General features: G+C 37.0%; 1 protein-coding gene across 4 annotated transcripts; it reads right to left on the bottom strand.

The window, feature by feature from the left end:
* Nucleotides 1-10,118: 10,118 nt before the first annotated feature.
* KLHL8 (kelch like family member 8) lies at nt 10,119-67,871 on the bottom strand. Of its 4 annotated transcripts, none has more exons than XM_082653075.1 (12): nt 67,731-67,871; nt 66,468-66,569; nt 56,155-56,280; nt 36,578-36,950; nt 25,772-26,320; nt 25,179-25,365; nt 21,208-21,351; nt 20,170-20,281; nt 16,124-16,292; nt 15,741-15,900; nt 11,574-11,775; nt 10,119-11,357 (listed from the first exon to the last, which is right to left on the bottom strand). In XM_082653075.1, exons 4-12 carry the CDS (start codon nt 36,788-36,790, stop codon nt 11,234-11,236), a joined length of 1,860 nt encoding a protein of 619 aa, XP_082509201.1. In that variant the 5' UTR covers nt 36,791-36,950; nt 56,155-56,280; nt 66,468-66,569; nt 67,731-67,871; the 3' UTR covers nt 10,119-11,233. The 4 variants fall into 4 exon arrangements, with proteins under 4 accessions (XP_082509201.1, XP_082509199.1, XP_082509202.1 ...); XM_082653073.1 differs by having other exon boundaries at nt 56,169-56,280; XM_082653076.1 differs by having other exon boundaries at nt 25,922-26,320; nt 56,169-56,280.
* Between the last annotated feature and the right edge of the window lie 2,188 nt (nt 67,872-70,059).

The following is a 70,059-nucleotide window of genomic DNA, read 5'->3' as shown; positions in this document are numbered from 1 at the left end:
TAACATTTTGGTAGTTTCTTAAAAGAAACAGCATTTCCACTTGTATGAACTCACCGAAGATAAATGAAAACATATTCACATTAAGACATGTTTATGGATATTCATGGCAGCATTTTGCGTAACAGCCCCAAACTAGAAGCAATTCAGATGATCAACTGGTAAATGGATAAACAAAATGTGGTATATGCATAAGATGAACTACTATTCAGTATTAAAAATGTTACAGTATGGATGAAATGAACCTCAAAAACATTATGCTAAGTGAAACAAGCAGGTGCAAAACACTATGTAGAGTTTGATTTCACTTACATGATATACCCAGAAAAAGCAAAGTTATGGGCAGAAACCATATCAATGATTACCTTGAGCAAGAGGCAGGGAGGAAAGGAGGGGAGAAGTGGAGATTAACTCCAAGAAGGGCTCATGAAAATTTTGGGAGCATGATGCAAATGAACTATATCTGGATTATGGTGATGTTGGCACAACTCTAAGTTTACTAAATCATGGATTATAAACCCAGTGGGTCAATTTGTATCATATGAATTATAATTCAATAAAGCTGACTCCCAAGAAAACACACTGATTCGGTACTGCATTAAAACAGGGATTGAGAAATGAAACAAGTAGGAGGAAAACCAGACAACTGTGTTAGAATGTAGTACAAATAGCCACTGTGTCACTCAGTCCTGAACTCTGGTCTCCAGACAAGAATAAAGATACTTGTTTGCAGACGAATAGGAGGAAATCAGGGAATTTATGGTCAGGTAAGACCTTTATAACTTTTGGCCAAAGGCCAAAACAGAAACTTTTTTTTTTTTAAACAAAAGAAAGGTTGCAAAGTTTCAGGCAGAATGCAGTTATTTTCTGAATCTACATCAGTACTTTAGTCATCTTTATGAAGGAATTTATAACATCAATGTGCTAAGGGAGTGGTATATATAAAATAACTGATACTTGAGACATTCAGAGCAAAGAGGCACCACGTGACACAGCTATGCCAAGGAATCTTACATTTTATGAATTATGAACTCCCAGTTTAAATTTAAGAAAAAACTTCAGGCATGACAAATACATGGGACCAAAAAGCTTCTTCTGTTAAGGTCTACAAAGATATTCAACAAATAAGTTTTACTAGAGAGATCTAGTAGTATATAAGGTAAGTAAATATCAATTAAGACAAAACTATGCCCTTTTGGGCACTCTACAGATGGTAGTGGCATCTTTTTGCTTGTGGGGGTTATGAAAGACTACATAGTCTGAAGGGCTCTCCTACTACTGTTAGTTCTTAAATTATAAACATAATTTTAACTGCTTTACTGGCTTCTCAGGAAAGCAGGGAAACCGCCGAGGCCAATATATAAGTGGGAACCTGAGCAGGAGTGTAAGTAAACAGAAAAGCCACAGTTGCCCCAAGGACAAATGCCAGTATCAGCGCTGGGAGACCACTGAACCCACAGTAAGGGGAGGAGCTGAACCTGAGCACCTCACATTAGGCCAAGAGCCAAGAACAGAGCAAAAATGACCCAGGGTGGACTTGCGGACCTGGGGAGGGGGAAGGGTAAGCTGGGACGAAGTGAGAGAGTAGCATGGACTTATATACACAACCAAATGTAAAATAGCTAGCTAGTGGGAAGCAGCCGCATAGCACAGGGAGATCAGCTCGGTGCTTTTGTGACCACCTAGAGGGGTGGGATAGGGAGGGTGGGAGGGAGACGCAAGAGGGAGGAGATATGGGGATATATGTATATGTATAGCTGATTCACTTTGTTATAAAGCAGAAACTAACACAACATTGTAAAGCAATTATACTCCAATAAAGACGTTAAAAAAAAAAAGTCCCAGGGGCAGTTCCTGGCCTAGAGGAGCAAATGTAAAACCTCAGAACATGCCCAATTTGGAACCTCTGGATTTCCACAGGTTCAGTTAAGGGTACGTTTACAAAATAAAATCACCAAACAGGAAAGAATGGCACCATAAGGAAAATTGCAGAGACGATAAACAGATTCAGACCCCCAAAAGACTTCAGATACTGGATTTATCAGCCATAGGATATAGAATTAAACATGTATAAACTGCCCAAAGAAAAAGATACAAACAAAAGAAAAAGAAGAATAAGAATCCATCAAAATTACCAAGCATATCTAAAAAAGAACAGGGCTTCCCTGGTGGCGCAGTGGTTGAGAGTCCACCTGCCAATGCAGGGGACACGGGTTCGTGCCCCGGTCTGGGAAGATCCCACATGCCGCGGAGCGGCTGGGCCCGGGAGCCATGGCCGCTGAGCCTGCGCGTCCGGAGCCTGTGCTCCACAACGGGAGAGGCCACAACAGTGAGGCCCGCATACCGCCAAAAAAACAAAAACAAAAAAGAACAAAGGACTTTTGGAAATGAAAAACATAGTAATTAAAATTAAAAACTCAATGTTCTTTACAAAAGATTACACAGAGCCGAAGTGAAAATTAGTAAATAGGAAGAGAGTTTCAAATCCCAGAAAAAGAGGACAGAAGTAATATTCAAAGAGTCCATGAAATAAATTTTTAGATCAGAAAGATACACATCACAAATATAAGAAGCACAATGTATACTAGCAGGACAAATACAAAGACACATCTAGATACATTATAGTGAAACTACAGAACAGATGAGATCTTAAAAGCAGAAGAGAGGGCTTCCCTGGTGGCGCAGTGGTTGAGAGTCCGCCTGCCGATGCAGGGGACACGGGTTTGTGCCCCGGTCTGGGAAGATCCCACATGCCACGGAGCGGCTGGGCCCATGAGCCATGGCCGCTGAGCCTGCGCATCCGGAGCCTGTGCTCCGCAACCGGAGAGGCCACAGCAGTGAGAAGCCCGCGTACCGCAAAAAAAAAAAAAAGCAGAAGAGAAAAAGGAGATCTGTAGGAAGGAAAGACTGCAGCTGTACTGAAGTACAAAGGAAAGCGGATGACAGTGGAATAACAACTTCAAAACACCAAGAGAAAACCAACTAGACTTGTATCCTAGTACAACTATCAGGAATAACAGTACATGTATTTACTGAGTGTAAACCTTAAGTGTTCTCACCACACACACAAAGGTAGGTAACTGTGAGGTAATGGATGTGTTAATTAACCTGCATAACAATATGCATATGTCAAATCATCAAAATATATACAATTTTGTCAATTACACTTCAATAAAGCTGAAAAAATTAAAAATGACAGTAAAATAAGGACATTTTTCAGATGAACCAAAACTGAGATTATTTAAACAGAATTTCCCTCATATAACTTCTAGAAATACATCCTTTAGCAAAAAATTAGTTCAGAAGGAATGTCTGAGATACACAAAAGAAATACGATCAAAGTAAACCCAAATAAATATTTAATAATGTTTAAATGTGGGTTGGGAAATAACTGAAATACTGAACAAAGGTTGGAAAGAAAGGTGATGAATTTTAGTGTTCTAAGGTCCTCATTGTTCAGAAAGACATTAAACACACTGATTAACTTTAGATTGTTAACTACGCCATAAAAATTCCAAGGTTAACCGCTAAAAGAAGGAGGTGGAGGGGAAACACAAAAAACCTTCATTTAAAAAAACTTCCTGGACAACTGTGGTAAAATTTCTGACCAGTTAATCCTCACCCCTCCAAAAACATAAACCAGCCAGGGTAAGTAGGATAACAAAAATTTTAAAACAATATCCTAATCAAACTAGGTGTTTCAGGAACCCCACAATTTGAGCAGATATAAGACCTGCACAATATTAATAACTGAGCAGGGGGGAAGCAAGCAGTATGTGAATCACAAGAGAGCCAAAGGCACTCACTGAGATATTTGGAGGACCAACTCCAGAACAGCACTGAAACTGGAAGGTGTTTCTGCCTTCTCCAATAGCAAGAGAGAACAAAGGGTCTGAGGCAGGTCTGAAATGGCTGGGCCTCGTGAACTCTTCAAAACTAACCAATACAAGTTCCAGTCCAGGATAAAGTCCCTACGAACAGACAGAATCAAATACATACCTGAAAATACACTACTTAAAAACAAAACGTTCAATTTTTTAAAATTAGCATAAATGTACATCAGAAAACCTCAACATACACACACACACACACACACACACACACACACAGAAAACTAATCACAATATGGAATGGCAACACACTTCTGTCTATTGACAGGTCAAACAACCAAAAAAAAACACAGCAATATGTAGAAGGCTGAGAACACAATTAGCTAGTTTGGTATGATGTACAAATACAGAAACTGCATTACAACATTAGTCAGGCTTTTCAAGAATACACAAATAACAAATTTTAACATAACAGGCAATAAAACAGGTCTCAATACATTTCCATGAAGTGGAGTCCAACAGATCATGGTCAGACCAAAGTAAAGAAAAAAACATACTTGGTAATTTAAAAATATACTTCTAAACTCACAGATCAAAAGAAAACATGGAATGAACATTTACAAAATGTTTAGAAGTGAACATTAATGAAAACAGTGCAAATAAAACTTGTGGGATCCAGCAAATGATATTTTAAAAAGTAAATCTTACCAAAATGGACTTAAAACAAAAATCCTAAAAGGTCATATAACCAATAAGATATTGAATTGGCAGTTAATTTTTCCTCAAAAGGTGGTAGGTTCAGGTGGTTTTACAAGTAAGTTCTATTAAATATTTGAGAAATGGATTATTTCAATGTTAAATAATTCAGAGAATAGAAAAGAGAGAATACTTTGTAATTCATCCTATGTGTCACTCAGCTCTTGGTTAGACAGACTGACCAATGGAATAGAATAGAAAGTCCTAGATGTTTACTTACATGGAAATTGGCCATGTAGATAAAGTTCAGAGGTAAGCATGGATTAGTCACTAAACAGTGTGAAGAAAACTGGCTATCCACACAGTAAAAAAATAAATTTTTTCTCTCTCACACATACACAAATCAATTCCAGGTGGACTAAAGACTATGTATGAGAGATTTTCTTTCAGAATAGACAATAAATTTCTTAAGACACAAAAAAGAACATGTGAATACATTAAAGTTAAGAAGTTTTCTTTATCAAAAAACAAAGTGAAGGGCTTCCCTGGTGGCGCACTGGTTGAGGGTCCGCCTCCTGATGCAGGGGACACGGGTTTGTGCCCCGGTCTGGGAAGATCCCACATGCGGCGGAGCGGCTGGGCCCGTGGGCCATGGCCGCTGAGCCTGCGTGTCCGGAGCCTGTGCTCTGCAACGGGAGAGGCCACAGCAGTGAGGCCCACGTACCGCAAAAAAAATAAAAATAAAAAATAACCAAGTGAAAAGCCATAAACTAGAAGATATGTGCAATAAAAATAAATGGAAATATTAGTATCCTATTATGAAGAACTCATGTAAATGAGAAAAAAATAGATAAAATGGAAAAAGGACATCAAGAAGCATTTCACAGGAGAAACTGGAAAGACTAATAACCATGGAAACATGTTCAGCTCAACAATCAAGAAAATGCAAATTAAAGCCACAATAAAATATCATCTTACACCTAACAGATTGGTAAGAATCAGGTCTTACAATAGAAAGTAAATAATAAACCATAATGTAAACTCACACAACAATTTTGGAAAATAATTTCACATTACCTTATAAAACTGTTATGAAGCTGATCAAGCATATGTCTTACAACCAACTCTGCTTTTAGGTTTATACTCTAAAGAAACTTGCACATGTGTACCAAGAAACTGTATACAAGTGTTCATTTTAGCACTGTAAAAGCAAAAATATGGAAAACTATACCCAACATAAATTATAAAAATGAACCTGTTGAATGAAAAGATCAAATTACTAAGACTACATACAGAATACTATATTTTATAAAGCTCACCAACAAAAGTAAACAATATGTGGCTTTGGTATATTTGTATAAAAACAAAAGAAAAAAAGCAAAGGAATGAATGATTGGTTCAGGACAGTACTCACCTCTGGGGAGAAGGGGAGGCTGGGGACTGGAATAGAGAAGGAACACAAAGGCAGAGTCAATACTACCAGAAATGTTCTAGTTCTTAATTAGGGAGTGAATACATAGGTGTTTTATTACTGTGCTTAATAACTTCAATGTTACATATATTTTTGTATATGTATCAAATATTACATAGAGAAATATAGTGATCAGTGGTTACCAGAGGCAATGTAGCGGGTGGGAGAAATAGGTAAAGGAGGTCAAAAGGTACAAATTTCCAGTTATAAAATAAATAAGTCCTGGGGATGTAACATACACCATTGTGACTATAGTTAATAGAACTGTATTGCACATCTGAAAGTGCTAAGAGAGATCTTAAAACTCATCACAAGAAAAAAACCTGTAACTATGTGTAATGATGGATTCTTGTGGTGACCATTTCACAATACATACATGTATTGAATCGTTGCGCACCTAAAACTTATGTCAATTATATCTCAATAAATGGAAAGTGACCAAAAAAGAGAAATGGTGACCATAAATACTTTCATACTGCTACAAAGAAACTATGAAAAAGAAAATCACCTTTCCTTAAATATAGATCTACAGATATTTGAGAAAGCAGAGGCATAGGTGGTTAGGTAGAACACTGGAATTTTTCAGTCACAAAGAATATTGGTCAACCAGTGATTAGTTGTGGATCTTGGACAAGTTATTGTATTTGAATCTAATCTTTAACTCTCTGGTGGTCCAGTGGTCAGGACTCCATGCTTCCACTGCAGGGCACACGGGTTCAAACCCTAATCAGGGAACTAAGATCCCGCATGCTGTGGGGCTTGGGACTGTAAAGATTAGAAGATTATTATAAAGTGACTGGTGGGACTTTCCTGGTGGCACAGTGGTTAAGAATCCGCCTGCCAATGCAGGGGACACGGGTTTGAGCCCTGGTCCGGGAAGATCCCACATGCCGCGGAGCAACTAAGCCCGTGCGCCACAACTACTGAAGCTCGCTCGCCTAGAGCCCGTGCTCCTCAACAAGAGAAGCCACTGCAATGAGAAGCCGCCGCTCACCAGAACTAGAGAAAGCCTGTGCACAGCAATAAAGACCCAACACAGCCATTAATCAATCAGTCAATCAATCGACTGGTGAAGACTATACATTAAACAAATTGTAGTTATTAATACTCCCCATGACTACTACCCAAATTTAAGAAACTCCTTATGGTTCAGATGGACTAAATTCAGCCACAACCAATAAGATAATGGAAAAATGACTTGTTAAAACAAAAACCACCAGAATTTTTGCATTTAAATAGTTTCCTTTCAAAGACCCCCCCTTTTTTTCTTACCTATGACTCATGTATTTTGCAACTAGAAGTCTGTACCTCATAATCTCCCTCACCTATTTCTCTCCCCTCTCCCCATCCTCCTCTCTGGCAACCACCTGTTTATTCTCTGTATCTATAACTCTGTTTCTGTTATGTTCATGCGTTTTGTTTTTTTTAGATTCCACATATAACTGAAATCGTACAGTATTTGACTTTCTAAAGATGATATAGACTTCTTTCACTGAAGTTACTATTGCTCAGGGTAATTTTAGAAATCTTCCATTGGAACTGTTTACTTTTGAAAATTTTTTTTCCAGTAGAGGAAAACCTAATTCTTTGAGGGTAGATTTAACCTGTGATAGTCATAAAATATTTTGAATCAAGTCTGATGAATAAACTACATAGGGCCATTATTAAGATTCTGGTCCAAATTAACATATAACTACGATGAGACTAATTCTCTTGGATGACTTACAAATGGATGTTCAGGTTGTTTTCAAAGAGAAGTTTCAGAAAAGTTTTTAGCAATGGCAAGTAGAAAAACATAATTATAGCTTCATGAGGTTACTAATTGGAAGGACAACATCTTAATGCATAAAGAATCTTATTTCTATATAGTACAAGTCTACAATTGCTGAAGAGACAATTGCTCAAATCAGTTGCCTTTAACCTTTAATTTTTGTACAGGTTAACAAAAATCTTCCTATTTTCAGTTAAACATAAAGATCTTTTCTTTGAGGAGAAAAATATTCCAGCAACTACTAAATCAATTTTGTATTCGAAGGATCAAGAATAAACAATTACATAGTTTTGAAAAGATTCTATAAAAGCAATCAAACAATGAAAAGCAAAGTTATGAACACTACATAGGAAGAAGTTCCTACTTATAATAGGTACATGCAACATATTTTGAATCAATAAATAGCAACTTTCTGATCTCAGTACTTGGTAGTATATATGATAATTTATTATTTTGATTTGCTGGAATACTACTACACTAATACATGGTTTTAAGAAAATATTATAGAGAAGTTTTATTGCCACTTGTTTACTCCACATAAAGGAGAAAAAGAGACAGAGTCAATGACACCCCAATATAATTTCTTTAGAAGTCTGATACAAGAAACCACAGAAAACATTCTTAACCAATAAGACATGAATTAGATTCTAAATGCATTTTCTATGATATAAGACATGGAGAAAAAAGGAACAAAACACTCAAGTGTACCATTTGCAAGAGTAGTTTCTGCAATTTCAACAATCTCTTATCTAGGCATTTAACAGCACTGTAAGTTTAAAATGCATTTAGGAATTAAGAGAATGAATAATACTCCTTAGAGTACACAGTTTATTCAAACATTTAAAAATAAATTAGTTACACAGAATATAGTGAAATTAGTCAAAAACAGTATCAAGTAATTTGTTTTTAAAGTGGCAGTACAACACACTAAAAGCAGTGGCTTTAATAACTATTCGGGAGAATCACACAGAAGCAACTAGAAATACTTTTCAAAGAAATATGCAAATTTTTACTTTTTCTTTTTTCCATTTATAATTTAGAATTTTAGCTCTACTTTATGTCTTTTTGGTAGGTGATCTTAACATCTGAGGTTAAAGGGACAGGCCTCACAATTAAGTAGCCATCTTCTTTGAATATTTCATCCTTCTGTTCCTGTGAATATAATCACCTTTCAGTTGCATGATTCCTTCAGCCTGATTCACATTTCATATCTCAAAGAATATGTTTCTAATAAAGAGACGGTGCATATTGACTCTACTATTAATTTTTCAAACCATTGTCAGGTCCTTCAAGGCTGTGCTTCTGACTACCCACACATGATGTAACAGCCAGCCACATGTTCCATTTACTTCACTTTACTTCCCTTATGAGTAGTTCATATTTTATGGGTAGCTAGGGTACCAACTTAGTAATGTTAGATGACTACTGTATAGATAAAACCAGTAATGGAAATGTAACACCTTCATGTTCCTAAATGCTATACACATGACAAAGGCAGAAATATGTTAAAGAAAAAAACATTTTAAATGATCTTAGAAAGAATAAAAGATCCCCTCCCCCACAAAAATACATGTAACACACTAGTAACCATGCCTAGACAAGCATTATAATACAAGAACTCCATTAGACATAAGAAATAGCTGAAGCCAGGTTTTGAGCCTTATCCTCCACATCCAGCCAGTTGTAGCCAGTCCACTGAGTGCTACGGAGTTAAATGCTTTTGGGATTGACTGAAATACGGTTACAATTGTACAAGAGAACACTGGTTCAGATCCAGCAATGACTTATGGACTTGCCCACAGGCTGACAGCAAAAAACTGGGACATTTAAATCTGCTTCACGATAGACCTTTATCTGCTAGCTGAGCCCACTTACAATTTTTTCTTCTTATTTTTTTGATCTAATATATCCAAGGCACTGGCTTTTGGAATGTGGCCTTCTGCCTTACTGTACTGACAAGCCTAGGTTGCCATTTAATAAGGACCATCACAGCTACTAGGCAATGAGCTTCAGGGCTGGACAGACGGAGTAGTGTTCTTCATTGCCGCAGCTTCCTTGTGAACAAGATGACTGACAGCAGTAAACTATACTAAATTCTAAGGCATGACTAAAGGAAAATTTAGGAAGGCCTAAAAGAGAGGTACCAAACTTGCACTGCAAATACAAAATATAATATTTTAATATTCTTCATAAATATTTATAAAAATATACACATATAACAAATAAGCCACTTTATAATGCTGCTAAAACCATGAAGAGCTGTTAGATCAGTAGATATATCAATATCCTGGGCTTTAAAGTAATCTAAAGAAATATTTTCAATTAAAGTTCAATAAATATGCTGGAGAGAATTAAATATAACAGGAAAAACGATTTCAATCTTTCTGTTTTTACAATATCTTTTATTGGTAATGATGGACTTGAAGTATTCAACAGTTCAACTACAATCTATAAAGGGTTTTTGTAAAAATGCATTCATTTACTGAAAATAAATAAATCCAGACTCTGTACAGTTTAGAAAAACTATGATGGTGGCAAATAACAAAATAGAAAGATAATAAATCTTGGGTTCAAAATGAAATGACTAAATCAAAGAAGAGTGTTAAACATATTTTTGGAGTCTCCTCATTAGGGAGTCATGTAATGGACACCATTCCCTCTCAAGGCTCTCAAATGGGCACTAGAATAATGTCGAATTTAAAGCCTTCTCCTCTAATATCCCCTCTGGTTCAATTTTTGATTATGAAACAAATCCTTTCGGCATGCAATGAAAAAATAAAACTGCAGATTCGTTCAGAGGGAATTAGTTCAGTTAGATCTTTTGGTGTCCTAACAATTCAAACTGAAATTAAGGGCTTCCCACAGCATTCCTATAAGCTTCTGAAAACACAACTAAAGGGCACTCAGAAAGATGAAACATTTTTCCTATTTCTGTAATAGCCAAGGAATTGAAAACTCAACACCTAGAAAAAGCAAGGCATAAATTCATCAGCACCAAGTAGAAAAGATCTTCAAATGGAGCAGGTCTGTTATGTGTCCTGATATCCTTGTGTTGATGAATAGGTTCCAATCTCCCCTCTAGGAAAAATCCACTGCCTAAGGTTAACACCTTTAGGCAAAAGCTCAGCAAACGACTTCATTTTACATTTTGATTCATACACACTTTTTAAAAAAAGGAATTTCAAGGTTTTGGCACTCCTTTAAACACATTTTTTTTGGAGGAGAGATGGTTTCAGGTTAGAGTGTCTTCCTTCCCTACTTCATTATTTGTTAAAGTGGGAAGTATGAACTTTATTACTAGTAGTTTCAGCTACCATTTCAAAAGTTGCACTTAGTCACAATACAACAGTTTACATTTAAATGAGACTCTAGTAGTAGTTAAAATTGTTCAAAGGTGGCCATTACAAAATACTGGTAGTCTTTCTTGCCTATCAGATGTTATTAAATTGTTGGTGGCTGGAGTTCAAGTCACATACAGTCAACCACATTACTGGATCCATGACCTACATCTCGAATTTGGCTAGTTAAACAGGCACACACAGCTACACCTGCTCCAGCTCTGCAGTGAGACACAGATCCAACAAGCTCCCACCTGAAAAGATAGAGGAGAAAGGATGTTATCTTAAAACAAATCATGATTTACTTTACTCAAAAGACAAAACAAAAAAATCCCTATTATGGGACTGGTTTTGAAAGACAGTAAGCTATCCCCAAAGTTTTCTATTAACTACATGTAGCAGCATTTTAGCACTCCGGAATAATCTGTTACTGGAAGATCCCATTAAAGTGTAAAGGAAATAAAAATTACCTATTCAGCACTGGATCAAATGCTTCTACTGTATTTAAGTATGCATTGCCATTATGACCACCAACTGCAAAGATTTTGCCCATCACTGTTGCGATCCCCACTCCACCCCTGGGAGTGGTAAGGGCTGCTACATAATCCCACTTGTTGCTTCGAGGATCATACCGCTCAACTGAACTCAGAGGAGAATTATCATCAAAACCACCTATATAAAGAAAGATTTTTAAAATAGCATTATGTTTCATAGAAATTAACCATTAAATTTCAGTTCAATAGCTTCTACAAACCAATCTTTTCAAAACATTTTAGAAAACCCCAACATCTGTCACTACTACCAACTCCTATTATATACATTTACTACAATTCAAGATAATTTAAATAGTATTTTCCTCAATATTAGGATTAAAAATCTTAAAGTGAGAAAAACTAAAGTCCCTATATTTAAGCAGATAATTTAGGAGAAAAAAACCCCACGGACATTCATATAATTTTCCCTTAGCTTCCTAGAGGCAAGCAAGAAAGTACTGAGATTCCTTCTCTTTGTGTGTACATATATATATTAGATTTTTAAACAGTAAGAAGGCTTGAGAAGAGAATAAACTACACTAAGTCACTTGACTCATTTAAATATGTCAAAGTTTTCCAACTGTTTCCCTTAGTACTATAATCGTAATCATAATTACAGAGATGGTGGACTATGACTGAATTCTTACCAATTTTTGCCAAAACTACATCTTCATGCTCCCTATTCTAGATGACGACAGTCCTCTCCACAGATCATCTTAACAATGTTACTTATTATGTTCCTGATTGTTAAACACAGAGACTGCTATTTTAACAGTGCTCTTTCCTTTAAAAATGTATGTGTCTCTTTTTAGGCTCCACCTCAGTCTACATGAGTAATAGGTCTCCCTGATGACTAAGCCTATTTTCCTGAGGACAGAAGTGTTGATATTCTGACAGTCTATTTAGAAACAAGGTCAGGTTAAAAAAAAAAATCAACAAAGTTAACTTCTCTAATGGGTTTAATTTTATTAAATCAATTGAGGTAAAATTCACTGATCGGGAGTTCCCTGGTGGTGCAGTGGTTAAGAATCCGCCTGCCAAAGCAGGGGACACAGGTTCGAGCCCTGGTCCGGGAAGAACCCACATGCCGTGGAGCAACTAAGCCCGTGAGTCACAACTACTGAGCCTGCACTGTAGAGCCCGCGAGCCGCAACTACTGAGCCCATGCACCACAACTACTGAAGCCCATGTGCCTAGAGCCTGTGCTCCACAAGAAAAGAAGCCACAGCACTGAGAAGCCCACGCACCACAACAAAGAGTAGCCCCCGCTAGACACAACTAGCGAAAGCCCGTGCACAGCAACAAAGAATCAACGCAGCCAAGAATTAATTAATTAAAAAATAAAATAAAATTCACTGATCTTAGTTCATAATTCAGTGACTTTTAACAAATGTAATAGTGTTATCACCACCACAGCCATGATAAAAAACATTTTTTCACTGTAACAAAGGCTCTACTTTCAATTATTGCTAATGCTAATGTAGAAGAGATTAAGTTTTTAATACAGGGTAGTTATATTTTTCATGGCCCTCTTTTTCATGGGCTCCCTATCATTTCCCTAGCTAATGCATATAAATTTTGAACAAAGAACTCAAAGCAGAGGAACAGAAAAGGGAGGATGCAATTAGCTTCCTGTACATACAGTTACCTTCAAAGTTTTCTTATTCAAATCAGTTGTACCTGTTTTAAGTAGAACTTGAATGACCAAGAGGGTTTTTATTTTAAGGTTCTACCTGAGTCAGTCTTATTTTTACCATGTCTGTTCTACTATAAGTGCCCAGAAGATTTAACAAGTAACAGCAACAATGATACTCCTGTTGAGATATAACATATGTCAATGCCTGTGCTAGATAGGGAGCTGAGAGAGGTAGCAATGGTGTAAGTGTAAGAACTCTGGGTTCTCACAGACCCTGCTTCAAATTCCAGCCTTGTCAACTTATTTAGGCCTGTGACTATATTATTCACTCTCTCAGTCTCTCACTACCTCAAAGAGCTGCTGTGATGATTGGGCTAGACTGAAAAGGTAAAAAATTATGTTATTTGTCTTATTCAATACACATAAGCACTGAAATACTCAGTATTACTTCTATTACTTGTAGATGTTTAAGTGCTAACAATATCCCACTCTCTTATCAAGAACTCTTTTAAGTTTTTTTTTAACATCTTTATTGGAGTATAATTGCTTTACAATGGTGTGTTAGTTTCTGCTTTATAACAAAGTGAATCAGTTATACCTATGCATATGTTCCCATATCACTTCCCTCTTGCATCTCCCTCCCTCCCACCCTCCCTATCCCACCCCTCCAGGTGGTCACAACGCACAGAGCTGATCTCCCTGTGCTATGCGGCTACTTCCCACTAGCTAGCTATTTTACGTTTCGTAGTGTATATACGCCCATGCCACACTCTCACTTTGTCACAGCTTACCCTTCCCCCTCCCCATATCAAGTCCATTCTCTAGTAAGTCTGTGTCTTTATTCCCGTCTTGACCCTAGGTTCTTCATGACCTTTTTTTTTTTCCCTTAGATTCCATATATATGTGTTAGCATACGGTATTTCTTTTTCTTACTTCACTCTGTATGACAGACTCTAGGTCCATCCACCTCACTACAAATAACTCAATTTTGTTTCTTTTTATGGCTGGGTAATATTCCATTGTATATATATGCCACATCTTCTTTATCCATTCATCTGTTGATGGACACTTAGGTTGCTTCCATGTCCTGGCTATTTTAAATAGAGCTGCAATGAACACTGTGGTACATGATTCTTTTTGAATTATGGTTTTCTCAGGGCATACGCCCAGTAGTGGGATTGCTGGGTCATATGGTAGTTCTATTTTTAGTTCTTTAAGGAACCTCCATACTGTTCTCCATAGTGGCTGTATCAATTTACATTCCCACCAACAGTGTATGAGGGTTCCCTTTTCTCCACACCCTCTCCAGCATTTATTGTTTGTAGATGTTTTGATGATGGCCATTCTGACGGGAGTGAGAAGATATCTCATTGTAGTTTTGATTTGCATTTCTCTAATGATTAATGACGTTGAGCATTCTTTCATGTGTTTGTTGGCAATCTGTATATCTTCTTTGGAGAAATGTCTATTCAGGTCTTCTGCCCACTTTTTGATTGGGTTGTTTGTTTTTTTGAGATTGAGCCACATGAGCTGCTTGTAAATTTTGGAGATTAATCCTTTGTCAGTTGCTTCATTTGCAACTATTTTCTCACATTCTGAGGGTTGTCTTTCCGTCTTGTTTATGGTTTCCTTTGCTGTGCAAAAGCTTTAAAGTTTCATTAGGTCTCATTTGTTTATTTTTGCTTTTATTTCCATTTCTCTAGGAGGTGGGTCAAAAAGGATCATGCTGTGGTTTATGTCATGGAGTGTTCTGCCTATGTTTCCCTCTAAGAGTTTAATAGTGTCTGGCCTTACATTTAGGTCTTTAATCCATTTTGAATTTATTTTTGTGTATGGTTTTAGGGAGTGTTCTAATTTCATTCTTTTACATGTAGCTGTCCAGTTTTCCCAGCACCACTTATTGAAGAGGCTGTCTTTTCTCCACTGTATATTCTTGCCTCCTTTATCAAAGATAAGGTGACCATATGTGTGTAGATTTATCTCTGGGCTTTCTATTCTGTTCCATTGATCTGTATTTCTATTTTTGTGCCAGTACCATACTGTCTTGATTACTGTAGCTTTGTAGTATAGTTTGAAGTCCAGGAGCCTGATTCCTCCAGCTCCGTTTTTCCTCCATTTTTCTTTCTCAAGATTGCTTTGGCTATTCCCCTCCAACTCTATTATACAGTAAGTCAAAAAGCAATACAGAGACACTAACTGCCATCATGCATATGAAATACCTATTGGTTTGCTTAGTCAACACAATTCCCTTGAAATGAAGACAAGAAAAGTAAAGTAAAAATACAGAGGTAGAGTTTTAAACATGAAAGATGAAGATGTAAACAAAGAAGCTTGAATATGAATCTTAAGAATTCAAAAGCAAATCTTAGGACTGATTCCACTTGGGCCTAAATGCAATGTAAATTTGTGTCACTGACACTATCATTGTATGTCCTGTAAAAAATTAAACTAGAGAAATATCCACTCACCAACAACATATAAGCAACCATGGAGCTCACTAACTCCATTGCCTGCTCTTCGCTGACCCATTTCTTTAACTTCTATCCATTTATCGAGATGTGGATCATACCTCTCCACACTAGATAGAGAAGCTACTCCATCATTGCCACCTACTGCATAAACATGGTTCTAAATAAAGAAAGAAAAAAAAAACACAAGACATTAGATTTTGAATTGATTTACATGCTGTCCTAATGGTAGACCAGAATGTGCAAGAGAGCAGTATTTCATATAACAATCTGGTGTGTAATCAATATCTGCATACTGGAAATATGAATACATCAGACCTTTCCTTATTTGGTTAGGTATGTGATGCAATGCAATCCAGTGAGCAAGCTGCAACATAACTTACCACAAGAGCCACAGAGCCAACTCCTCCTCGGGGAGTATTCATTGGTGCCACTGTACTCCACTGATCAGATTCTATGTCGTATCTCTCAACATCGTTGAAGCAAGTGTTGTCATCTAACCCTCCAATTGCATAAATTGGGCCTCCCAAGGAGGCCAAGGCAATTCCTCGCCTGCAAAAACAATAAAAGACACTTCAGCATTCCATTTGTTTCCAGAAAAAAGGTAGCAAAATAATTTTGCTAATGTACCCATTTATCACATTAAATGTCAATGTGGCTTTTTCCCGTTATTTTTAGGTTTATCAAAGCTTCTGAATAGATGGCTACAGGGATGCCAAATTGTGCAAGTGTATGTGAACAGTGCCCTCTGGAGTTTTATAATGCATAGCCTACACAGGTTACTTTAAACTTAAATGAAATAATAAAGGAAAACCCAACAAAATACTATAAATGGAGTCCAAAACATTCAGTTAGTAAAACACTCAGTTGCATAATTAAGAGACTGATGAATTGACAGAGATGGTCTGCTACAGAGGTCAGAAGTCAATCTCATTACTAAATTCACGTAATTGCAGAGCACATTTTGTTGCAGTGTTTCATTACATCACACAAAAGAACATCAATTTTATATTACAAGCTTTATATCACATTGCTTAACTTCTGAAGGGCATCTATTTATCTTGGAACAGAAGAGACTTAGCCCATGTTAAAAGCTAATTCATCATAATGGTGACTGAAAAAAAAATTATATCAATTTCTTAAAAAACACACTGCAGCAATCAAAAGTTGAACGATTCTAAAATTTATCTGTCACTGACCTGGTATATACTTTGGATAATGTGTATTGCTTAAACCTTTACTACCTTGCTTCTTCATCTGTCACCCATTTGAGAAAGCAGTAGACACAACTGTTATTAATTTGTCAATATAGGTAATGCACCAAGAACAGTGATTAGCCCATATTCAGTGCTGTGTATTAGCTACTATTATTTCTGGAGAGAACTGCTGCTCTACTGAGATTATAACTCTCAGTTTACCAAAAGAGTATCCTAGGAAAGAATTCTTAAGGATAATGTTGTCATTCATTTTGTGTCCTTAACTTCTTTTCCCTTGAGTATAAAGCAATGACTTACAAAATACTGTGGTTATAAAAACTTTCAGGTGTAGGTGAACACATGCGTGTACATTCTAGAATATACAAGTGTTATATCGTGGCAGAAGTGAGTATACCATATAATTCCCCCCTCCCTCCACCCCCTAAATCACAAGACCATAAGACACTATTGATTATTTCTTACTCCTCAAAACTCTCTTGATTTTTGTGACATCACATGTTTGAGTTTCCTCCTCCATTACATCTCTGGCTGGTACTTTTCAGCTTCCTTTACCAGTGCCTTCTTCTCTATGCTGTCACTGAATTATGAAGTTCCCTAAGGCCTCTTATCACCCTATACTCTCTCTGTAGGCAATTTCATTCTTTCCATAGATTTATAACTCTAATATGTATTTCCAGATATATATACAGCTTCTACTTCAAATCTGTGTGTCTGGATCTTCAACCTTAACTTTAATCTAAGTGAAACTTACTGTCTACCTCCTTGTGCTAGGCAGATTTTAAGATGTCTTCCTCCACAATATTCACCTTCTGGTTTTACTCCTATGATTATACTACGTTACATGGCAAAGTGGAGATTACCTGAATGAGCTTAATCTAACCACGTAAGCCCTATAAAAGCAGAGAGGTTTCTCCAGCTGGTAGCAGAAGACAGGTCAGAAACTCAAAGAACGTGGTGGATTCTACAAGTCGCTGCTAGTTTGAAGATTGAGGGGAGCACTTGGAAAGGACCTCAGAATGGCTTCTAGGAGCTGAGAGTGACCCCTGGCCTACAGCCAGTAAAAACAAGAAACTCAGTCCTTCAATCACAAAGAACTGCATTCTATCAATAACCTAAATGACCTTGGAAGTAGTTTCTTCCCCAGAGCCTCCATTAGAGCCTACAGCTTACACCTTGATTTTGGTCTTGTGGAGCCTAAGTGGAAAACTCAGTTACAGTTCCTGGACTTCTGACCTGTGGAACTGTGAACTAATTAATGGATGTTGTTCTAAGCTTCTAAGTTTGTCATAATTGGTTACACAGCAAGAGAAAATATACCCATTAGAAGACAAACAAAAACTTGATCCTGTACACCGTCTTGCTCTTCCTAATGCAGAAAGTCACACCACTATCCATATCCAGTTGTTTAAGCCAGAAACTTAAGGATCATCTTAGCCTCTTCCTTATTGTTCTTTTTACCTCCCACATCTAATTATTATAAACTCTTGTTGATTGTACACTTCTGAACTCTCTCAAATATGTCCTCTTTCCTCTATCTCAACTTCTTCCACTTTAGTCCAAGCCACCGTTATTTCTTCGACTAAAAATATTACAATAACCCTTTTGGTTTCCCAGACTGTTTTCACTCTGGTCTTCCTCAAATACATTCTCCATTTCATAGCAGAGGATCTTTGAAAAGAGAAATCTGATTCTATCACTCCCCTACTATCAAAAAAAAAATGTGTGTGTATTTCAAAGCGCACCAGATTAAAAAATCTTGGCAAACTTGAAAGGCCCTTATTTTTTGCCTGCTATTTCAGCTGTCTGTTGACACTATCCCCTTTGATCTGTCAGCCACATGGGACTTCTTTCATGCTCTCAGCTCTCATTCATCTCCAGATTTTCAAAGGCTCTTCATCTCTTTCCATCCACCAACCTTACACCACCCACCACCCACCACTTAATGAGTCTAAATTCTTTTGTTCCTTCAGACCTTAGGTTAAATGGGACTCCACTCTCAAGCATTCTTTACTTACGCTAGTGCTAGCATTATTACCCTTGTAATTATGTCTTTATTTCTATCTTGCCTTCTAGAATGTAAGCTCTATGGCTGTCTTATTTATTGCTGTATCTTCAGCACTTGGTATATCCTGTAATGGGCATTTAACCAGTATTTGCTGAATAAATAAATCAACCCCTAGAGATGCTCTGTTAGGATGATGGGTTTCAATAAAACCATACCTTGAACAAACATCAGTATCCATTTTAGTGAAAAGATGAAAAAGAAAAAGGGGGAAAAACAGAAAACCAGGTATTTAACATATGAATATTATTTTGGAATACACACTGAAACAATGATTTGGGGGGATACAAATTATAAAAACAAATAACATGAGAAAATAAATGCAGTTCTATTATTTTTTATACAGTTGGAAAGCTATTGTAGTGCTCAGGGTATATTTTAGAAGATTAAAGAAATTCAACTGCTATTTTGTTAGACAAGTTTCACTCAATTCTCAGCTAAAAACCAGCTTAGCATGATAAGGAGGCAAGAGTATAAAGATTAAAAATGTACTTAAGGATTTTCTCCCCTATTTTAATTCATGTGTTAGAATTTAAACTGTTTGTAGTTACCATGTAGCATAAATCAAGCCCTACTAAAGTATTAAAATGTCATTTATAGATAAGTAGTGTATTTTAAGGCTAGGTTTTCCCCACTAAGATTCTTTCTCCTCATGAGTGAAAAAAAGGCCAAAAATCTTTCAGCCGAACTCTCTTCACATTTCCATCTAAGTTTTCATACTTCTAACACACAAGAAAACTCAGTTAAAAATACTATGTTAAATTAATCAAGAATAGAAAACTAGATGTCAGTGTATCCCCATGTGCAAAATTATCTTCAGTTGAGCACCACTAGTACATAGGAACGCAACTATTTTTGAAACTTTTCTGAAAATTTTAAATTATTTCAAAATAAAAATTTAAATAAATGCTCAGGTATGAGTCAAAACTATGACAATCATTATCATACTCAAAGACATGATTCTATTCTTAATTCTCAGGAAAATTTTGAAAGTTATAACAAAGCATCACATTGGATGCTTTCACAAAATGTGTTTAGGAAGGTATTTAAAGTTTCTAAAAATGTAGAGTAAAAAATTAGCCCTTTCAGTTATAGGAAGCTTTCTTTATTTTCCACCAACAAATCAAAATAAATGTCCATGCTCATCTACCTCTTTGTGTTCATTGATGCCTTCATCATCCATTTATTATTGAGAGGATCAAACATCTCCATACTACCTAAATGTTCATTTCCATCATGTCCACCCACTGCATACACTTTACCTGTAAAGTAAAGAAGTATTTTCATTTGTTTCCAAGTAAATAAATTTATATATAATCAATATATAATTAAAATAGCACAATTAACTTTCAACAAATATTCTTCTGTTCAACATTATGATCAAGTCACTTCAGTAGTCAAATGAAAATAAATGTAAGCTTCTGCTTAATAAAATGCCTGAAACACGCTGTTTTACAAGTTATTTAAATGTTCAAACATTATCCTGCCCTTAGGTTTCCCAACTTTTTATTACTTAGTAGATGAAATCACTAATCATCCTTGCAAAGAATGTTTAATAAAATGAAAAAATGCTCTTGTATAAAGAAAATATAAAACTCTTAATATATCAAACCTTTTCTAAATGAAACAAATAAAAATTGGAACTATTAACATACCAAAATGGTAACTGTGACTATTTAGGTGTCTGGGTTACAGATGATTTTTGTTTTTTATGAAAATATGTTTTCTTATTTCTCCCCAAAGCATTTATACTTCTATAACTGGAAGAAAAGTGACTTTTTAATTCTCCTAACAATTTATCCATGGTTCTGCAATTAATTCATTTTTAGTAACCAGGTAAAAAACCTCATTTCAATAATAATAATTAGGTATAGAAAAAAGTTAATATATATTTATTATTTGTGTTCAATAAATATTTTTCTTTAGTTTGGTTATTTTGTAAATATAACTCAGAATAGTTTAACTCCCTTTTCCCTTAATACTCATCTCCTGTTAAGCATCCATATGCAAGAGATTGTACACTGAGCATCTATGGGCATAAAACAAGTAAACATTCACCAAATAACCTGATATATTGAAACATATTTTATAATGTAGGAATTTTCTTATAGAAAGAAATTCTCAAAGTTCAAATATTTAAAAGACCATTGTGGTGACACGATGTGATTTAACACAAAAGCAGACCCACCTTCCACTGAGATTACACCCACATGTCGCCTTCGACTGTTCATTTCTGGTCCAAAGAACCAACTGTTTTTGTTGATAGAATAGCATTCGATACTGCGAAAGGGGTCACCCGATCCACCGCGACCACCTACACAAAATAGCACACCTAAAGGTAAAGCCACAAAATAGAGGTTAAAATCACAGCTCCCCCTTTTTTTTTTTTTTTTACAGCTAATTTTATTTTTATTTTTTATTTTTTGGCCATACCACATGGCTTGTGGGATGTTAGTTCCCTGACCAGGAATTGAACCCAGGCCCATGGCAGTGAGAGAATGGAGTTCTAACCACTGGACTGCCAGGAAATTCCCCCTAACCAAAAAAAAAAAAATAGATAAATAAGTGTGGAAAAAAACTTACGAACTCAAAATTTTGATTAACAGGAAAAAAAAATTATTTGGATAGCATTTAACGTCATTATACCACTAAAAATCTAATTTTCTTTTCTTCCCCCTCATTTGAACTTTTCAAAGAATAGAATACATCAGTTATCTCAGCTTGTTAACATTCCACTATAATACGGTTGAGTTCCTCACCCACCCTGAAAAATTGCTCTTGCTAGTAAGGTCATGACAAAATCCAACAAACTCATAAAGTTAATTTCTGACTGAATACAATTACAACATTTGATATACTGATCACCCTAGTTTTTTTGGAAACTCCTTAACTCTTGATTTCCATAATATCAAAGTCTCCTTTTGTCTCCAATCATTTCTCTCTTTTCTGTTTTCTGTTTCATTCTCAGCCTACTTCTCACATACTTCATGCTTACACAGGAAAAGTTCAATCCCTTTACTTAAAATTCCATCTGTATCATAATGCCTTCCAATCTACACTTCTAAGCCACATTTCCACTTGATGTCCCAGAGGCACCTCAAACCCATCATAAAAGATCTCCCTTCCTCACCCACCTAAAGACCTTCGTCCTTCCCTGAGGTATCCTTTCTCTCCCTCGCTATTCCCACAGCCACTGTTAGTTCAGGCCCTCATCAGCTATTACTGCAAAATCTTGTTCTCTCTTATCACTTAGTACTCTTTTGCTTTCAGACTGTCAACTGAATAATCTAATTAAAAGGCTCTTTCAACAGCTTTTCATTACCTGTATCAGTAGTTCTTAAAAATTTTACTGAATGCCACTAAATTGTACATTTAAAAATGGTTAAAATGGTGATTTTTATGGTATATGTGTTTTACCACAATTTTTCTTAACAAATCAAAACTTTATTCTGGGGACTTCCCTGGTGGCGCAGTGGTTAAGACCCCATGCTCCCAATGCAGGGGGCCTGGGTTTGAACCCTGGTCAGGGAACTAGATCCCACATGCTGCAACTAAAAGATCCTGTATGCCTCAACAAAGATCCCGTGTGCTACAACTAAGACCCGACTCAGCCAAATTAAAAAAAAGGAAAAAAAAAACCTTTATTCTGATTCAGAATCACCAGAGGAGCTATTTTATAAAACACAGATTGCTGGGCCTGACCCCTCCCCCACCAAGAGTTTGATTCAGTTGGTTTGGGGTAGGTCCAAAATTTTGAATTTTTAAAAACTTCCCAAGTGAATGGTCATGCTGCTGGTCAAGAGGCCACCACTTGCTTCACACTATGAGAACCACTGCTCTACAGGATAAAGCCTTAGTAGAGCATAAAGGCCTTGCATTGTCCAACGCGATTTTCTCCCTGTCTTTCCTTTAATGTTTAAGCTCCCGCATCACCCATATAGTGATCATCCTCAATGTTCTGGTAACAACTTTTGGTAACTCTCATTCATGTAACATACAGTACTGAAATGATCTATTATGCTGATATCTGTCACCAGAGTCTAAGCGAGATTAAGATAGTGTGTTAAGCGTTTATGCACTAATAAAGACAAGTACAGTGCCTGGCGTGTACTAAACATTCAATAAATGTAAAATAAACTGAATACCCTTTTCTCTAACTGGCACCCAGAAAAACATCTATTTATTATTCAAAACTAAGACTGGGGGTTATTTTCCCTATAAAACCTCTGTCCCTTCCAAAGTAAAAATAACCACTCTTTTTGCTTCCCACTATACCTTTTGATTATATCAAAGTACCTTTAATACTTTATGGCATTTACTTATTCATATGTCTATTTCCCTAGATCAGACTGAAAGTTCTCTCAAAATAGGAACGGCTGTAGTCTATTTGTGTGTTTGCATTTCTAATGCCTAACCCAGAACCCGGCACATAGTAGGCACTTAATATATGTTTGCTGAATGACTACATACATGAATGACCAGAACTGCCTGTGCTATCTTTTCCAACCAATTCAATGTTTTAAGTCAGAGAATTAAAGTTGAAAGAATTAAAAAGAATTAAATTAAAGAATTAAATTAAATGAAAGAATTAAATTAAAGTTGAAAGTTGAATTAAAGTTGAAAATTAAAAAGAATTAAAGAATTAAATTAAATGAAATAATTAAGGTTGAAAGAGATTTTAAAGATCCTGCAGTCAAAATTATTTATAAACTGAAGCCTTCAGAGATTAAGAAATCTGCCCCAAATTACAGATGTTTTATGGCACAGCTGGAATTATAATCCCAGAATGTAATCCCAATTATTGATTAGATTTTATTTAAGTGGACCCTAATATTTCAGCTACATAGGTCACCTAGGGACATGACATGGAAGGAAAAAAATTAAAATGAAGTAAAAAGATCACGACACAAATCCTTTCTCCACTGTTCTGTGTAGCCTTGGGCATCCTTTCACTCTGATTCTTAGCTTCCTCATCCATAAAATGGAATAACACCACCTTTCTCACAATAAGGATCAAATCCTTCACTAAAACCTACTTCATAAAGTTCTTGCAATCATGTAAGAGATCATGTATATGAGGGTCTAATACATTTGGCATATAACCTAGACTGCCAAAATCTTTGAATTCAAGTCTGAATCTGAAGAATTAAATACCTTGACTTCTTAAAACAGGATTCACAACTAAAAAAATCTACACTTCAAAAATTTAATACTTGAAACCAACCTATAAAAGAAAAATAAGCCATCCTTTTCATGTTAAACTATTTAGAAGAACTACTTCTTCATAGGCAGATCTACAACATTCAAATTTTCTTTATACTATCTAGATAAAGTCCCACTATTCATTACCATGTACTGCCTTTTGTTGTTTTTAGGCTATTCCACGGATCTCTTTTTTTAATAACCACATTAGGTCACAGCAGATGTACAGGAAGTCTGTGTTCAGAGTACTGATTCCAGAATTCACTGACCACATTTATTCTCCCTTATCCCACAAATATATTCTTTTTAAAGAGTAACATAAGTGAACATAAAACTATTTTCTTGGGAAAACATGAAAGTCTGTAAATTATGGCAAATAAAGGCGAAAATGCATGCCTCCTCAAGTATAAGAGCTTTATATTCTAAGAGTTTAATGTGGTCTGTTATACTATTAACATTAGATGTATTAAGTACCTTTCTTTTGATGTGATAAAATGCAAAAATAAACATTTAAATATGCAGTATGTGTTAAGCTCCATGTTTGGTACCAGGGATACAAAGTTATTAAGATACCTACCTGTCTCTGAAGGGCTCAAAACATGTCAAATAAATTTCAGTGCAACATAGTAAGATGTGAAAAGCAAGTGTCATTTAAGCAAAAATGACAGAGGATCTAATTCTGCCTAGAAGAATCAAAAAGACCCCCAAAGAAAAGATATTTCAGCAGGCTCTCCAGAGTGTATAAGTCTTGTTACAGCTTTTTAAAAAATTGGCTTATTGGTAAAACTATCTGAAATCATGCACAGTAAGAATTCATATATAACCTTACTTGCCAATTATTACTTTAAGACAATCAGATACTAATTATCTTACAATTAGGTTTCAGCAAACATAACCAACCGTCAAATACAACAAAATTCCTTAGAGCAGAGTTGATAAAATGAGTAATTTAATTACCAGCAGTATGTTTCCTTGGGGTAGTCCGAATGGAGTATTCAAAATCAGGTACTGCTCTGCTACTCAAGTGAAGGTGGTAATTTCTTGCTTCATCCAATAAATCTCTACATTTTAGATTTTGTTTGACAATCTGTTCTTTTGCCACAACACCCATAAGAAAATCAATCGGCAACAGCGGCAAACGAACCTAAGATTGTGAATAGTTGCAGATATAAAATTTAAGTTGCAATTGGACAGTTCATTCTCTACTTTCACTGCAGCATGTTCTCTTTTTAAAACTCATTTACCTTCTAAAATCTGAATGAAGCTCAATGTGCCAAGTTCTAAAGCAATTTAGATTGCTTTAGATGATATCTAAAGATATCTCAAAGGGATTTTTAAAATACTCAGGTTAAAAAGCAAGTAATGATCTTTCTAATTCAAATAAGACACATTCAGACTTATCCTTAAATGATTTAGTAAGTAGGAAAGAGTCAAAGCCATTTTCACATCATATTACATCAACGGATAATCTACACTTTTTATGATAAATGGAACATGCTGATTTGCTTCCATATCATTTCATTTCTATACACAATCTTATTCATCCCTACCTGTGCAAGTGTTTCATCCAACCATTTGGAATGATGCTGAGGATTGGCAAGAAGCCACTTGATGGCTGCACTATAGACCTGCTTTTCATTCTCAATATTTAGATCACTGGAGGACAAAAGCTTATGGAGATGCTGGGGTGACACACTTACAAAGTCTTCACACTCCACCACTTCAGGAAAATGCTCACAGGCATACTGATCCGCCATGTCCATTAAGTCTATTCGATTGTGACTTTCTGCAAAGGCTCTTACTGCCAGACAATTGGAGGGATGAAAATGTAACTTCATGTATTCACAACAAGCTCTAGCCACCAGTTCAACCTGTAGAATACAGGCTGCATATAAGAGAGGCTGGACATTGTCAACAGTCAAAGTGAGTCGTGAAGAATAGACAAACTTTACCAAGTCTTCTATTGCATCACCATCAAAATCTCTGATCTCAATCAGTGTTTGCTTGGCTTCAGCCATTTCAGAGAGAAACATAGCTCTGAAGTAGGGAATAACACAAGCCAATACCAGTTTGTGACAAGAGATTAGCTTTGAGCCAACCTGTTCAAAACAAAACAAAGAGAGACTCAGTTTAATATCAAAATTAGCCTGAGATCAGCATTGAGTACATGCTGTATAGCAGGGATAAAAACTCCAGACAAGTTTAGTGTATTTGTTTTAGCAATGTAATCCTTTGTCACTTACTTTCAATCTAGGCCAATTTCTTAAGGTCACGCAATTTTCTTCTTCCAAGTTAGAGTCAAATCTTTTATACATGTATCTATAATGTATTATACCATAAACTATGATTTTTCTGTATTATCTCACATTTCAGAAGCATTTTGTGAATTAATGAGGCTAATAGCAAACATCACCTAGCACTTACTATGTATCAGGCACTATACTTTTTTTTTGGTCTAAGAGTCCCTTCTTTTTTTCCAATTTTATTGACACACAATGTTGTATAAGTTTAAGGTATGCAACATTATGATTTGATATATGTATATATTGTGAAACGATTAGCACAGTTTTAGTAAGCTATTCATCTCCTCATATAATTACAAATTTTTTTCTTTCTGATGAGAACTTTTAAGATCTACTCTCTTAGCAACTTTCAAGTATACAACACAATATTGTTAACTACAGTTATCGTGTCAGGCACTATTCTAAGTGCTTTTCATATATTAACTCACTCGATTGTCCCAATGCCCCTATGAGTCGATACTATTATTATCCACAATTTACCAGTGAGAAAATTGAAGGAGAGTAAACAAATCAATGTTAGTATTTACTATGAGCTTAACTGAAGTTTTTTCATTTCCTATTTAAATCATTTTGAAATGATATCTTATAGAAATGTAATAACACTGAAATCTCACCACTTTGTTGAAAAATTAGATTGCTTCCAATAGTCTGCCATTACAAACACAGTAGTGAACTTTGTTGTAGGAGAATCTTTGTTTACATTCTCTATTATTTCCTAGAGATAAATTCCTAAAAACAGAAATGCTGTTTCAAAGGATAAGTACAATTTGGATACATACTACTAAATTGTCCATTTCTGATCTGCTTACAATATTTGTGCCATATTCTGAATGTTATCTTAAGAAAAATCTGCCAATTCAATGTATGAAATACCTCATTGTTTTAGTTTACTTGTTACTAATATGATTGAATCATTCATAAATTTTGGACTACGTTTATTTCTTCTAAGAACTCTTTCTATGACTTTTTTTCTCATTTGTAAGAACTCCTCAGACATTTAGAATATTAGTCATTTGTCATATATACATTTCAAAACTTCTCTTTTATAAGTATGCTTCAAAATTTTATTCACTCCCTATGGACTTTTATATAATCCAATCAATCTTTTTCCTTATGACTTCTGCCTTAGGTGCTATGCTTGAAATGGGAATCATTCTAACAGTCCATAAATATTTACAGGTATTTTTTCTAGTTTTATGTTTTTCACAAATCTATTTCCATCTGGAATTTTTTGGTACTGAGAAGACAGATATCTTTTTTTATTGATGTATAGTTGCTGTACAATATTATATGTTACAGTTGTACAATATACTGATTCACAATTTTTAAAGGTTATACTCCATTTACAGTTATTATAAAACATTGGCTATACTCCCTGTGTTGTACAATATATCCTTGTACCTTATTTTATACATATAGTTTGTACCTCTTACTCATCTTATTTTTAACACAGTAGTTATCCAGTTTTCCCAGCACTTTATGTTAAATAATCAATGAGTACAAGTAATAGGATAGTAGTGTTTTAGCAATTATCCTGTTTCCATGTAACATTTTGATTATGTAATACACTTATAGTTGTGTTTCATTATTTGGGAACTAATTTTAAAATAAGAACTCCTAAAGAAAAAGGCCTGAGGAATGTTACAATGTATAAAAGGTTTTGCTTATAAATGCCCCTTACCCAGCTTTTTTCACTAATGTAGAGGAAGAATGAATATCACTTATTTCAACAAGTACAAGATGATTGTTTCTGTTGGTTATACTATATTCACTTTGTTAAAATAATTTAGAAGGCAGGATTTAGAGTCTACTGAGATTCAAGTTGTAAACTATACTACAGCAGAAAGCTTGGCATGTTCTCAAATTCACACTAGCCCTAAAATGGGATCTGAAAGCTGATATTAAACATTTAAAAAATAGTCTAAAAATATCTTTTTTTTTTTTTGATCATCTGCACTGGCCACCACTGAGATTTAGTTTCTATGTAAATATCTGTAAATCTCACATGACATAAACCTGCTCAATTAAACAACTTACAAAGACTCTATTACATAATAGTACTATAAAATAAGGTACTACAGGTGCGGCCAGAAAGGCGGCCGCCCCCTTGCCTGTCACGCACTGCACGTTCATTGGGAAACTGGTGCTAAACCATTCGTAGACGACTGCTTCTGGGTCGGGGTTTTATAGGTAGCAGAGGAGCTCCCTCGCTGCAATCTACTGAAAGTCAGCCCTCGACACAAAGTTGTTGTTTTTTTTTAGTATTTTTTTTTTAAGAAAAGAAAGTACTACAATTTTCAGATAAACATCATTTTTACAATGCCTTCTCATCCAAGCTGTACAAATCAATGGCCCTCAAGCTATCTTCATGTTGTTTATAAGGCTCTGTCCCTCTGTAACTTTAATTTGATTCAAATAAACTAAAACATGCATATTTAATATACACACATACACACAAAATCATACCCTTATGCACCCTTTTAGAATAAATACCCATCGTCTAAATAAGAAAATTTTAACATTCAGATATATTCACAAATTTGGGGGAGAAAGTTTATAAACTGGTAATTCCCAGTTAAGGCCCTCATACTGTTTAATGATAAAATGCAAATTTATTCTTGTATGAGAATAAATTCTCGTTGCCTAAAATCCTTCGGTAGGAGTGACAGTGATTTAAAATGCTTCCTTAATCCCCTTGGACAATTTAAAGTTACTGTTATGGACTATGGCTGGTAGCAGCAGTGTTTTCAGTTTTGTGCTGAATTCTGGGAACATTGTTTTTGATTGGAATAAAGGAATTGATACTTGGATGTTAGAGTTCTACAATGGCTGGGCATTTTCTTTCGTTTTCTAAGTTTTGTGAATGTGGGGCTAATGCAAACTAACATTTTTGTAAAAATAAATAAATAAATAAATACCCATCTTAACTTTAAAAAGATCTTTGAGCCTTATATATGAAATAGGAACATCAAAAAATTTGGGCTTGGCCTCTTGCCTTCCAAGATGGCCCACACTCTGTCTATGGAGTGTGTATCTCCCTGAATAAACTTTTCACTTTACTATGTCTTGCTCTTGAATTCTTGCCTGCACAAAGCCAAGAACCCACACTTGGTGGCCATCCCAGGGACTCAGACATGACTTGGGATGTGACCATCCTCTCGCACCCCACTCTCTTTCCTGCAACATCTTTTCTGGCACCCAATGCGGGGCCTCAAAGGCCATAATCTCGATCCGCCTATTGGGCTATGGCTCCCCTCTGAAGGGTGGCTGGGACTTATCCTGAGCCATGTAGATTCCAGTAGCCCACTAAGTGGCAGCTGACGTCGCCTGCAGGATCTGGCAGAGACCAGTTCTCTGGCCGTGAAGAAGCACACTGAGGCCAAGGCTTTTCCCACTCAGTCTTTCTCATTCTCCTATTGCTCTATGTCTTTGGACTTGAAAAGATCCACCCAGACGACCACCAAACATCCAAATTAAGACTGCGCGGCAAGTAACTGACAACTTGGTTGGGTCTAAAGAACTCCTTCCAAGGGGCTTATCTGGTGGCACAGTGGTTGAGAATCTGCCTGCCAATGCAGGGGACACGGGTTCGAGCCCTGGTCTGGGAGGATCCCACATGACTCAGAGCAACTAGGCCCGTGAGCCACAACTACTGAGCCTGTGCGTCTGGAGCCTATGCTCCAAAACAGGAGAGGCCGCGACAGTGAGAGGCCTGCACACCGCGATGAAGAGCGGCCCTCGCTTGCCACTAGAGAAAGCCCTCGCAGAGAAACAAAGACCCAGCACAGCCAAAAATAAAAAATATGGGCTTTTATGCATTTATTAGCTTTCCTTTGACACTATGCAGTCTCATGTTCTTAAGAGTTTATTTCTAAATTTTTCTTCTCTGGTACATAAATATAAGTATCAATTACCAAAAATATTTTATCAGAAATTTTAAAATGAAAGAAATCGAAGTCTAAAGACTAGATGTTTAAAACTGGGTGAAAAATACACAAACTACAAAATATTAGACATTATTATACCATTTAAAATGATATAAATACTACAGCATATGTCCTTGATACTAGGGAATTTTCTAATTTACATTTTGATTAGATAAGTGAACATATGAATAATTCAAGATGCTCGGGGAAAAGAAAACACGTCAAGCTTAAACCCAAGTAGTGAAATATGTTGAATATCAACATTAACATAATGATCCTTTATTTTTTAACAAAAGCTTGAAATACAAACCGCTAATCCAAACCTTGAGTAACTGTCCATGGATTAGCCAATAGGGATCAAAATACAATGAAACAGGGACTTCCCTGGTGGTGCAGTGGTTAAGAATCCACCTGCCAACGCAGGGGACATGGGTTCGAGCCCTGGTCTGGGAAGATTCCACATGCCGCGGAGCAACTAAGCCCGTGCGCCACAACTACTGAGCCTACACTCTAGAGCCCGCTAGCCACAACTACTGAATCCTGCGCGCCTAGAGCCCATGCTCCGCAACAAGAGAAGCTACTGCAATGAGAAGCCCGCACACCAAAACGAAGAGTAGCCCCTGCTCGCTGCAACTAGAGAAAGCCTGCGCGCAGCAATGAAGACCCAACACAGCCATAAATAAATAAATTTATATATATATAAAAAATTCCATTAACTATCAGCCCTGACTTTCAAAAGGAACATATCTATTATCTTACATTAGAGGTCACTTACTTTTCAAGTTTTCTTTTTTCCCCTCAACTACAATATATATTTAAAGTGTAAAATCAAGAAAGTACAGAAAAATATAAGGGAAAAAATTTACTCACAATTCAACAAATACTGTCAACCTGTTGGCATATTTCCTTTTAACTTTTTCCCATGCATTTTGAAACATAATAGACTGTCCTGAACTTTGTCACCTTTTCCTAAGTTTCTGAAAACTTTCAACTCTTCATGCTTATTCTACACAGTGGATGTAACACAGTTTATTTATTCTGATATCAGCCATTAAGACAACTTTTCCATATTTTAAATATAAACAGTATCTTAGAACAGGAAGTTTTTTCAACATTTCAGAATACTTCCTTGAGATAAAATCTGAAAAGCAGAATTAATGAGTCAATAAATATAAGCTTTTTACAGCTCTTGATACATACGGCCAAACCATCCATGAAAAACAAGGAATGAATTTACATATCCATCAGCAGTGTTTGAGAATAATCCCTTCATCAAAATTTCAAAGCAATAAATAATGTTCAATATGTTGATAACTGAACAATTTTTCAATTGATTTAATTTTTACTTCTTTGACATTTTTAGTACTTTACTTAACAGTAACTCAAGCTAAATGTTTGAGACCGATATTGAAATAAAAGTGTAGAAAACACATAGAACAGAAATGAAGACTGGAAGGAAAAAAGCCTATATACCCAAGTCTCCTTTTATGTACATTTATAAGCTGTATTCTAATTTTTCAGTTTAAGCCCTTATAATTTTGCCCTTTTATCTCAATTAGCTACTCTTTTTCAATAATCCACCAATTTTATTCAGTCAGAGTAGCCATAAACATGTTTAATTGCCAGGTCAAGAAGGGGTTAAATGTATAAGACTCAATGTCTTGGCTTGTAGTGAATTACCATATCACAATGTCTAGTCACATTCACTGTTCTACAATCTTATCTCACTACGTTTACTTTAAAAACCTACACAATGAAAACAATAATTTTTAGGTAGCATTTTGGGGGTCAAATAAACAAGGATCTATGGATATAAACACTCAAATATCCCTTCTTCTGAGCAACATTAAAAATAAAATCAAAATACTGACTTACTATTTGAATGGACAAAAGTAGAAGTGATCATTTTATTAGACTTCTTAACACAGAATGCTTAAGTGTTAAATATAAAATCACTTTTTTTTAAACATCTTTATTGGGGTATAATTGCTTTACAATGGTGTGTTAGTTTCTGCTTTATAACAAAGTGAATCAGTTATACATATACATATGTTCCCATATCTCTTCCCTCTTGCGTCCCCCTCCCTCCCACCCTCCCTATCCCACCCCTCCAGGCGGTCACAAAGCACCGAGCCGATATCCCTGTGCCATGCAGCTGCTTCCCACTAGCTATCTACCTTATGTTTGTCTCGGGCTTCCCTGGTGGCGCAGTGGTTAAGAATCTGCCTGCCAATGCTGGGGACATGGGTTCAAGCCCTGGTCCAGGAAGATGCCGCAGAGCAACTAAGCTCATGCGCGACAACTACTGAGCCTGTGCTCTAGAACCCGCGAGCCACAACTACTGGAGCCTGTGCTCCACAACAAGAGAAGCCACCGCCACGAGAAGCCTGCACACCACAACAAAGAGTAGCCCCCGCTCACCGCACCTAGAGAAAGCTGGCGTGCAGCAACGAAGACCCAACACAGCCAAAAATAAATAAAATAAATAAATTTATATTTAAAAAAAATCACTTTCTCCTTTATCATTTCTCTTTTATTAGATTATGCCTGCTCTCTGGTCAGGAGTTAACTGCTACATTTATAAGGATAACAATTTTATCATTTCTACCTCTTGGAAGTATACTACTATAATGCAGTTCAAATACTTTGTTTCTCTGCAATCTTTCAGAGCACTTATTCTTACCTGATCAGTTGAAAGTTTTGACAGCCAATAATTATAACACTTAGAGTCTTGAACGTGTTCATTAGAATCCTATAAATACTTGTTTTAAAAAAAAAAAAATCACAGAAACGTGCATTTTCAAAAAAAATGCCAAACAACATGACTGAAACATAATCAGTGATGGCATCAAGAGGTGATGTAAGGGATTGTCCTCCTCTAATAATCTCTATCAACTTCTTGAGGTAAAATTAACTATGATCTTTAACAAGGATAATGACATTTCCTCAAACTACATAAAACATAAATAAAAGCATCTTTGTAGATGCTAGTCTTGTTGATCTATGATGTATAATTTAAGCATTATGAGAGCTATGCAATACCCCTTTCAAGACAATTTCCCTCTGCCTTTTCCCCACCAAATTGTTGCCCTTAAGAATCTTCCCTCATACATAACTTTAGAGCTGCCACTAGATATACTGTTCTAAAATATTTTCACTAATAAATACATAATAATATATAAACAAGTTTTACCTTTCCTTGGAATGACCTCAAGATTATATATAATCTCCTATGTGAAGCCTTTCCAATCACCTCTCAGACATAGTTAACAGATCCTCTCCTATGCTTCCATAAAAATATCATAAAATGACAATCACTAAATTGTATTTTAGTTAGCTGTGTATGTGCCTATCTCCAGCTAAATTTCAAACTCCCTCAATGCAAGTACAGCACGTTATTCAGATTTATTTATACTCTCCATAGGGTAAGACCTTAGTAAATATCTGTTAAATGAGTTTGTTTTTCCAATATCAGTGCTCACTTTGGAATTTAAAAACACACTAATGGCCTTACATATGAACAATAAAACCAGTTTTGATAACTGTCTTTCTAAAATGCTTGTCCTAAAAGCAATAATGATCTAATGAAGCATACTAATAAAAAAAGGAGATGAATATATCAAAGTATAATCCTCAAGGTTATATGAATGTAAAAAGTGAAGTTTGTATTGAACAGAGCATTGTAAACTACCCATAATCCTGCTTGGTTTAGTTTTTCTGTGACAGTTAAAATTCTGAAAGTTTAAGAAATGTTGAATTAGAATTAAGAAACAAATCCAATAACAGACCTGCTAAAAGATTAAGCTACAGTTCTTTCTAATGATAAGAATATACTGTAGCAGCATTATCTAATACTTTTGGAACAACAAGAATAGTACACATAATGATCCTAACAGCTGATTATTTATTATTATGTACTGAGCACTGTTGTAAGGACTTCACATGTTATCAATTCACTTATTCCTCACAAAAACCTAATCATCATCATAATTTTACAGTTGAAAAAATAAAAATGATAGCTCCTTTCAATTAGTAAAGTTTCTCATTGCTAAATGACTTCTATCACTGCTTCAAACACAGTAATTTTGGGTTTCCACCACATTCTTTTTTTTTCCACCATAGATTCTTCTGAGGTTTTCACTTCAACCTATTGCTGAAGTTACCCAATAAACAAAGAAAAGTTATGAGATTAGTTATCACTTGCCCTAAAATGGCTGTATCCTTACTTTTCACTTAAGAAAGTTTACATGCAGTAGCTAGTAAAAATTATTCTAAGATCCAATTATAAAATGTATACAATCAATAATATTCTATTTAATTATTTTCCAACATATACTGATATGATGAACTGATAATTTATTAAATTCAAATAATCTATTTTACATTTTTATTTTTGTCAAATCCAGTGTGGGTCACTGAATTTCACACTTGCGTTGAAAATTAGAATGGCATTAGATTAAACATAATATACTATACAGATCAGGTGTTCTACACCTACAGTTTAGGTCTTCCTTCATTAAAATTTATACATGGCTAAATTTCACATAAAGCTAGTAAAATTATTTAATAGTTTTCTTCTGAATATCTTAGTGTCCTTACATATTTGTAGGTCCTAATTAAAAGTTTAAGTAAAGAGAATGTAGGTCATTTATTTACAGTATAACACTATACTCCTGGACATTCTGGGCCTAAAACTCAGAATTTATGCATTCAGTTTACAGACTTTTGCTGAGTGTCCCTGATCTGATTCTCTAAGGGTGTCCTCAATCCCCACAACTCTGAGCTCTAAGAACCTGGCTGATCAGGAGCAGAAAGCAAAATCTAAAAGATCCCAAAGTGGCAAATCTCATGTGGAAAATGCTGCATGTATACACATAAATCCTCAAAAAAATTTAATATTACACTGAGAGATAGGAATAGTAAGAAGTACTTTAAATGAGCTATGAGAAATAATTAGAACACAGGCTCTTCAACACTGCTTTATCAATTTTCCAACTTTATTAAAACTGTCCTTTGTAGCAGAGCAACATAATCATATAGGCCTTAGACAAAGTTTACTAAAGACTTTTTCATCCAAGTCTAAAAAACACTCTACTTCACTATCAGGTAAAAATAAACAATCTCACTTAAAGACAGTAATATTGAAATAGAGATTAAATTACAGGCATATCTTGGAGATACTGCAGGTTCAGTTCCAGACCACTGCAATAAAGCAAATATCTCAATAAAGCAAGTCACATGAATTTTTTGGTTTCCCGGTGTATATAAAAGTTATGTTTAGACTAAAAAACGCTAACCATCACCTGACAACTCAGGGCTGCCACAAACCTTCAATCTGTTTAAAACAAACAAACAAAAAAACACATTATCTGAGAAACACAATAAAGCAAAAAAGTGCAGAAAAACAAGATATGCTTACACCAGAATAGGAACACACAGTTAAACATTAGTGGAGCTACATATAAAACCAAGAATTCTGACTTCTAACCAACATCAAAAGTAAGTGAATACATCAAGTTGGTTTTTTTTTCTTTTTTCTTTTTTTGGCTGCGCCAGGCAGCATGCAGGATCTTAGTTCCCTGACCAGGGATCAAACCCATGTCCCCTGCAATGGAAGCATGGAGTCCTAACCACCAGACCACTAGGGAATTCCCAACATCAAGATTTTTTAATTCACAAGTTAAAAGCTAATTCCCTGGTGGTCCAGTGGTTAGGACTCCACGCTTTCACTGAGGAGGGTGCAGGTTCAATCCCTGGTCAGGGGACTTAGATCCCGCAAGCCGTACAGTGCAGCCAAAAAAAAAAAAAAGCTTATCTGGTCAACAGCAATTTATCCATTTCACAAATAATAACTATTTGTTGTTTTAGGGCTCCAGAACTTTCAGAAGTGAAACTAAGAAATAGTGAATATCAACATTTAATTAGTATAATAATTTTATCTTATGCTAGGTTCCCTTTACTTACCCTCCCTTATGTCCCTTCCCCTTCAATGTAATAAAGGGTTGAAACTAAAACCGTTCTGACTATAATAAGTAAAGCAACAAAAATTTGCCTTGCATGGTTATAGAAACCTTTATTTTATATAATACACTGAAGAGATTGAGGAAAGAAAAAAAGACAGTCTCACCTTCAATGTGATATCACAGAGTTCTCCATTTTCATAAAACTGAAGAAGAGAACCATGAAAATCTTTCCAAGCTTCATTTGCTTCAAAGATAAAGGAGTCTTCTCCATCACCATCACCAAGTGAAGATCTGTTCTTTACTTGCTGGTGCTGTTGCCTCTTCCCCTTTGTGAAGCGATTCCTAGCTTGTTTTGCATTTACAGATTCTGAAGCCATTTGTAACACTCTTCTTTTAATACAGCTCTCTTCTCAAACATTCCATTTATTCTTTTGTAAAGGACGGGGAAAAGGTAGATGGGGAGAAGGTAGATGCAGTCCACTAAACTTCAGACATTTTTCAAAACCTACTCAACTGCCATTGTCCAGTTAGCTGAGACTGAAAAACATAACAAAACACACATAAAACAACCACTCAAAAAATGATTACTAGAAATTATAGTTTACCAATACCGTATATGTAAAATGACCATATAAATCACTGTTGAAAGAAGAACAGGTGACTTTGTATTTTTACACTAAATGTCACATAAGCCACCTCAGCTAATTGTATCAGTGAAGGGACTCCTTTAAAATCTAATTGGAAAATTGTGGGAAGATGGTGGAGTAGAAGCACAAGGAATCTGTCTCCCCACATAGACAACAACTGCACTGACAGAATCTGTCTGATGTAACTGTTTTGAAACTCTGGAGTCGGCTGAAGGATTACAACTTCCAGAAGACTTAGTAAATTACAGTTGACTTTGGTCAATGTCAGCTCTGTGTACAGTAGCAGCTGCCCACCCTCAGCCATGTGGCAAGCAGCTGTGCATGTGTTTCTGGAGCAGCTTGCACAGAGTTTGCAGAAGCCACAGTAGGCAAGAAGGACTCTACCCTCTGAATATCAGGGATCTCTCCTCTGATTGCTCACTACTGTTTCTGATCACAGAGGTGCAGACAAAGAGGTGGCCAGCCACTGTGATTGCACCTCCTCCCACTGTTGCAGGCCCCTCCCTCTCATCTGAAGTGACTTCCATGATATTTTAAAGGCTGGTGCCCTTTACCGCTGCATTTTTCACTATTTCCCCTTTTGGAAGTAAGACACTAAAGACTAAGACATTAAAAAACAACTGCATATACAAAGAAAATCAGAAAGTGACCATGCATGCCTAGGAAAAGGCTCAGAAAAGACCTGAGAAGACTTTAAGTTTAAACCTCAAGCTGATCTTCATCATAAAGACAGCCCACAACAATTAAAAAAAAAAAAAAAAGCCAAACAACAAAAAAACCACAACAAGCCTTAAGGAATAGGGAAAAATCTGATTTTCAGAGTTACCACATTATTAGACTCAAACATCTAGTATTTAACAACCAAAAAAATCACAAGGCATACAAAGAAACAGAAAAGTATGGCTTATTCAAGGGGAAAAATAAATCAACAGAAACTGTCTCTGTCTAGTAAAAATGCCATTAGTTCTTTTTCAAAGACTTTAAAAAGACTGTCTTGAAGATGCTCAAAGAACTAAAGGAAGATGTGAACAAAGTCATTTGTGTTAACAAAATGGAACTATCAATAGAGAAACAGAAAACCTAAAAAGGAACCACAGAGAGATTCTGGAACTGTAATATTAATAACTGAAATTAAAAATTCATTAGAGGGGGGCTTCCCTGGTGGCACAGTGGTTAAGAATCCGCCTGCCAATGCAGGGGACACAGGTTCAAGCCCTGGTCTGGGAAGATCTCACATGTCATGGAGCAACTAAGCCTGTGCACCACAACTACTGAGCCTACGCTCTAGAGCTCACTAGCCACAACTACTGAAGTCCACACGCCTAGAGCCTGTGCTCCGCCACAAGAGAAGCCACCGCAATGAGATGCCCATGCACCACAACAAAGAGTAGACCCCGCTCGCCACAACTAGAGAAAGACCACGTGCAGCAATGAAGACCCAATGCAGCCAAAAATAAATGTTAAAAAAAAATCATTAGATGGATTTGAAGGCAGATCTGGGCAGGTAGAAAAAAGATTTAGCAAAGTTGAAGCTAAGACAATGAAAATTATCAAGTCTGACAAAGATTGAAGAAACATAAACAGCACCTAAGGGACCTGGGGAACACCATCAAACAGATCAACATACATATCATGAGAGTCCTAGAAGGATAAAAGACAGAGAAGAGGGCAGAGAGAATATCTGAAGAAATACTGGCTGAAAACTTCCCAAATTTAATGAAAGACATGAACATAAACATCCAAGAGACTCCAAAAAATATGACCTCAAAGAGACCCACACCAAGACATATTATAATCAAACTTCCAAAAAGCTAAAGAGAGAATCTTGAAAACAAGAAGAGAAGTGAATCATCACATACCAGTGATCTCAATAAGATTATCAGCAGATTTCTCATCAGAAACTTTGGAGGCCAAAAGACAATGGGCGGATATGTTAGAAGTACTAAAAGACAAGATGTGTCAATGAAGGATCTATATCCAGAAAAACTGTCCTTCAAAAGTGAGAGAGAAAGTAAGACACACCCAGATAAACAAAAGCTGAGGGAGTTCATGATCACTAGACCTGGTCTGCAACTCAAGGGAGACCTACAAGATGAAAGAGATGAAAGAACACTAGACAGTAACTCAAAGCTATATGAATATAAAAGTAAATACATGGGTAAGTAGAAAAGCTAGTATTATTGTAACAGTGGTTTGTAACTGTACTTTTTATATTTGAGAGACAAATACATTTTTAAAGAATTATTAATGTAAAAAGCTAGTTTTACTGTAATTTTGCTTTGTTACACCAAATCACGTTTCCTACATAATTTAGGAGAATACTTAAAATAATAAGTAAAAAATAAAACTTAAATAAAATTTAAATTAAACAATTTTAATAATTTGAATTTTTAGTTCATGTTTTTAGGCACACAATGTATAAAGATGCAATTTTGTGACATCAACAACTGAAAAGGGTAGAGATGAAACTGTAAAGAAGCAGAGTTTTTGTCTGTTATTGAAGCTAAGCTAGTATAAATTCAAATTAGAGTATTATAATTGTAGGATGTTAAATGTAATCCTCATGATAACCACAAAGAAAATGCCTATAGAGTATACACATAAGAAAATAAGAAAGGAACTTAAACATTTCACTACAAAAAAAATCAACTAAACACAAAAGAAGACAGTAATACAGGAAATGAGGCTCAAAAAGCTCTAAGGCACATAGGAAACAAATAGCACAATACCAGAAATAAGTCCTTCCTAATCAGTAATTACTACAAACATCAATGAATTAATAAACACTCCAATCAAAAGACAGAGATTGGCAGAATGAATAAAAACACATGATCCAATTATATGCTGTCTACACAAGACTCATTTGAGATCCAAAAACACAAACAGGTTGAAATGAAAAGGATTGAAAAAAATATTCCATGCAAACAGTAACCAAAAAAAGAGCCAAAGTGGCTACACTAGTATCAGACAAAAATAAGATTTTAAATAAAAAATGTTACAAGAAACAAAAAAGGACAGTATATATTAATAAAAGGTTCAATACAGCAAGGATATACAATTATAAACATTTACATATATAATGACAAGTCATGAAAACATATGGAGCAAAAACTAAGAAATGAAGGGAGAAACAGACAGTTCTACAATAATAGTTGGAGACTTCAATAGCCTACTCACAATAGTGAACAAAACAACCAGACATAAGTATGGAAACAGAGGACTTAACACAATAAACCAACTAGATCTAACAGACATATGCAGAACAATACCCAACAACAGAATACACATTCTTCTCAAGTACATGCACATGGGACGTTTTCCAGGAGAGACAACATATTAGGCCACAAATTAAGACTCAATAGATTTTAAAAGATAGATATACCAAGTATCTTCTCTAACCACAACACAATGAAGTTAGAAATCAATAACAAAAAAGAAAACCGAAAAATTTACAAAATTGTGGAAATTAACACAATTTTAGACAACTGATGGATCAAAGAAGAAATCACAGAGAAATTAGAAAATACTTAGAGTCAAATGAAAAAAACACAACATACTAAAACATGAGATGCAGTGAAAGCTAAGCTAATTTCCCACTAAGGGGGAAATTTACAGTTTTAAACACATCAAAAAAAAAATCAAATCAACAACCGAACTTTAAAACCTCAGGAACTAGAAAAAAGACGAATAAACTAAACCCAAATCTAGCAGAAGGAAGTAAATAATAAAGGTTTGAGCAAAGAGAAATTAAACAGAGAACAGAAAAACAATAGAGGAAAGTCAATCAAGCCAAAAGTTGGTTCTCCGAAAAGATCAACAAAATTGACAAAACTTCAGCTAGACAGACTACGAAAAAAAGAGAGGGACTTCCCTGGTGGTGCAGTGGCTAAGAACACACCTGCCAAGGAAGGGGACATGAGTTCAATCCCTGGTCTGGGAAGATCCCACATGCCATGGAGCAACTAAGCCCATGTGCCACAACTACTGAGCCTGCGTTCTAGAGCCCACGGGACACAGCTACTGAGCCCTTGTGCCGCAACTACTGAAGTCTGTGCGTCTAGAGCCCGTGCTCCGCAAAAAGAGAAGCTACCGTAATGAGAAGCCAATGCACCGCAACAAAGAGTAGCCCCTGCTCGCCGCAACTAGAGAAAGCCCCACGCAGCAACGAAGACCCAACACCGCCAAAGATAAATAAAATTGAAAAAAAAAGAAGGGCTTCCCTGGTGGCGCAGCGGTTGAGAGTCCGCCTGTCGATGCAGGGGACACGGGTTTGTGCCCCAGTCCAGGAGGATCCCACATGCCGCGGAGCGGCTGGGCCCGTGAGCCATGGCTGCTGGGCCTGCGCATCCGGAGCCTGTGCTCTGCAACGGGAGAGGCCACAACAGTGAGAAACCCGCGTACCGCAAGAAAAAAGAAAAAAGAGATAAGCCTCAAATCACTATATTCAGAAATGAAAATGGGGACATTACTACTGATTCTAAAGAAATAAAAAGAACTATAAGAGAAAATTATGAACTGTACATCAACAAATTGGATAACCTAGATGAAAAGGACAAGTTCCTAGAAACACAAAACCTATTAAGACTAAATCACAAAGAAATAGAAAATCTGAATAGACCTATAACTTGTAAAGAGATTGTATCAGTAATCAAAAATCTCCCAACAGTTTCGGTTGGAGCGCAGGGAGAGGACTGCGGTTAGCGGCCTGAACATAGCCTGAAGGGGTTAGTGCACCACGGCTAGCCGGGAGGGAATCCGGGGAAAAGTCTGCACCTGCCGAAGAGGCAAGAGACTTTTTCTTTCCTCTTTGTTTCCTGGTGCGCGAGGAGAGGGGTTTAAGAGCGCTGCTTAAAGGAACTCCAGAGACGAGCGAGAGCCGCGGCTAAAAGCGCGGACCCTAGAGACTGGCGCGAGCCGTGGCTAAAAGCGCGGACCCCAGAGACGGGCGCGAGACGCGGCTAAAACCACGGACCCCAGGGACGGGCGGGAGATGCTAAGGCTGCTGCTGCCGCCACCAAGGGGCCTGTGTGCGAGCACAGGTCACTATCCACACCCCTCTTCCGCGGAGACTGTGCAGCCCCCAACTGCCAGGTTCCCGGGATCCAGGGACAACTTCCCCGGGAGAACGCACGGCGGGCCTCAGGCTGGTGCAACTTCATGCCGGCCTCTGCCGCCGCAGACCCGCCCCGCCCGCAGTGCCCCTCCCTCCCCCCCGGCCTGAGTGCGCCAGAACCCCCGAATCAGCGGCTCCTTTAACCCCGTCCTGTCTGAACAAAAAACAGACGCCCTCCAGCGACCTTACACGCAGAGGCAGGGCCAAATCCAAAGCTGAGCCCCTGTGAGCTGTGAGAACAAAGAAGAGAAAGGGAAATCTCTCCCAGCAGCCTCAGAAACAGCAGATTAAAGCTCCACAATCAACCTGATGTACCTGCATCTGTGGAATACATGAATAGACAATGAGTCATCCCAAATTGAGGAGGTGGGCTTCGAGAGCAAGATCTATGATTGTTTCCCCTTTTCCTCTTTTTGTGAATGTGTATGTGTATGCTTCTGTGTGAGATCTTGTCTGTATAGTTTTGCTTCCACCATTTGTCCTAGGGTTCTATCCGTCCATGGTTTTTTTTTCTTAATAATTAATTTTAATAACTTTATTATACTTTATCTTTCCTTCCTTCCTTCCTTCCTTTCCTTCCTTCCCTCCTTTAGACAACAAATCATCCCAAATTGAGGAGGTGGTCTCTGAGAGCAAGATTTATGATTTTTTCCCCTTTACCTCTTTTTGTGAGGGTGTATGTGTATGCTTCTGTGTAAGATTTTGTCTGTATAGCTGTGCTTCCAACATTTGTCCTAAGGTTCTATCCGTCCCTTTTTTTTCCTAAATAAGTATTTTTTAATTCAATAACTTTATTATACTTTATTTTATTTTACTGTATCTTCTCTTTCTTTTTTCCTTCTTTCCCTCCTTCCTTCCTTCCTCTCTCCCTCCCTCCTTGCTTTCCTTCTTGCCTTCTTTACTTCTTTGCTTCTTTCTTTCTTTCTTTCTTCCTTCCTCCCTTCCCTCCTTCCTTTCTTTCTTCATACTTCTACTAATTCTCTCTACTTTTTCTCCCTTTTATTCTGAGCCGTGTGGATCAAAGGCTCTTGGTGCTCCAGCCAGGAGTCAGGGCTCTGCCTCTGAGGTAGGAGAGCCAACTTCAGGACACTGGTCAACAAGAGACCTCCCAGCTCCACATAATATCAAACAGCGAAAATCTCCCAGAGACCTCCATCTTAACACCAGCACCCAGCTTCACTCAACGACCAGCAAGCTACAGTGCTGGACAACCTATGCCAAACAACTAGCAAGACAGGAACACAACCCCACCCATTAGCAGAGAGGCTGCCTAAAATCATAATAAGGCCACAGACACCCCAAAACACACCACCAGACGTGAACCTGCCCACCAGAAAGACAAGATCCAGCCTCATCCACCACAACACAGGCACTAGTCCCCTCCACCAGGAAGCCTACACAACCCACTGAACCAACCTTAGGCACTGGAGATAGACATCAAAAACAGCGGGAACTACAAACCTGCAGCCTGCAAAAAGGAGACCCCAAACACAGTAAGATAAGCAAAATGAGAAGACAGAAAAACACACAGCAGATGAAGGAGCAACATAAAAATGCACCAGACCTGACAAATGAAGAGGAAATAGGCAGTCTACCTGAAAAAGAATTCAGAATAATGATAGTAACGATGATCCGAAATCTTGGAAATAGAATGGACAAAATGCAAGAAACAGTTAAGAAGGACCTAGAAGAACTAAAGATGAAACAAGCAATGATGAACAACACAATAAATGAAATTAAAAGTACTCTAGATGGGATCAATAGTAGAATAACTGAGGCAGAAGAACGGATAAGTGACCTGGAAGATAAAATAGTGGAAATAACTACTGCAGAGCAGAATAAAGAAAAAAGAATGAAAAGAACTGAGGACAGTCTCAGAGACCTCTGGGACAACATTAAACGCACCAACATTTGAATTACAGGGGTTCCAGAAGAAGAAGAGAAAAAGAAAGGGACTGAGAAAACATTTGAAGAGATTATAGTTGAAAACTTCCCTAATATGGGAAAGGAAATAGTTAACCAAGTCCAGGAAGCACAGAGAGTCCCATACAGGATAAATCCAAGGAGAAATACGCCAAGACATATTAATCAAACTGTCAAAAATTAAATACAAAGAAAGCATGTTAAAAGCAGCAAGGGAAAAACAACAAATTACACACAAGGGAATTCCCATAAGGTTAACAGCTGATCTCTCAGCAGAAACCCTACAAGCCAGAAGGGAGTGGCAGGACATACTGAAAGTGATGAAGGAGAAAAACCTGCAACCAAGACTACTCTACCCAGCAAGGATCTCATTCAGATTTGATGGAGAAACTAAAACCTTTACACACAAGCAAAAGCTGAGAGCGTTCAGCACTACCAAACCAGCTTTACAACAAATGCTAAAGGAACTTCTCTAGACAAGAAACACAAGAGAAGGAAAAGACCTATAATAACGAACCCAAAACAATTTAGAAAATGGGAATAGGAACATACATATCGATAATTACCTTAAATGTAAATGGACTAAATGCTCCCACCAAAAGACACAGATTGGCTGAATGGATACAAAAACAAGACCCATATATATGCTGTCTACAAGAGACCCACTACAGACCTAGAGACACATACAGACTGAAAGTAAGGGGATGGAAAAAGATATTCCATGCAAATGGAAACCAAAAGAAAGCTGGAGTAGCAATTCTCATATCAGACAAAATAGACTTTAAAATAAGGACTATTAGAAGAGACAAAGAAGGACACTACATAATGATCAAGGGATCGATCCAAGAAGATGTAACAATTGTAAATATTTATGCACCCAACACAGGAGCACCTCAGTACATAACGCAAATACTAACAGCCATAAAAGGGGAAATCGACAGTAACACATTCATAGTAGGGGAATTTAACACCCCACTTTCACCCATGGACAGATCATCAAAAATGAAAATAAATAAGGAAACACAAGCTTTAAATGATACATTAAACAAGATGGACTTAATTGATATTTATAGGACACTACATCCAAAAACAACAGAATACACATTTTTCTCAAGTGCTCATGGAACATTCTCCAGGATAGATCATAACTTGGGTCACAAATCAAGCCTTGGTAAATTTAAGAAAACTGAAATTGTATCAAGTATCTTTTCCGACCACAACGCCATGAGACTAGATATCAATTACAGGAAAAGATCTGTAAAAAATACAAACACATGGAGGCTAAACAATACACTACTGAAGAAATCAAAGAGGAAATCAAAAAATACCTAGAAACAAATGACAATGGAGACACAACGACCCAAAACCTATGGGATGCAGCAAAAGCAGTTCTAAGGGGGATGTTTATAGCAATACAAGCCCACCTTAAGAAGCAGGAAACATCTTGAATAAACAACCTAACCTTGCACCTCAAGCAATTAGAGAAAGAAGAACAAAAAACCCCAAAGCTAGCAGAAGGAAAAAAATCATAAAAATCAGATCAGAAATAAATGAAAAAGAAATGAAGGAAACAATAGCAAAGATCAATAAAACTAAAAGCTGGTTCTTTGAGGAGGTAAACAAAATAGATAAACCACTAGCCAGACTCATCAAGAAAAAAAGGGAGAAGACTCAAATCAATAGAATTAGAAATGAAAAAGGAGAAGTAACAACTGACACTGCAGAAATAAAAAAGATCATGAGAGATTACTACAAGCAACTCTATGCCAATAAAATGGACAATCTAGAAGAAATGGACAAATTCTTAGAAATGCGCAACCTGCCAAGACTGAATCAGGAAGAAATAGAAAATATGAACAGACCAATCACAAGCACTGAAATTGAAACTGTGATTAAAAACCTTCCAATAAACAAAAGCCCAGGACCAGATGGCTTCACAGGCAAATTCTATCAAACATTTAGAGAAGAGCTAACACCTATCCTTCTCAAACTCTTCCAAAATATAGCAGAAGGAGGAACATTCCCAAATTCCTTCTACGAGGCCACCATCACCTTGATACCAAAACCAGACAAGGATGTCACAAAGAAAGAAAACTACAGGCCATTATCACTGATGAACATAGATGCAAAAATCCTCAACAAAATACTAGCAAACAGAATCCAACAGTACATTAAAATGATCGTAAACCATGATCAAGTGGGGTTTATTCCAGGAATGCAAGGATTCTTCAATATACGCAAATCTATCAATGTGATACACCATATTAACAAATTGAAGGAGAAAAACCATATAATCATCTCAATAGATGCAGAGAAAGCTTTTGACAAAATTCAACACCCATTTATGATAAAAACCCTGCAGAAAGTAGGCATAGAGGGAACTTTCCTCAACATAATAAAGGCCATATATGACAAGCCCACAGCCAACATCATCCTCAATGGTGAAAAACTGAAAGCATTTCCACGAAGATGAGGAACAACACAAGGTTGCCCACTCTCATCACTGTTATTCAACATAGTTTTGGAAGTTTTAGCCACAGCAATCAGAGAAGAAAAGGAAATAAAAGGAATACAAATCGGAAAAGAAGAAGTAAAGCTGTCACTGTTTGCCGATGACATGATACTATACATAGAGAATCCTAAAGATGCTACCAGAAAACTACTAGAGCTAATCAGTGAATTTGGTAAAGTAGCAGGATACAAAATTAATGCACAGAAATCTCTGGCATTCCTATATATTAATGAGGAAAAATCTGAAATTGAAATGAAGAAAACACTCCCATTTACTATTGCAACAAAAAGAATAAAATATCTAGGAATAAACCTACCTAAGGAGACAAAAGACCTGTATGCAGAAAATTGTAAGACACTGATGAAAGAAATTAAAGATGATACAAATAGATGGAGAGATATACCATGTTCTTGGATTGGAAGAATCAACATTGTGAAAATGACTCTACTACCCAAAGCAATCTACAGATTCAATGTAATCCCTATCAAACTACCACTGGCATTTTTCACAGAACTAGAACAAAAAATTTCACAATTTGTATGGAAACACAAAAGACCCCGAACAGCCAAAGCAATCTTGAGAACGAAAAATGGAGCTGGAGGAATCTGGCTCCCTGACTTCAGACTATACTACACATCTACAGTAATCAAGACAGTATGGTACTGGCACAAAAACAGAAAGATAGATCAATGGAACAGGATAGAAAGCCCAGAGATAAACCCACGCACATATGGACCCCTTATCTTTGATAAAGGTGGCAGGAATGTACAGTGGAGAAAGGACAGCCTCTTCAATAAGTGGTGCTGGGAGAACTGGACAGGTACAGGTAAAAGTATGAGATTAGCTCACTCCCTAACACCATACACAAAAATAAGCTCAAAATGGATTAAAGACCTAAATGTAAGGACAGAAACTATCAAACTCTTAGAGGAAAACATAGGCAGAACACTCTATGACATAAATCACAGCAAGATCCTTTCTGACCCACCTCCTAGAGCAATGGAAATAAAAACAAAAATAAACAAATGGGACCTAATGAAACTTAAAAGCTTTTGCGCAGCAAAGGAAACCATAAAGAAGACCAAAAGACAACTCTCAGAATGGGAGAAAATATTTGCAAATGAAGCAACTGACAAAGGATTAATCTCCAAAATTTACAAGCAGCTCAATAACAAAAAAAAAACCAAATCCAAAAATGGGCAGAAGACCTAAATAGACCTTCCTACAAAGAGGATATACAGACTGCCAACAAACACATGAAAGAATACTCAACATCATTAATTATTAGAGAAATGCAAATCAAAACTACAATGAGATATCATCTCACACCAGTCAGAATGGCCATCATCAAAAAATCTAGAAACAATAAATGCTGGAGAGCGTGTGGAGAAAAAGGAACACTCTTGCACTGCTGGTGGGAATGTGAATTGGTTCAGCCACTATGGAGAACAGTATGGAGGTTCCTTAAAAAACTACAAATAGAACTATCATATGACCCAGCAATCCCACTACTGGGCATATACCCTGAGAAAACCAAAATTCAAAAAGAGTCATGCACCAAAATGTTCATTGCAGCTCTATTTACAATAGCCCGGAGATGGAAACAACCTAAGTGCCCATCATCGGATGAATGGATAAAGAAGATGTGGCACATATATACAATGGAATATTACTCAGCCATAAAAAGAAACAAAATTGAGCTATTTGTAATGAGGTGGATAGACCTAGAGTCTGTCATACAGAGTGAAGTAAGTCAGAAAGAAAAAGACAAATACCGTATGCTAACACATATATATGGAATTTAAGAAGGAAAAAAAATGTCATGAAGAACCTAGGGGTAAGACAGGAATAAAGACACAGACCTACTGGAGAACAGACTTGAGGATATGGGGAGGGGGAAGGGTGAGCTGTGACAGGGCGAGAGAGAGTCATGGACATATACACACTAACAAACGTAAGGTAGATAGCTAGTGGGAAGCAGCCGCATGGCACAGGGATATCGGCTCAGTGCTTTGTGACCGCCTGGAGGGGTGGGATAGGGAGGGTGGGAGGGAGGGAGACGCAAGAGGGAAGAGATATGGGAACATATGTATATGTGTAACTGATTCACTTTGTTATAAAGCAGAAACTAACACACCATTGTAAAGCAATTATACCCCAATAAAGATGTTAAAAAAAAAAAATCTCCCAACAAATAAAAGCCCTGGACCTTATGACTTCACTGGTAAATTTTACCAAACACTTAAAGAACTAATATCATTCCTTCTCAAACTTTTCCAAAAAATTGAAGAGGAAGAAACACTTCCTCACTGATTCTATGAGGCCAGCATTATCCTGATACCAAAGCCAACAAGTGTTGGCACGGATGGGGAGAAACTGGAACCCCTGTGTACTATTGGTGGGAATATAAAATGGTACAGCCACTGTGGAAAACAGTGTGGTAGTTCCTCAAAAAATTTAAAATAGAATTACCATATCATGCAGCAATTCCACTTCTGGATATATATCCAAAAGAATTGAAAGCAAGATCTTTTTTTTTAATTGAAGTACAACTGATTTACAATGTCATGTTAGTTTCAGGTGTAAAGCACAGTGATTCAGTCACATATATACATATGTATATAATATATATTCTTTTTCAGATTACTTTCCCTTACAGGTTATTATAAAATGCTGAATATAGTTCCCTGTGCTATACAGTAGGTCCTTGTTGGTTACCTATATGTTAATCCCAACCTCCTAATTTATCCCTCCCCCTCTCATTTCCCCTTTGGTAACCATAAGTTTGTTTTCTATGTCTGTGACTCTGAAAGCAAGGTCTTGAAGAGATATTTATACACGCATGTTCATAACAGCTCTAATCACGATAGCTAAAACGTGGAAGCAACTCAAGTGTCCATAGACAAATGGATAAGCAAAATGTGGTATATACATACAATGAAATATTATTCTGCCTTAAAAAGGAAATTCTGCAATATGCCATAATGTGGAAGACCTTGAGAACATTAAAGATATTATGCTAAGTGAAATAAGCCAGTCAAAAAAAGATAAACTGTATGATTTAATATATGAGGTACAAGTAGTCAAAATCATAAAGACAGAAAGTATAATGATGGTTGCCAACGGCTGTGGGGAGAGGAGAATGGGGGCTTGTTTAATGGGTACAGAGTTTCAGTTTTACAAGATGAAAAGAGTTATAGGAATGGATGGTGGTGATGACGGCATAACAATGTGAATGTATTTAATACCATTGAAACATGCACTTAAAAATAATTAAGATGGTTGGGCTTCTCTGGTGGCGCAGTGGTTGAGAGTCCGCCTATCAATGCAGGGGACATGGGTTCGTGCCCTGGTCCAGGAGGATCCCACATGCCACGAAGCGGCTAGGCCCGTGAGCCATGGCCGCTGAGCCTGGGTGTCCGGAGCCTGTGCTCCCCAACGGGAGAGGCCACAACAGTGAGAGGTCCGCGTACCGCAAAAAAAAAAAATAATAATTAAGATGGTAAATTTTATGCTATGTGTATTTTATCACATTAAACAAAAATCTAATTTGAGAATAATTCAATAGCACATGACTTTCAGGATGTGGAATGCACTATCTCCAAAAAGAGAGGCTATGAGCTAAAAATTTTAAGTTTAAAGACTATCCGATGATGCAAAGCAAAAATAGAGGGTAGGGCTTCCCTGGTGGCGCAGTGGTTGAGAGTCCGCTTGCTGATGCAGGGGACACGGGTTCGTGCCCCGGTCCAGGAAGATCCCACATGCCGCGGAGCGGCTAGGCCCGTGAGCCACGGCCGCTGAGCCTGCGCATCCGGAGCCTGTGCTGTGCAATGGGAGAAGCCACAGCAGTGAGAGGCCCGCATACCGCAAAAAAAAAAAAAAAAAAAAAAAAGAGGGTATTTTGACTGAAATAGGTTCATCCTAGATTTTGAGGTCAGATCATGGTTCCACCATTTACCAACTGAGTAACCTTGGGTAAATGACAATCTGCTTAAACTTTCGTTACCTCCTCTGTGAAACAGAGAAACCAGTTACTTACCTTACAGAAATATTCTGGGGATTAGAGATACGGTGTTGCTAAACACGGACACTTGCATTATAAAAATCTCATTTCATTTGCATTTTCACATCGAATTTACTAGTATTTACATAAAGTCAAACTTACTCATTATCAAAGCATATTTGATGACTATTCACACCACCAATAGTTCTACGCTACAATCCTATTTTAGTGACAGAAACAAAGAGACTTTAAGTTAAAATCTGTGATTATACCACTTACTGGTTTTTTTTGAAGTCTTTGCTAACCTCAATTTCTTTATCTGTAAATAGGTATACCTATCTACTTCATAAGACTATTCTGAGAATTATATCAAACGCAATAATGGATTTACAAGTGCTTATGAAAGTATGACCCATGTTGCAAATACTGGTATTATTAGCGTGGAAGCTTCACTTATTATGCAGTTTTTGAAAAAGATAAATACCTTAACTAGTCTTTTCCTGTATTACCTCTTTACTGTTAATTGCATCATTTCCAGCTTTTGACAGTAACCAAAATGGTCAATGTAAGACTACAGATTATAGTTATTAATATACTTTTTTTTTTTTTGGCTGCGCCACGCAGCATACAAGATCTTAGGTTCCCCAACCAGGGATTGAACCCATGCCCCCTGCATTAGGAGCGTGAAGTCTTAACCACTGGACCTCCAGGGAAATCCCAATAGTTATTAGTATCTTCTTAAAGTTACTGTGGTGGACACATGATGGTGACCCCTAATGAGTCATGCCTTCATATAATCCCCTTGAGTATGAGAAGAACCTGTGACTTGCTTCTAACCAACAGAATATGGAAAGGTGATGAACTGTCACTCTCTTGATTATGTTACATTACATAAGCTTGTGTGAGAGCCTCTCCTGCAAGCCTTGAGAGAGCCACGTAGCAGGAAACTATAGGCAATCCCCAGGACCTGAGGGAGGCCTCCACCTGACTGTCAGTAAAAAGTTAGGGTCCTCAGTCACACAACTGCAAAGAAATTCTCCCAACAACCTAAATGAGTTTGGAAGTAGATTTTTTCCATAGTTAAGCATCCACAGGATAACAAAGACTGGCCCACACCCTGACTGCAGCTTTTGTGAGATCCTGAGCAAAGGACCCAGATAAGCCAGACTCCTTACTCACAGAAACCGAAAGATAATAAATGTGTGTTGTTTTAAGCCACTAAGTTAATGGTAGTCTGTTAAACAGAGTAGAGAACTAATACAGACACCTTCTGTCAGGTCTAAACTTTTATCTGAGGAAAGCATGTGTAGATGTTCTAATAGGCAGCAACCACTCTACTATCTTTTAAGCTCACATTTCTGATGCAGAATAAACAATGAACAGATGGAACAAATAGAAAACAAATACCCCAATTTGTAGTTGAAAACCTCTTTGGTAAACAGTCACATAGTAAGCATTTCAGGCTTCGCAGATGGTAAATCTCTATCACAACTACTCAACTTTGCCAATGTAGCACAAAAGCAACCACAGACAATAGTAAGTAAATGAGCATAGATGTATTTCAGTAAAACTTAATTTATAAAAACAGTTGGTGTCATTTGGCCCTTGGGTCATAGTTTGCCAAAACCTGAGAAGGATGGCTGATTTAAACCCAACTATGTCAATAATCATGTTAAATATAAGTGGTGTAAACACCCCCAACTAAAAGACAGAGACTCAGAAATACTACTCAGCAATAAAAAAAGAATAAGCCATTGAAACATATAACATTATGCTGCATGAAAAAAAAAAGTCTCAAAAGGTTACATACTATATGATTCCATTTATGTAACAATCTTGAAATGACAAAATTATAGAGATGGAGAGAAGATTAGTGGTTGCCAGGAGATAGGGAAAGATGAAGGAAGAGGAGTGGCTGGGGTTGTAAATGGGTACCACAAAAGATATTTGTGATAGAACTATACTATATCTTGACTGTGGTAGTGGTCACATGAATTTACACATGTGATAACATATACATTCATAAATTAGTGCATGTGAAACAGGAGAAATCTGAATAAGGTAAGCAGACTATATTAATGTCAATTCCTTGGTTGTGATATTGTTCTAAAGTTATGCAAGATATTAGCATTGAGGGAAACTGGGTGAAGGATATACAAGATCTATTATTTCTTACGACTGCATGTGAATCTACAATTACCTCAAATAAAGGCTAAAAAAAAGAAAAAGACAGACTGGATAAGAAAAAGTGGGGGAAAAAAAAAAGTGAGACCCAACTATAAGTTGCCTACAAGAAAAGAGCCACTTCAAGTATAAAGATACAAATAAGTTAAAAGGATAGAAACAGATATACCATGCTAATAGTAATGCTAATAGTAATAGTAAAGAAAATGGAAGTGGCTGCATTATCAAACACAAACTTCAGAGTAAAGAAAATTACTAGTGATAATAAAAAGACACTATATAAAACATGGATATCCACATGCAAAAGAATAAAGTTTGACTCTTACCTTACACCATGCACAAAAATTAACCCAAAGTATATTAAAGATCTAAATGTAAGACCTGAAACTATAAAACTCCTAGAAGAAAACATGGGGAAAACACTTTGACACTGGATTTGGCAATGATTTCTTGGATATATGACCAAAAGCACCAGCAACAAAAGAAAAAAAATAGACAAACAGGGACTATATCAAACTTTAAAACTTCTGTGCAGCAAAGGAAACAATCAACAGGGTAAAAAGGCAACCCACAGAATGGCAGAAAATATTTGCAAACCATATACCTGATGAGGGGTTAATATCCATAATAAACTCCTACAACACACAATAAAAAACTGACAATCCAATTAAAAATGGGCAAAGAACTTGAATAAACATTTCTCCAAAGAAATACAAATGGCCAATAAACATACGAAAAGGTGCTTAACATCGCTAATCATTAGGGAAATGCAAGTCAAAATCACAATGAGATACCACCTCACACTTTCAAAACAAACAGAAGATAACAAATGCTGGCCAAGATGTGGAGAAACTGGAATCCTTACACACTGTTGCTGGGAATATTAATACAGTACAGATAGAACATAAACAGTATGACAGTTCCGCAAAAATCTAAAATAGAATTACCACATCATGCAGCAATCCCACTTCTGTGTATATATACAAAAGAACTGAAAACAGGACCAAGAAGATATATTTGCGTAACCATGTTCACTGCAGCATTATTCACAACAGCCAAGAGGTAGAAGCAACCTAAATGCCCATCAATGGATGAATGGATTAAGAAAAAGTGGTATACACATAGAATGAGTATTATTCATAGAATGAGTATTATTCAGTCTTAAAAAAAAAAGAAGAAAATTGTTATATGCCACAACACGGATGGACCTTGAGGACATTTATGCTAAGTGAAATAAGGCCATCACAAAAAAGACAAATACTGCATGAATCCACTTATATGAGGTATCTGAAGTAGTCATATTCTTAGAAAAAAATAAAATGGTGATTACCAGAGGCTGAGGGGTGGGGAAAAAGAAGAGTTGCCGTTCAATGGGTATAAGCATTTCATTTTTGCACAATGTAAACACACTTAACACTAATGTACTGTACACTTAAAAATGGTTTAGATGGGAAATTTTATGTTGTGAGTAGTTTACCTCAAAAAAAAAAAAAAGACACTACATACATAAAAGGGTCAATTCACCAAGAAGATACAATAATTTTAAGTGGTGGAGTCAGGACTCAAACCTAGCCAGCAGGACTCCAAGTGTCTGTGCTATTAACCCCTGCACTACTGTTCAGAGCGTACTGCAAGTGAAACAGAATTACAGAACAAAAATACATGAAAAATCAAAGTCTAATTCCCCCTTGTAAAACCAGCTATTTTTTCTAATTCCTCTGCTTTTGCAAGTGGCAACGCCATTTTTTCAGTTGCCCTAATTCAAATCCTGAGCCAATCTGACTCCTTTTTCGACTTACATAACCCATCAGTTTTAATTCCCCTGATTTCTACTTGGGAAAAATCTCTCTCCTATTCATCTCTTTCTTCCTACTCTCATTGAACTCTACTCTCTTTCACTGTACTCTAATTCATATCTTCCATTAACCATTAATGCTCCTTTGTCCCATCCCTAAACATCCATCAAGGGCAAGGCTGCCAGATTTATCTAGCTATAAGTGTCCCTTCCAAACTGCTTAATGTTATGTATTTCAACAGCTTATCCAGGCATTCAAGACTCTCCTTGCTCTGACTTCAGCCTACCTCCCAATCTTTTCCTCCATTAATTTTTGACATAAAGTAGGGAAAAGGAGGGGAAGGACTATTTACTAAACCACTGGGTGTCACATATTTTTCCAGAAATCTTACATATACAGTCATCCCTCATCCATGAGGGATTGGTTCCAGGACCCCCCTCAAATACCAAAACCCAACGATGCTCAAGTCTCTTATACAAAATGGCATAATACAGCTGGCCCTCCCTTTCCACAGATGCAGAATGTGCAGATACAGAGGGCAGACTGTACTCTGTCATTTAAGCATCACAACTACATTACAGACAGCCTAAACATCCCTGACTTGCTGTCACACAGGTAGAAAATGGTGGAAGGGACTTCCCTGGTGGTGCAGTGGTTAAGAATCCGCCTGCCAATGCAGGGAACGTAAGTTTGAGCCCTGGTACAGGAAGATCCCAAACGTTGCGGAGCAACTAAGCCCGTGTGCCATAATTACTGAAACCTGTACACCTAGAGCCCGTGCTCCACAACGAGAAGCCACTGCAATGAGAAGCACACGCACCGCAACGAACAGTAGCCCCCGCTCTCTGCAACTAGAGAAAGCCCATGTGCAGCAACAAAACCCCAATGAAGCCAAAAATAAATAAATAAAATAAATTTATTTTTTAAAAAATGGTGGGAGTTAGGGTTTCAATTCAGTTCTGATTAAGCCCATTCTTCTTCTACTATATCACAGACTTTTCCTCAAATTCCATTTTCCTCAAGTTTATGTACAAGTTCTCAAGCTGTTCCTCATGGGGCAATGATGTGAAAGCCTAGCCTATTAAGTAATGCTTCTTTCATGAAGTCTTCTCTAATTCTTCCAATGGGATGTGATCTCCCTTCTATGAAAACAAACAGTAGTTTGACTTCTCTAATTCATTTAGTTTTCTTCCCCTTGTGTTTTAGACATATCTGCTTAATACAGTGTGAACTCTTTGAAAAGATTATGTCTCAAAAACATCTACGTATCTTACCTTATATCAAACTACTCTAGCTTCTATCTAGTAAAAGGCTTTATTATGGTCATAAAATTATTTCCTTTGTCAGAGGACTGCTCTATAAAAAGGGCATTAACAAATATTCATTTTGATAAAATTACTTTCACATTTGACATCAGATTTGGGCAAGACACAACAGCTCAAAAACTTTCTATACTAAATTCTTTTAAAATGGTCTATTTAAAGAATGCAATGTTTTCAACTTTTTAAAAAGTCTATTATATAAAGTAGAACAGGAAGACAGGAGCAGGAAAAGAATATTTACCCTAAGACACTCACTCTATAGAACTTAGCCGAGGGACTTCCCTGGAGATCCAGTGGTTAAGACTTTGCCTTCCAATGCAGGGGGTGCAGGTTCGATCCTTGGTTGGCCAGTTAAGATCCCACATGCCTTGCGACCAAAAAACCAAAACATAAAAAACAGAAGCATTACTGTAACAAATTCAATAAAGACGTTAAAAAAAAAAGAGATAACATCCTAATAAGAACTGACTGTGAGACTTATAAAGACTGCATATTAATAATGAGTGCAAGTGTAACTCCACCTAAACTCTAACCCAGAATTTTTTTTAATGTATCTAAGATTCTGACTCCTAGGAAGAAAAAAAGATGATACTCCTCCTTCCCCAATATATTAAGAGATTAAAAACACCAGAAAAAAAGAGATGGTCCACGGAAGTTTGTTTCTATCATACCCTGGCACATTATGACACTGAGGCAGACAGGAAGTTGAGGCCATTTTTATTGTTCCTCTAAGAGCCAGTAAAGTCACATCAACCAACAAAATAGGAAGTTCTGAAGAAAAAAATACTTCAAACAGAAGAAGATAGGTTTTACTGGTTCACTGCAGGAAATACACAACAAAAAATAATGTACTTTTACATGTAAACACAACAATTCACAATCACAGAAAAGAGGCCTTACAGCAAAAGCATAAAGGTACTACTATGTGAAGTCAGCGCACTTTATTTTCTTTTTTCAAACTTCTTTGCATTTATAATCTGACATTTTAGCATGTACTATCAAGATGAAATACTATTATGCAGAATACTGTATTAACTCATACTGTATTATCCTCAGAAAAGTCATTACAGGCAAAGAGTGACTTTTATACTAAATATTAATCAGAAGAGTACTAAGTAGAAAGAATTCCAAATGGCACTTTGATTGAAAGCACCTCTAAAGTAAACTCAATGCTATATAGTTACTGATGCAGTACTTACTACAGGCAGCAATAGTGCTATTAGACTCATTCTTCTTTAAAATAACCTTAGTTTGTACTCTTTACAATTCAGTTAGAAGATTTTAAATGATACAAAATATATTTTATAGCAGTTTCTGATTAATTTTAGAGCTATATCTGAAAGTTGACAGAGAATGTGTGTGTATTTACCAAACTTAACTCGTGTGGATTTGTGAAATAAGATGGTAAACCCCACCTTATGTTGTATAGAGGAAAACATGACCGCACGTAATTCTCCACACACTTCATGCTATTTCATACCTCTCTGCCTCTGTTCAGGCTATCTTCTCATTTTGAAATGCCCTTTACCAACTCCCAGTCTTATCAACTGACACCTACTCATTTGTTAAGACTCAGCTGAGGTTCATTTGCTCAAAAAGGCCAGCCCTGAAAATCTCCCTTATTCCTAGTCTGGATTGGGTGTACTTCCTCTGTGCTCCTATAACAATTTAATCACATCTTTTTCATTGTACTTATATAGTGGATTATACCATACTCAACTTTTTAGTCAAATTTATAATACTCGTAATAATTGCCTATTCACTATTAGTCTTTACCGTAACACTATGTAAGTCTCCAAAATATAGGCACTTTCTACGCACTCCTACTGTTCCCATGTTGAGCACAACACATGGTAAACAGAGGTGCTAAAAATACTTTTGGAATGGATGAACAGATTAATTATGAACCCTGGAGAGTGTTTTTCTATTATCCAAATCAACATATAAATTATCTTAACTAAAGTAACACTGCATTCTGCATATATTATTTTAATCACAATCATAAAGGATGTCACTTAGCAGACATTTTTGAATTACTTCATTTCACAGGTAAATGTTTCTTAAAATTTATTTTTTTACTTTTAAGTCAGAAAAAAATTAAGCTATACTCATTATTTCCTTTTTATTTACAAAAGCAAAGAGTATAGAGATTTTAAATTTTGAATGAACTGGTCCAGAAAAAAATATATTATGCCAATAATTAAAGGAAAATTTGCTGCTTTGACAAACTGAATTACAGCTTCAGTAGTTCCTACTCAGTAAAGGTACATGAAACTTCCAAGAATTTACTGTGACTTACAAAAAAATGTGTTTCTTAGCATTAGCATGTTTAGATACAATTGTTATTTGTTATCAGAATCTGCTTGTTAAATACTACTGTCATTTCCCTGGTCTAAAAACAACATTTTCACTGCACTGTATATTTTGAAAGATGTTTCTATTTTAGAGTCTGTTTTATTGAGAAGGCATTCTACTGAGGCTTCACTACCAATAATCATTTCCTTGTCTGAACTGGACCACTTAATTTATTACAGTCACAGTAGTTTAAAGGTCTAGTATAAACAGTTTTTTTTAAAAAAAAGGACTTGAAGTTTACCTAAATATGTGAATTGCATTTGCAAACTCTTAAGAGGAGCCCCTATTATTATTTTTACTTGAGAATGTCATAGAAGTCACAGGGTTGTACTCAGATAACAGATGATAATTACTTGAATAAAAACATGAAGCCTACTAAAAAATTAATTTACCAATAATTTGTTTCCAAGTGTCAAAAGATGAGATATTTCCCACTCAATATATGAAATAAAGCAAAAAACACGAAGCTAAATAATAATTCTTACTTCAGGGAGAGCCATGCTGGTCAGGCATAGTCCCTCTGAGTAGAGCACATTGCTAATCTTACATAGAACTTGCGAGGAAGTGTGGCGTTCGGTGGCTGGTGGACTTGCAGAGGCTTGCAAAATCTTGTTCACTAAGGGAAGTTGTTGTTGATTTATTACACTGACTTAAAATGAATGCTAAAGAACTGTCATTTATTGAGTAAGCAGATTTGAAATTGGTTCTGATGATTAATTGTTACCATGGCTATACAAGAATCAGTCTTCTCTTTGGAGTTTGGCAACTTCCTTTTATTTTTACAAAATAAGCACATAAACCAACATATGCATATATATACTAAGGATATACTACTCATGTGGTTGTATAACATTTCAAGAAATTTCAATTAAAAAACAAACACTGTCAGTGTTAAGGATAAACACCATCTGTCTTATATTAATCATTCAATCAGTCATCACATGTAATATTGCAGGTTCTGGAAATTCAAAGATGAATATGAAAAGCAACAACAAAGTGCTTTACAGCAGTACTAGCAGTACTATTCAAAATGGATCTGGTCCACAAACGTTTTTTTTTTTTTAAACAGGTCTGCAGTGAGGCAGTACACAAATGGAGTGTCTAGAAACTCTGATAGCAAAGCTATATTTGAAAGTAATTTTATGTCTGTTGAATTTCATAAAAAATTGAAGTTTGAATTTTGTGTGTCCTTTTTTTCATTTCATTTTTCCAGTAATTTATTTTTGTTGTCTTTACCAAAGTATTAGTTCATAGACTAGTTTTTCACTACAGCGTCTGAAAAGCACTACTTTATGAGACTCAAGCAAGGCAAGTAGCCACAATAGGTGAGGCTGTATTATGTTTTGCTACTAAGATACATGCAAAAATAACATGTATTACACCAAGAAAGTATCCACATTAAAATTTGAGGAATGGTGTTGTTAGTGGCCTAGACGAAAATCCCTCAGAAGATGATACAGCACACTTAAGAAAGGCTGCATCATCAATCCTCTAGATGGATGAGATTATAATGAATGGAAAAACAAGGGACTCATTAAAATGCTTCAAGAGTCAGATCCTAAATGTGAAGAAATTTAGGAATACCTTAACCAATCTATCTCTTGTATTTTTCTTTTTTAAAAAAAAATGTATGCAAAAGCATAATCTAATTTTTTAAAGTAATCTGTCCCCCCAAAAGATGAATAAGACATGACATAATTCCCAACATTAAGGAGCTTGAATCTTCTAGACGGGACACAAACAGGTGATAATAATAATGTGGTAAAGGCAATAGTAGAGAAATATGCTGGATAATATGGGAGAGCCTAAACTAGCCTTGGTGATCAAGAGGGCTGCCCATTGAATGCAATAGCTCACATGTACTCAAAGTTCCCATTCCACTTTATCCAACTATAACCAAGTTTCATACATTCTCCTCCCTAAATTTTTCTCATATTGTTGGCCTTGCTTCTCCAGCCACACCACTTTAGTCACAGGCCCCATCATCTCACAGTTATTATTATAGCCTCCCCACAGCCTCTTCTCTCCCCAATACATCCTTCTTACTGCTGCCAGTTATCATTCCCAAATTCAAATCTCAACACATCACCTCAATGCTTAAAAACTTCCACGGATAATGTAACGGTAAGTAGAAGAAACTAGGTACAAACTGTATGATCTGTATTTTATAGATGTATATGTGATAGGTTTCTAACTTGAACTGCTGTTTACAATCAATTAATGAAACAATTCCAAAGCCTCTATTTTTTACAGAGAAATTTGTGAAGGAAAATAAGGAAATATAAGTTTAAAGCTGGCTGCAGAACTTTAAGGCATGGGCTATACAAAGTGTAATCCCAAAGCTCTTCAAATTCTAAGAAAGAAAGAGAAATGACTAAATGTTTACTCTTATTATAGCTAGCATTCTGTTTTAACTAGGTTAAATATTCCTATATATTATAAACATTTTATAATACTTTAAAGTCCCTTATATAATGATTATATGGTACACTTGTTGATTTTATAGGACTTAAGAAGTAGCACAGTATAGGAGAAAAAACAGTGAGTTAGGTATCAGAATTGGATTTTAACTACTGCATTATTGGGAAGTTACCTAATCTCTCATGTCTCAATTTCTTCATTTATAAAAGAACAGCATTGGTCTAGGTCAGGGGTCAACAATCTTTTTCTATAAAGGGCCAGACAGTAAATATTTCAGGCTTTATGTGTCACTGAGACTGTCCCAACTACTCAACTATGCCATTGTGGTAGGAAAGCACCCATAGATAATAAAGTAATGAGTGTGGTTGTGTTCCAATAAAACTTTACAAAACCAGAAGCAAGCTGGGTTTGGCCTACAAGACCATAGATCTGGGAAATTGCTGTTTACAGTCTTCCCTTGATATCCTGGGGGATTAGTTCCAGGACACGGCACTTCGTACCAAAATGCAATGATGCTCAAGTCCCTTATATAAAATGGCATGGTATTTGCATATAACCTATGTACATCCTCCTCTCATATACTTTAAATCTTCTCTGGATTAATTATAATACCTAATACAATGTAAATGCTATGTAAATAGTTGCCAGTGCACAGCTAATTCAAGTTTTGCTTTTTGGAACTTTCTGGAATTTTTTTCTTGAATATTTTCGATCTGAGTTTCCTTGAATCTGCATATATGGAATCTGCAGATTCAGAGGGCCTATTGTACTTCTAGTTCTAAACTATGAGAGTACTTTTTTCCTATTTAAAATTATTGAAGCTGTTGCCTTTCTTTTTAGAGAAATCTATAGTCATATTTAACACAAGACACATAAACTAGTGGTTAATAGCAGACTTTAGAGCCAGTTTTGAGAGTCCCTGCTAGTTGTGTAACCTTGGGCAAGTCACTTAAAATCACTCTGAGCCTCAGCTTTCTGTAAGACTGTTGGGAAGGATAAATGAAGTAGTATAAGTAAAGTACTTAGCCCTGTGTCTAGTTCACAGCAAGCATTCAATAAATGGACATTATTACTTTTACAAATTATGTGATCCTCAGCCCTTGGTGAGGAACACAATCCTTCAATCAACGTTTTTTCCAGCAAAGAAACAAAATATGCTATATAGTGATCTACATTCAGATTCATTTTTCACTATAGCAAAAGATGAGAACTGGCTATATTACTCTAAGTCTTTTTTTAAAAAAAATAAACAGTCAGCATTAGTTGAGTGCTTACTATCTACTTTGTATGTATGACTTTGGTTAAGTTATATAACCTTTTATCAGCCTCAGTTTCTTTACCTGTAAAAATGAGGAAAGTTACAGTACAAATTTCATAATCCATAAAACTGTTATAAGGACTGAGTTAATAAATTGTCTGGCACAGAAGTTATACAAGTAACTGCTATTATTTGAGTTAGATATTTCACATTTATTCATTCCACTCCTCAGGACAACTCAAAGAGGTATTATTCCTATATTTACAATTGTAGACAATAAGGCTCACAGAAGTTAAGAAACCTACCCAAGGTCACACAGCTATAAGTGGCAATGCCCAAGACTCAACACAGGCTTGCGTGACTATACAGCCAAAACTTTTAACACTAGGCCAAAGATGGCACTACCTGTCTTTGTACAGGGAGTGTAACTACATCTTTGTATGGTATGTATAGATTTTAAGAATTAAATATGGATGTTAATAATATTCTCCCCATACAGAAAATTTTTGAATTTTTTTTAAAGTTCAAGAGTAAGAGAACACACATAAAATCACAGATTTTTTAAAAATTGAAGTATAGTTGATTTACAATGTTGTGTTTGTTTCAGGTGAACAGCAAAGTGATTCACTTATACGTACTTTTTCAGATTCTTTTCCCTTATAAAATCACTGATCTTCTCAACATGACAGTATTTCCATAGATAAAATTTTTGCTGAAATGATTCCTGTTTTCTGTATCCAATTAATTTAACTCAAACTTTCATTATTAAAGAAATACACAATCCTCTGCATTAAAATAACTAAAGATGCAACACAGTGACTTTTATATATATGTGTGTGTGTATACAGATATACACACACTATGCAAATGCTGACATTCATCTCTAACTGATCTTCAAGATCCATATAGACCTCTCAGACTACTTTTATAAAGTGCAAATCTAGAGAGCTGAACATAGTTCTGCTACTTTATAAATCCCCAAGTATTTATTTAGAACCTTGAACTTTGAAAAGCATTCAGCTATCAAATGAAAATACCAATATCCAAGGGGAAAAGAGGGGCTTCCCTGGTGGCGCAGTGGTTGAGAGTTCGCCTGCCGATGCAGGGGACACGGGTTCGTGCCCCGGTCCGGGAAGATACCACGTGCCGCGGAGCGGCTAGGCCCGTGAGCCATGGCCGCTGAGCCTGCGCGTCCGGAGCCTGTGCTCTGCAACGGGAGAGGCCACAGCAGTGAGACGCCCACATACGGCAAAAAAATAAAAAAAGGGGGGGGAATAAAAGAAAAAAACTCAAAAAAGAGGGGGACTTCCCTGGTGGTCCAGTGGTAAAGAATCTGCCTTCCAATGCAAGGGACGTGGGTTCGATCCCTGGTCAGGGAACTAAGATCCCACATGCCACGGGGCAACTAAGCCTGCAGGCCACAACTGCTGAGTTCATGCACCTCAATGAGAGAGCCCACCTGCCGCAAACTACAGAGCCCACGCGCCCTGAAGCCCGCACACCACAACTACAGAAGAGAGAACCCGCACGCCTCAATGGAAGATCCCGCACGCCTCAACGAACATCCTGCGTGCCTCAACTAAGACCCGACGCAGCCAAATAAACAAATTAATTAATTAATTAATAATTTTTTAAAAAGACATTACTCCACTGGATACACTCATTCATAAGTTTGTATACCATCACTTCATCCACCTCATACTCTTCAGACCTTGTGACTGCTACTGGTAACTGATCCAGAAACAGAAGTTCGCTTCACACTGTAAAGCCTTATAGCCCAGCAATCTACCACTAACAAAGAAAATAGGGCAGTTTGATATAGCTTACTTCCAAACTCTATTACAGGAATGAACTCAAACTTAGAACACTAACCTACTTCTGAAATTCCCAAAATGCAAATAAGATTAATTTTAAATGTCATAATTAAAATCACAAATTAAAATTTAATCTACATAAGCTGACTGTAAATTTCACATTCTTTCCAAACTAGCAATGCTGAATGTTAAAATGATCATCAATTAGAATTCAATATAACTTCACATTCCGTGTTATATAAAAAGAAATATTACAACATAAATATACTATGTAAGTATCATCATCTAGTTTGGAAGAGAAAATGCTTAGTTTTCTTTAGCATCTGGTGTTTTGTTGAGAAAAGAAAAAAGTCCAAATTTTAGAATAAACAAACCAAATTATCTTTTAGCATTTCAAAATCATATTCTAACATGCTGGATTGTATCAGGGTGACATTCTTTGCCATGCATTTTAACGCCCATCAAGCCTGGAGGGGTAGGAGGAGGAGTGGATATTATCTGCCTAACAATAATGGATCAATCAGTGGTGTGCGCTCCAGGTATAAGCAGCAGCACTCTTATTGGTATGAACATAATATATCAAAAATATCAAGCTCTATTTCTAGAAGAAAAACAGGCACTCACGGTGCTTCAAAAATTATCTGTATACACATACACAAACACAAAATTCTGTTCACTTTCCTTTATCAAAAAAAAATTTTAAAAATAATCTGCAAAATATCTAGTAAAGAAACCTCCTTAGATAACTGAAGCTAATGCTTCAGTTCAGTTAAAAAGGGCCGTGAACTCCTTTTAAACATACATTGAAAGCTGTGGGTCTTCTCCCCAGAAAAACACAAATTTACACAGAATTCAGACTCTTGGAAGACCATTTATGGACACATCCACAGATCCAGGTTAAGAACCACAGACAAAGTAGAAATTTTCTCAAGGTCCCTTTGACCCTCTTCCATAATTTTACCTCTGACTCACAAGAACCAACTAAATTATTCATAACCAGACAATGAACTCTCTTGTACAGCCAACCCTTAAAAAAAGAAGTTTGACAGTACTTACATAAGCAGTATTCAACAGAAAATAAACTACACTGGCAACATTTTGAAATATAGCATGTGACTAATGATACTGATAAATATGATAGTGCATTACAGTTTATAAAATGACTTCACATTATAAAAATGAATATTTTTACCCCCTTTTACAGCTAAGGAAATAGAGGTTCAGAAAATAACTTGACAGAGTCACAGAGCCAACAACTGAAGAGCTGGTATTGTAATCCAGAGTTGCCTAGTTCCAGAACTGAGCTCAATATGTTATTATATCCTGATGCTTCCACAAGAGCCCCTCACACAAAGAAAATACATTTTTTTAAAAAAAGCCTAATGGGTCACATTTTAGTGTAGTTGTATCTTGAATACTGACATCAATTTTTTTTAAAAAGTATATTTCAAATGTTCCATTTCCTCTTGCTTCATTGGTTTACATAAAACGTTTTTCAGAAAAGTGAAGAAACTCTCAAGCTAATGAGTTTCAGGACTGAAAAATATGACATTTTCTTATTATACGAAGCATTTCTTCTCCCTCAACTCTTTAGTTCTTAATACACAAAAATAAATGACTCTTTGTTGAAAATTCAAATATAAGAAACCAGTTTAAATATCCAATGTTTTAAAACACAAAAGCTATTTGAAATTAATTTTTAGGAGGTTCAAAATAGCCCCTTTAATCTTTTCAAAATGACAAACCCATTTTCAGTTCTCTACAACTCTAAAAGAGTTCTTGATTTTTTGAAAAAGGGTCATTTGTCTAATCCCACAGAATGTACAACACCAAGAGTGAACCTTCATGTAAACTCTGGACTTTGGGTGATGATGTATCAATGCAGGTTCATCCAGTGTAACAAGTGTACCATTCTGGTGTGGGGATTTTGTTAGGGGAGACTGTGCATACATGGGGCAAGGCAGGGGGCATATGAGGGCAGGGGGTATATGAAATCTGCACCTCCCACTTAAATTTGCTACGGGGCTTCCCTGGTAGCGCAGTGGTTGAGAGTCCGCTTGCCGATGCAGGGGACACGGGTTCGTGCCCCGGTCCGGGAAGATCCCACATGCCGCGGGGCGGCTAGGCCCGTGAGCCATGCCCGGTGAGCCTGCACGTCCGGAGCCTGTGCTCCACAACGGGAGAGGCCACAACAGTGAGAGGCCCGCGTACCGCAAAAAAAAAAAAAAAAAAAAAAAAAAAATTTGCTATGAACCTAAAACTGCTCTAAATATAAACTATTTTGATAAATGGTGGGGGGGGGGTCTAATTTATCTGCTTCACTTTCTTCTTAACAAATGAGGAAATAGTATTTTTTAAAATTGCCCTCACTGGCTGTGAATTAAATTTCCTGCCAGGATACAGAATGTGCAATTATTACAGAATATATTACCATCTTAGAAAATAATAGTAATCTTATCAAATGCTGAAAGAATTAACAGCTTTAACTGTTAACATGATGAAGCTAAATGCAATAGAGTATGCTATCTTAAGATTTCTTTTGATATTTATACTCTTCGTATCTTAAGGGCGCTATACAAAGTGACTGAAAGTTTGAAGTAGGTCATGGGTTGACTGACAAACTAAAGTGGGTGCCCCTAGGAAGGAGAAGGAAAAGCAGCAGCCAATGAAAAAAGCCACCGCCAAGTAGAGAGATCCTCTGCTTACCCAAGTCTACCCTCTGGCAGGATCAAGACTCGAGGGAGGTGGAGGAAAAGGATTTCCTCATAGAATGAAAATGAAGAACACCAAGGGTCAGCAAGTATCAACCTACACAGGAAAAAAAACAATGCAAAGAAAACAAAGAAAAAAAACGTGCAACGAGCAGATAAAATACCTGTGTCGAACCAGTTTCTTTCAAGAACTTTCTCCCAAAGTGGTAACATTAGCATAAGGTAAAGGGCCAAACGTAGTTATGCTATTAATGCAGATTAGAAGGAATACTGAGAAAAGTTCAATTTTCTACAAAAAGTCATCCGATCCAACACTGCCAAGTGCGAAAACATATAAAAAGCTTTTCAAACGCAGGCACCCAAACGCTAGGACAGTGCGAATCCAGTAAAGGACCAGCCCTGGGCTAGAAAACTCGAGCGAAGTAGATAAATCGCCTCCCGCAGGAAACCAGCAAGCTAAGCCCAGAACTGAGAGAAAGGAGGAGAGAGCAGGCATCCGTGACTGTAAAACAACTCCATTGAGCAGCTGCGTGTTTTGAAAGAGGCTGCAGTTTCTGGTGTCTCACCGGGAGGCACTCTTCGATCCGGTCTCCACCCCCGCGGATGGTCCACCGGGCGCGGGCTGCAAGCCCCCAGCACCAGGCAGTCCGATCCTCAGCGAGCCCCGCGGACCGGCCAGTCCCGACGGGCCACGAACCCCTCAGGCGGGCCAGTCCCAGAGGGGCGGCTAACCCTCCGGGAGAGCAGCAAGCCCCCGCAGCGAGCATCCAGGACAGCGGTTAACCCCCGGCGGGCCGCGCGTCCGGCGCCGCAGAGCCCGGAGTCAGCCTGCCTGCCCCACCCCCACAGGCCGCGGGTCCCAGGGGTGTAGGGCCGCCCTCCCCGGACCCCGAACCCGTGCCCGCCGCACCGCACTGCTCATGCCCGGGACCCCCGAGAACCACCTGCTTGCCCCTCTCTTCTTCGAAAGACCCAGACGAGCGAGCCAGGGGGCCGCTGGCGAGAATGACAGAGTCAGAGACTGGGGTTTCCCTCGGGGAACGCGACCCCGTGAGAGCCACAGAAACAGTGCAGCGGTTTAATGGGCCCAAACCCTATCAGCTGTGGAGTTTGGGTTACTGCGCGCAGGGCTGGAGTTTCCCCGCGCCGCAGGCACGAGCCCGGGCGGCGCTACGATCTGGGGTAGGGAGGACTTGGCAGGAGGGGACAGCACCGCACAAAGGAAGAGGGAAGTGAGGCGGAACGAGCGTCCGGTTACCTCAGTCCTCTGCTCGTCCCTCCGCTTGGTTCCTCCCGGCCTCGCCAAGGATACAGCCGCGCTATCAGGTTCCCGCAGCCCCGAGCGGCGCCTTACCAGCCCCAAGCGAGAACCCGACGGACGCGCGCTCTGTTGCGCGGCCTCGCCGAGCCCAGCCAGTGCCTGGCGTCCTCTCGCCCGCGCCTGCGCACAGCACTCTGGGAAGTGTGGTTTCCAATTACCTCCTCCGGTGGTCCGCCCCCGCCCCACGTGCTCTCCGAGCCCAGCTCCGCTTGGGTAGCTGGAGTTTTCACCCGACTGGGAGCGTTATCCTGCCGGATGCTGACGGGCCAGGGCCTAGCGGACGTCCCCAAAACACATTTTTAGATAGGCCATGGCATAAATACCTGTGGAGTTACCCGTTTCTTCACTTCTGTGGCAGTACTATAAGTCCCCTCCTGATCATGGTGAGGGTTCTTAGGGTTTATGTCTCTAAAAAAAAAAAAAAAGGGAAAAAAAGGCTTCTACTTTTATTACTGTCAGTTTCTCCACAGGCTCTACAAAGGATACATAAAACAGCTGGTGTTTATAAGCACATAACCACAGTTTATAAGCCCACGGAAGCCGTTGATTGACCTAAGCACTCGCTGCTAACAACCATTGCAAGTAAAAATGATGTTGAAATAAACTGATTTTTCGATAAAGTCAATGAAATGTAGGAGGAGGGGGATAATGAGAGAGCAAAGAAAAAACTTTGAAGAAGAATATTCCCCAAAATGTGTCTTTTGTTAGAGCAACCTCTAGCTTTCACAACCCTAGGAATCTGTTTCAGAATAAATTCAATCCTAGGTACATTTATAAATATTAACACATAGGTTTGGATTGATTTTGCTAGAAAAGAGTTTTTTTTTAACATTAGCATCTTATGTAAAAACCCCAAAATGACTTTGAATTTTCGTTTCTAGGGGAAAAAAATCACTTTTATTTTTTTAAATAGCAGAAATAGAAATAAATCTTAATACTTCAGAATATTTCTCTTCAGAACATTATATTTTTCAAATTTAATGTAAATACATTTTGAAAAATAGAGCAAGACCAGTTTTAGTGTACACACACACACACACATTGTAAAATTTGTCTGGAAGCATGATGTAATACTATATATTTAATAAGACCATGTTCTAATAGAATTTTTTTATAATCTGAACTTCTTTTTAATTGCATGTGCAGTATCTTCTAAAAAATGCTTATGTAACAGAACTGCTCTTTTTTCCTCTGCTAATTGACAAATACCAAACTACTTGTAGTTACTAACAACGTCAAAGAAATATACACAATATTTCAATATTGTTACCATTTATTTTTTCAAAAATATTTAGTGAGCACCTACTATATGCCAGACACTGAGTTAGGAACTGGGAGATACACAGTGAACAAAACCAAATAGTCCCTGCCCTTGTGGAGACTTAAGATCTAGTGGAGGAGACAGACTAAACAGATAATGAGAAATAAAAAGGTATGCAGAGGGTGGCAAGGGGAGTGGGGAACATATAAGGTATACCAATATAGAGCTTTTTGTTGGGAGAGGGGAGTCAGGCAAAAATTCTGAAAGTTAAATGAAATTCTCAAACCAAATAACAATAAACTGGGGGGGGGGAATCCTTCCCTAAAATGTGATATATCCACAACAATGCTCTCAAATAATTATTTTTAAAAATAAAATCTTACAAAACAAGATACATCTTGATAGGATTCAGAACATGCTACCCCAAAATATGGCACCTTGTAATACTGAATATCTTAAACTGAAAGAATTTGAGAAAACAGAAGCAGGAAGGTCACTCTTCATTCCCGCCTCACTCTTCTTCCCCAAAACAGGTCATCAAACTCCCATATAAAAAGTATCCTCCCTATACCAGGAGTAAAGAAGACATTTATACTGCCAGAGATGGAATTTAGGGCCGAGAAGTCTGTATAAACATACCTAAGATAAACTAACCCTTATCTTCCTAGTTACTTCTTCACCACTTACTAACCCTAGCCCAAACACCACTGTCTTGTCAATTCTTCACACACTTATTGTTTGTCTAAAAGGTGTAAAAGCTTCTTGCTGAGGTCACTTCTTTGAGTCTTCATTCTCTTGAATGTACATGAAGTCTCCCACATACCCGTAAAAATTCAGTAAAATGTGTATGCTTTTATCCTGTTCATCTGTCTTTGTCCGTTTAGTTTTCAGAGGTAGACAGAGACCCTAGGAGAGTCAAGGATAACTTCTTCCTCTGCTACAACCTCAGTGAAAGAAAAGAACACACATTTCCTAAATATGACAAAGATATCTTCTTAGCTTTTA

The sequence above is a fragment of the Grampus griseus genome (assembly GCF_964374135.1).
Source record: "Grampus griseus genome assembly, chromosome: 4".
NCBI classification, from domain to species: Eukaryota; Metazoa; Chordata; class Mammalia; order Artiodactyla; family Delphinidae; genus Grampus; species Grampus griseus.
This window is presented reverse-complemented; position numbering and strand designations above follow the sequence as displayed.

Excerpts from the sequence above, each read along its gene's own strand:
- KLHL8 (XM_082653075.1), bottom strand. The coding sequence starts at position 36,790 with ATGGCTTCAGAATCTGTAAATGCAAAACAAGCTAGGAATCGCTTCACA. Across the intron at positions 21,352-25,178 it reads CCCAAGGAAACATACTGCTG|GTGTGCTATTTTGTGTAGGT; the intron begins GTAATTAAATTA and ends CTTTACCTTTAG. Across the intron at positions 16,293-20,169 it reads GCATCAATGAACACAAAGAG|GCGAGGAATTGCCTTGGCCT; the intron begins GTAGATGAGCAT and ends TTGTTTTTGCAG.